This window comes from Panthera onca, chromosome X (genome assembly GCF_046562875.1).
Source record: "Panthera onca isolate mPanOnc1 chromosome X, mPanOnc1 haplotype 2, whole genome shotgun sequence".
Classification (NCBI taxonomy): Eukaryota; Metazoa; Chordata; class Mammalia; order Carnivora; family Felidae; genus Panthera; species Panthera onca.
The window spans coordinates 87,536,346-87,605,413 of record NC_138357.1 but is presented as its reverse complement, the minus strand read 5'-3'; the positions used below and the strand labels follow the sequence as shown (position 1 = coordinate 87,605,413).

General features: G+C 46.5%; 4 protein-coding genes across 13 annotated transcripts; all 4 read left to right on the top strand.

Annotated features, from left to right (window-relative positions):
- The first annotated feature begins 13,971 nt into the window (after positions 1 to 13,971).
- On the top strand, positions 13,972 to 25,800 carry PORCN (porcupine O-acyltransferase). 4 transcript variants are annotated; one of them, XM_081793094.1, is made up of 15 exons: positions 13,972 to 14,136; positions 14,804 to 14,976; positions 17,165 to 17,357; positions 17,671 to 17,714; positions 18,113 to 18,294; positions 18,375 to 18,505; positions 18,621 to 18,638; positions 19,922 to 19,936; positions 20,035 to 20,160; positions 20,321 to 20,421; positions 21,599 to 21,675; positions 21,768 to 21,831; positions 21,938 to 22,023; positions 23,015 to 23,125; positions 25,375 to 25,800. In XM_081793094.1, the coding sequence occupies exons 2-15, from the start codon at positions 14,841 to 14,843 to the stop codon at positions 25,474 to 25,476; spliced, it is 1,386 nt and encodes a 461-aa protein (XP_081649220.1). In that variant the 5' UTR covers positions 13,972 to 14,136; positions 14,804 to 14,840; the 3' UTR covers positions 25,477 to 25,800. The 4 variants fall into 4 exon arrangements, with proteins under 4 accessions (XP_081649220.1, XP_081649221.1, XP_081649222.1 ...); XM_081793095.1 differs by lacking the exon at positions 19,922 to 19,936; XM_081793097.1 differs by lacking the exon at positions 14,804 to 14,976 and having other exon boundaries at positions 13,995 to 14,136.
- A 1,042-nt stretch (positions 25,801 to 26,842) lies between these two features.
- EBP (EBP cholestenol delta-isomerase) lies at positions 26,843 to 31,414 on the top strand. 2 transcript variants are annotated; one of them, XM_081793098.1, is made up of 5 exons: positions 26,843 to 26,956; positions 27,841 to 28,159; positions 30,010 to 30,046; positions 30,175 to 30,305; positions 30,923 to 31,414. In XM_081793098.1, the coding sequence occupies exons 2-5, from the start codon at positions 27,859 to 27,861 to the stop codon at positions 31,144 to 31,146; spliced, it is 693 nt and encodes a 230-aa protein (XP_081649224.1). In that variant the 5' UTR covers positions 26,843 to 26,956; positions 27,841 to 27,858; the 3' UTR covers positions 31,147 to 31,414. The 2 variants fall into 2 exon arrangements, with proteins under 2 accessions (XP_081649224.1, XP_081649225.1); XM_081793099.1 differs by lacking the exon at positions 26,843 to 26,956 and adding an exon at positions 27,136 to 27,255.
- Positions 31,415 to 34,188: 2,774 nt separating this feature from the next.
- Positions 34,189 to 48,466, top strand: TBC1D25 (TBC1 domain family member 25). 3 transcript variants are annotated; one of them, XM_081793091.1, is made up of 6 exons: positions 34,189 to 34,429; positions 36,208 to 36,317; positions 37,271 to 37,425; positions 46,167 to 46,294; positions 46,405 to 46,593; positions 46,869 to 48,466. In XM_081793091.1, the coding sequence occupies exons 1-6, from the start codon at positions 34,310 to 34,312 to the stop codon at positions 48,228 to 48,230; spliced, it is 2,064 nt and encodes a 687-aa protein (XP_081649217.1). In that variant the 5' UTR covers positions 34,189 to 34,309; the 3' UTR covers positions 48,231 to 48,466. The 3 variants fall into 3 exon arrangements, with proteins under 3 accessions (XP_081649217.1, XP_081649218.1, XP_081649219.1); XM_081793092.1 differs by lacking the exon at positions 34,189 to 34,429 and adding an exon at positions 34,730 to 34,851; XM_081793093.1 differs by lacking the exons at positions 34,189 to 34,429; positions 36,208 to 36,317 and adding an exon at positions 44,107 to 44,216 and having other exon boundaries at positions 37,311 to 37,425.
- Positions 48,467 to 53,944: 5,478 nt separating this feature from the next.
- On the top strand, positions 53,945 to 57,524 carry RBM3 (RNA binding motif protein 3). Of its 4 annotated transcripts, none has more exons than XM_081794016.1 (7): positions 53,945 to 54,076; positions 54,667 to 54,786; positions 55,041 to 55,147; positions 55,792 to 55,897; positions 55,994 to 56,099; positions 56,526 to 56,604; positions 56,940 to 57,524. In XM_081794016.1, exons 2-6 carry the CDS (start codon positions 54,684 to 54,686, stop codon positions 56,581 to 56,583), a joined length of 480 nt encoding a protein of 159 aa, XP_081650142.1. In that variant the 5' UTR covers positions 53,945 to 54,076; positions 54,667 to 54,683; the 3' UTR covers positions 56,584 to 56,604; positions 56,940 to 57,524. The 4 variants fall into 4 exon arrangements, with proteins under 4 accessions (XP_081650142.1, XP_081650140.1, XP_081650141.1 ...); XM_081794014.1 differs by having other exon boundaries at positions 56,523 to 56,604; XM_081794015.1 differs by having other exon boundaries at positions 53,946 to 54,076; positions 56,526 to 56,608.
- Positions 57,525 to 69,068: the final 11,544 nt, after the last annotated feature.

Genomic DNA, 69,068 nt, shown 5'->3' with positions numbered 1-69,068 from the left:
TCTTAGGGCCTTGGTTTCTCCATCTATACAATGGGTATGTGGAGCTGGAAATTGCTGAGGACCTTTGCAGCCACCGTTCAGGGAGAAACAGATGGTCTCCAAGAGCACAACAGCTAGAAGCTGAGGCTCTCCCAGGCCAGGCCTTGCTTTCGGTGAAAAAGCACAGCAGACAACAAAGGGAGAGGCACTCCCACACCCCCCACAAGAAGTTGCCCAGCAGGCTGAGTTGGCTCAAGAGTTGACTGAGAGCCCAGGTGCCCACGTTTCTTGGCTAGTAAGGAGGAAATTTTGGTTCACGTCACTCCTGAGGCCCGCCTGGGGAACTTACAGAGGCCCGGGGATGGACTTAGTAGCCTGAGCTGGTCCAAGGTGAATGCATTCTTCAGGGACCTCTGTGTTGTGTCACAAACACAAGTCAAATCATGGGGCGCCTGGGTGTCTCAGTCACTTAAGCATCCGACTCTTGATCTTGGCTCAGGTCATAATCTCATAGTTCATGAGTTTGAGCCCTGAATTAGGCTCCATCCACCCTATGCTTCAACCACACTCATCTCTCTTACAACTCCCAGAATTCCCCCATGCTGTTCCCACCTCTGGGAATGCCCTTCCTCCTCCTCTCTCTTGGCAAACACCAACAGATCTGTCAACATTCGGCTAAAGTGTCATTGTCACAGTGAAATGCTCCTTGGGGTTTCCACGGCATTGATCACAGAATCATGCAGTGGGATATGCCTGAGGATGTCTCTCCAGCTACACTGGGAGGCTTAAAAGGCAGGGAGTCGACACAATTCATCTTTAAAAAAAAAAAAAAAACCCAAATCAGCTGAAGGAAGGCAAAGGAACTTACTCAAGTAACCAAAGAGACCTGGGCAGAGTGGGCATGGGACACATACCCCATCTCTCACTGGGAGTGGGCTCTGTTTTTATTTTGATAGCTTCATCCTCAGTGGGCTCTCCTCATGTATGGCCACCTTGCCTCCACCTGAACAGCTAGGAGCCCTGAGAACCAGAGAGACCTTGTTCCTTGAAGTCCCAGCTTTAGGTCATGTAGCCCAGCTTGGGTTGCCTGCCCCCTTCCTGAGCCTGCACTCAGAATGACAGATTGCTTTGATGGACCAGGCTAGTCATGAGTCTACTCCTGGAGCTTTGCGCAGGGCAGTGCCAGGGGGAATTAGTCCCATTAAAGACCACATGCACTAGAGGGGCACCTGGGTTGGCTCAGTTAAGCGTCCAACTCTTGATTTTGACTCAGGTCATGATCTCACAGTTCTTGAGATCGAGTCTCATGTCAGGCTCCATGCTGATAGCATAGAACCTGCTTGGGATTTTCTCTCTGTCTCTCTCTCCTCTCCCCCTACCCTGCTCATTCATTCCCTCTCTCTTTCTCCCAAAAATAAGTAAATAAACTTAAAAAAAAAAACACATGCACTAGGGTGGGGTGAGGTGTGTTGTTGAAAGAAAGTGGAGGGTTTAATGGAAGAGCAAAGGGGTGCTGAGTTAACAAGAAGAATATCTACCTACTGCAGTAGGCCACCACCGAAACCTTCAATGCAATCACTGGCAGCCTTAGTCCCTCTCTGCCTGCCATTAGGAGATCTTCAGTTTTATGCAGTAAAGTCACCTCATTTCTCTCAGCCACTAGAAATTCTGCCTCCCGTGACAGATTAAAGGGTAGTTTATACTAAAATGTCAACGTCTTCCAGAGGAGGTTAAACATGTTTGTGGTAGAGGCTGTCTAAACCACAGGAAAGGGTTCAGTCTAGTGGTGGGATTTAGGGCAGTGTGGCAAAAGGGCAGGGGAGATCTCCAGGAGGACTTCCAAGAACTCAGTGGACCAAGCAGCATGAGGTGGCCCAGGAGGAAAGAGAAACCTCCTTCCCATCTTAGGTCTCCATGCAAGACAGATGGCTCTCCCAGGCATGTCAGACTTCTAGGCTCTTATGTTCCCTTCCTCTGAGGGATCTGTCGGTCAGCCTGTCATTTCAGCTCTGTTCCAAAGCTGTTAGATAGGTGTGTATTCATCAAGCATCAATTTCTAACACTGAGGAAGGATCTTTCTAAGGAGGGAGAAGGTTCATTCTGGATGATTATAGGTATGTTCTGGATGGCAGGGTCAGAGGAGAGGTTCCAGGAAGCAGATGAGACAGGTAAGAACATTCAAATAATCATTGTCTACTCTTCCATCCATCCACCCACTCACCCTTCACCCAACCACTCACCTAGCCTTGCACCCATTCATCCACCCATCAGTGACCCACCTACCCATTCATCTACCCACCCACCCACACACCTACCTAACCAACCACCCACATAATAACTACTGACTGCTGTGGATCCATCCTACACTGTGCATCAGGAGCACAAAGATGAGTTGTGTCGACCCCCTGCCTTTTAAGCCTCCCAATGTAGCTGGAGAGACATCTTCAGGCATATCCCACTGCATGATTCTGTGATCAATGCCGTGGAAACCCCAAGGAGCATTTCACTGTGACAATGACACTTTAGCCGAACGTTGACAGATCTGTTGGTGTTTGCCAAGAGAGAGGAGGAGGAAGGGCATTCCCAGAGGTGGGAACAGCATGGGGGAATTCTGGGAGTTGTAAGAGAGATGAGTGTGGTTGAAGCATAGGGTGGATGGAGGGCTGAGGCAGAAGTTGACATTGGAAAGCTGAGCAGGGACTTTTAATTCCTGGCCCTGGGAATCCAGGGGTGGCTTTTGAGCAAAAGAGCCAGCACACAGAGTTTGGCCAAACACCTGGAAGTGGCCAGCCCGCTCTTGCTCCAGGCCTCAAGGAGACATGCCTGCTGGCCCACAATTCAAAGAAACAAAAGAGTACAAACCTCAGGAAGGATGCCTTTATGGGAACAGTCTCTGAGATGGATGGACAGCTGGACACATAGATGCACAGATGGCTGGTTGGTATGCAGATGCAGTCAAGGACTCTGGGCCATGTCTCAAACTCTGGGTTCATGTGCCAGGGACTTGGGCATTAGGCATGTGCATCCCAATGTACCTGGCTCTGCAAGGCTGGGGGAGGAGGGGCTTGCAGGATGCATGGCCACATTGCCGAGGGAAGAGAAGAGAAGAGAGTCTGAAGGTCGTGGCCGGGGCAGCCATGCTGCTGATCATCTCTAACCAGAAGGTTCTTCTAGCTGGGGCTCTAGGAATTTCCTTGAGGGAAGCAGCTTCTTTTTTTCCCTGTAGGTGAATTTTTATCTAAAAACAAAAAACAAAAACAAAAAACCATCCTAGGGGCTCCTGGGTGGCTCAGTCGGTTGAGCATCTGACTTCGGCTCAGGTCATGATCTCACAGTCCGTGGGTTCGAGCCCCGTGTCGGGCTCCATGCTGACAGCTCGGAGCCTGGAACCTGCTTCTGATTCTGTGTCTTCTCCTCTCTCTGCTCCTCCCCTGCTCCCACTCTGTCTCTGTGTCTCTCAAAAATAAATAAACATTAAAAAAATTTTTTTAAATAACCATCCTAGAGGTACCTGGGTGGCTCAGTCGGTCATCGTGTGGCCATGATCTCACAGTTCATAAGTTTGAGCCCCACATCAGGCTCACTGCTGACAGTGTAGTGTCTGCTTCAGGTCCTCTGTCTCCCTTTCTCTCAGCCCCTCTCCTACGCTCTCTCTCTTTCAAAGGTAAATAAACACAATTTTAAAAAATTAAAAATAAAATTTAAAAAACCCATCCTAGGCCTCTTGTCAGGAGCACTGGGTGCCATTGGCTCTGTTTGATGATGTTGTCTTTCACAGGAAGTAAGAGCCAAGAGGACCGTTGAGCATGTGCCCTAGGGATGACATACCTGGCAGGGAACAGGGCTCAGTGGCTGAACAAAACCCCATGCTGCAGCCCACCAGGTGTCAGGCCCGGTCAGAAGAGGCCTACAGCTGTAAAAGCTTGACGTGAGATTGGGGAAGTCAGATCTTGGGTCACCAGAGGGACCTGGGGCGGGGGACAGTGTCCCAGGAGCCCCTTGGTTGCTGGGAGCTGTGGAGAGGCCTCAGCTGGCTCTGGAAGGGAGGGGGCAGCAGCTTGCAGGTCGGGTGAGGCAGGGAGCTGATGGCAATAAGGCTGCAGGGTAAGGAAGAGCCCCAGTGCTCCCCACCCCAAAACCAGAGATGGATTTGGCGGCCCCATCCAAAGTGCTCCCCAGGCAGGCAGAGGCCAGCAGCACCCACCCCTCCCTCACTTATGCTATTTGGCTACTTGATAGAGTCCCGTAGTCAACACTTGCTGGACACTGCCTGGAAGCCCAGCCTGGCCCAGTGCAGGCACTGGGGTCCCAGACAGGACAGAGGTGCAGGCCCTGCCTAGTACCTGTCTGCTGTGCAATGAGGCTTATGAAGACGGGATCTGTCAAGGTGTGGGAGTCACCGAGGCAGGGGGTAGGAAGGCCTTTCCCCCACCTCAGAGGCAATAGCAAGGTGGATCTTCAAGGGAAACTGCCAGAGCTCAAGGATGAGAAGCAGAGGCATCCCTGGCGGAGAGCACGGCATGGGCAAAGGTGTGGAGGTGTGCAAAGGGAAACAGAGATGGGAATGAGGTGTGCTCCCCATGACAGGTTCTGTGAGGAACCAGACTCTGGGATATGGAACAGCTGCACTGGGGAAGATGGAGCCTCTTCAGGCTGAGACCTCACTGCCTAAACCTCCTTGAGGGTAACCCAGGTGTGGGACTTCCCTTAACCCTCACCTCAACCTGGAATCTTATGACTCCCTTCTATAGAGAGAAAGCAAGGCAAAGAGGAAAAGAAGCCGTCCTTCAGAGAAGAGCATGTGTGTGTCCTGAAGAAAGTTCTGTGACCGATGCAGGGAGGACCACATGTTGGAACTTGGCTGGGCCAGAACGGGCTTGGGGATAGGTCCTGTGTCTGCTGGTCATACCTCTGCTTGGGGTCAGCCACCATGGTTTCCAGTTTTCACCCAGCTACCAGCTCATGGTGGGACTTTGAGGAAGTCACTATCTGTCTAGACCTCAGTTTCTCCATCTGTTTAATGGCATTACTGATGCTCTACGCTCAAGGCCACTTAATTAGGAGTCTGTGGACTAGAGGTTCCAAAGAGACCTCGAACTTGCAGCAAACTCCATTAAGTGCTGTCGAAGCCCTCCAGCTAAAGACCCCCCAGGAATACACCTGTGGTTCAACAAGTTGGGTCCATTGCTTGTTGCAACAAGAGAGAGAGAACACTGTGGGAAACCGTGGCATGTCTCAGCCTCAGCTGTTAGAGAGGACTTTTTCTAGGATTTGGGCCGGTTTTAGGTAATTTGGTGGCAGGTTTAAGGAAGCAGGGCTGTGCTCTGGCTTGGAAGAAGGCTGATTCTAAGACTAGGTATCTTAATACATTTTATCTAGAAAGAAGGAAGACTAGGGTGAGGTTAAAGTTGAAACTGGTAAAGAAGCAGCATATTAGCCAGGTTAGGGGACTATTTGGTCATTTTTGTGGCTTGGACAATGTCCATGTTCTGTCGGTGTTCGCACGTGATTATGGAGTGGTCCTGTTTTTGTCTTGATCGATTGCAGTTGTAAAGTGGCCTTGTCTGAGGTGGATGCTCTATGAAACTGATCATGTTCAACAGTAGGACCCCAGGGTCTGGCTGCGAGTGTGAGGCCAGCTCATGGATGTGGGGTTGCTTTTCTCTTTCTCAGGGTGTTCCTAAGGAGAGAGCTTTGATCAGGTTTTGATCAGATTTTCTGGGATCTCACAAAGAAACAAATGCTTAATCTCTAAAATCACCATAGCCCAGATAGGCTTTGAATAACAGATACCTATCCATAGATGGTCCTTCATGTGGGTCATCACACGTGGCCTCAGTGGCTGCCTCCATGAAATGGGCGGCTCCTATGACAGCCCCAGGTTGTGTGGGGAAGAGCTTGACAGCCCACAGAGGCTTCAACAGTGCTGGTGAAATTAAATCATTCTGGAAAAGTGACTTTGTGAAATTAAATCCTTCAATCTTAAAAACAACATGGACCATTGAACGGCAGCAAAAAAGACTGTTGGGCTTTTCTTCTCTGTGCTTTTTATTGTTTTTCTTAAATTAAAACAATTTTTTTAAATGTTTATTTTTGAGAGACAGACAGAGCACGAGTGGGGGAGGGGCACAGAGAGAGCGGAAGACACAGAATCCGAACCAGGCTCTGAGCTGTCAGCACAGAGTCCGACGCGGGGCTCGAATCCACCAATCGTGAGATCATGATCTGAGCCAAAGTCGGACGCTCAACCGACTGAGCCACCCAGACGTCCCTAAATTTTGTTAAATGTTTATTTATTTTTGAGAGAGACAGAGTGCAAGCAGAGGAGGGGCAGAAGGGGAGGGAGACATAGAATCCGAAGCAGGCTCCAAGCTCCACGCTGTCAGCACAGAGCCCAATGTGGGACTCGAAATCATGAACCGTGAGATCATGACCTGAGCGGAAGTCGGGTGCTTAACTGATTGAGCCACCCAGGTGACCTCTTCTCTGTGCTTTTTAAAATGTCCTTTCACAACCCCAACAGTGGGGAATTTGGCATCTAACAAAAATGCATACGTGTTTCTCTTTTGCCCTGGCAATCCCTCTTCCAGCAGCTTGCCTTGAAGATACACCTCCCACAGTGTGAAAATACATAGGTACAAAGTCGTTTGCTGAAGGATGGTTGATAATTGCAAAATATTGGCAACAATATCAGTTCCTGCACATAGGCAGTGGCTGAATAAACTGTGGTACGTTCACTCAATGGAGTCTTACACAGCTGTAGAAAGATCAATGCTATGAACTGATGACAAGTGATTCCAAGGACATATGTTAAGTGAAAAAAGGAAAGCGCACAAAAGTATCTGGACCTAGAGGGTATTATGCTAAGTGAAATAAGTCCCACAGAAAAAGACAAATACCATAGGATTTCACCTATATGCGGAATCTAAAAAACAAAATAAACAGACATACACAGATTATATGGATATATAGGATTATGTCACTCACACTCTGTCACTCAAAAATAAATTAAAAATGTCCAAAAAAAAAAAAAAAGGGGGGGTTGGGTGCTCAACTGAATGACCCACCCGGGCACCCCATAAATAAAAAAAAAATTTTTTTGAGAGAAAAGTATCTACATTATGCAACACTTCATGTAAGAAATAAGAGGATTTAAGTAAAACATGTATATTTGCATATCTTTACAAAGAGAAGCATATTAGGGACAAACCAGCAGCCATTTTTTTAAATTTTTTTTACTGTTTATTTATTTTTGAGAGAGAGAGAGAGAGAAGGCAGAGCGTGAGTGGGGGAGGGGAAGAGAGAGAGAGAGAGAGAGAGAGAGAGAGAGAGAGAGAGACACAGAATGTGAAGCAGGCTCCAGGCTCTGAGCTGTCAGCACAGAGCCCGACGCTGGGCTTGAACTCACAAACCATGAGATCATGACCTGAGCTGAAGTCAGACCCTTGACCAACTGAGCCACCCAGGCTCCTGGAAATCAGCAACTATTAAAGTTGGTTGCTTGGAGGGGCTGGGTGGGAGCAGGCTAGAAAGAATAGAATGGAGAAGTGATACTTCTCTGAGCATACTTGTTGGTATAGTTCTGACTTTTGAAACCATGTTAATGTTTTACATACTTAAAAAATAAAATTAACAAGGATCGGGAAAATCCTAATATGGAATACAAACAGAAACAAATTAACCTTAACTGTATTTCAAACACAGCCACACTGAAGGAGAGCAGGAAAAAGAACTAACCCAAGTAACTTTTGAATATGGTATCCATCAGACTGAAGACAAAAGGACTGTGACAAATATTGACCTCTAGTTGGTAGATGTGCCTTCCACAGTAGTATCAGTTAGTGCATCTGAAACTACTGAATGTGTATCTTAGGATTGAGATAAGTAAATTCTCGTGGATAAAGAGAATCCGGTTTCTCAGTACTGGATAAGGGAGTTACAAATACAGAAAGCGAAAGGCTAGGATGAACACTCTGGTGTTGGATTGGTATTGTAGATGTCAGTAGGAACTCATAGAATTTAATATATAAGTAGAAATATGGATGTGTGGGTGGACTTACATACATATGTATATATGGATTCACTACATGCATGCATCTATATTTATGTCCTAACTCTGTCCTCTGAGAAGGCCTTGAATCAGCAACACTATAGAAGCAATGAGCACTTCTAGTGCCCATTTCTTGGTTTCCTAAATGCCATTTTCCACTAAAAGGAAACAAGTCTTCTTGGAGGAAATGGCTGACCCCAGAGTCATGACAGGGAATGTAAGAACTGGACCTGAAATATCCTGATGTGATATAAAGGAAAGATGTGCTCAGAAAATGATGGAGACATGTCATAAGGACACAGGAACCAGTTGGAGAAGACTCCCACTGGCCAAATCTAGAATTAGAACATTAAAATAAACAATGAGAATTCTTTTCAACAAATGGTGCTAGGCAAACAGGGTATCTGCATGCAAAAGAATGAAGTTGGAATCTTACCTCACACCATATACAAAAATTAACTCAAAATAGATCAAACATCTAAATGTAAGGCCTAAAACTATAAAACTCTTAGAAGAAAACATAGGGGAAAGCTTCATCACATTTTGGGTTTGGTAATGGTTTCTTGGATAAGATACCAAAAGCACAGGCAACAAAAGTAAAAATAAGTTGGCTTTGCCAAAATTAAAAACTTCTGCTCATCAAAGGACACTATCAAATGAGTGAAAAGGCAACCCACAGAATAGGGTAAGAATACTTACAAATTATATATCTGACAAGAGGCTAATGTCCAGAATATATAAAGAACTTCTACAACTCAACAACAACAAAAAACAAAAAACCCAATCTTAAAATGAGCAATGGAAGGTGCGTGGGTGGCTTAGTTAAGCATCTGACTCTTGATTTCAGCTCAGGTCACGATCTCACGGTTCATGGGTCCCAGCCCCGCATAGGGCTCTGTGTTGACAGTGTGGAACCTGCTTAAGATTCTTCTCTCTCCCTCCTTCTCTCTCTCTCTCTCTCTCTACCCCTCCCCCCAATTAAATAAATAAACTTAAAAAAAAAACAGGGGCACCTGGGTGGCCCAGTCAGTTAAGTGTCCAATTTCAGCTCAGATCGTGATCTTGCAGTCTGTGGGTTTGGGCCTTGCATCAGGCTCTGTGCTGACAGCTCAGAGCCTGGAGTCTGCTTCAGATTCTGTGTCTCCCTCTCTCTCTGCCCCTCCTCTGCTCATTCTCACTCTCTCTCTCAAAAATAAATAAACATTTAAAAAATAATAATAATAAACAAAATAAAATAAGCAAAGGACTTGAATAGACATCTCTCCAAAGAATATATATATAAATAGGGACAATAACCACATGAAAAGATGCTAAACATCACTAACCATTAGGGAAATATCATTCAAAACCACAGTGAGATACCACCTCACACCCATTAGAATGGCTACTATAAAAAAAATTTAATAACAAAAGAAGAAGTGTTGGCAAAGATACCCCTGTTGGAACCCCTATGAATCGAATGTAGGAGTGTAAAATGATACAGCCCCTGTGGAAAACAGTATGGTGGTTCCTCAGAAAGCAAAAAATAGAATTACCATAGGATCCAGGAATTCCATTTCTGGATATGTACCCAAAAGAATTGAAAGTAGGGACTCAAAGAGATATTTATAGACCCATGTTCATAGCAGCATTATTCCCAACAGCCAAAAAGTGGAAGCAACTCAAGTGTTTGTTGATGGATGAATGGGCAAACAAAATGTGACATATACATACAAAGGAATATTATTCAGTCTTAAAAAAGAAGGAAATTCTGATACATGCTCTAACCATGCGTGAACCTTGAGAACATTATGCTAAGTGAAATAAGCCAGTCACAGAAAGGCAAATCTGTATGATTTCATTTATATGAAGTACTTAGAGTAGTCAAATGTATAGGAACAGAAAGTAGAATGGTGGTTGCCAGGGGCTGGAGGAGGGGGAAATGGGGAGCTGGTGTTTAATAGAATACAGAGTTACAAATACAGGGTACAGAGTTTAAGTTTGAGAAGATAAAAATGTTCTGGAGATGGATGGTGGTGTTGATTACACAACACTGTGAATATATTTAATGTTACTAAACTGTACACTTAAAAATGGTTAAGATGGCTGGGGCACCTGGGTGGTTCAGTGAGTTGAGCATCTGACTTCAGCTCTGGTCGTGATCTCATGGCTCGCGAGTTCGAGCCTCGCGTCGGGTTCTGTGCTGACAGCTCAGAGCCTGAAGCCTCCTTCTGATTCTGTGTCTCCCTCTCTCTCTCTGCCCTTCCCCTCTAGTGTTCTGTCTCTCTCTCTCTCTCTCAAAAATAAATAAACGTTAAAAATTTTTTTAAATGGTTAAGATGGTAAACTTTATTGGGGCACCTGGCTGGCTCAGTGAGACTGTTGATCTTGGGGTTGTGAGTTCAAGCCCCACTCTGGGTGTAGAGATTACTTAAAACTTAAAACAAAATTTTTTTAAAGATGGTAAACTTTGTTACATGTTTTTTATCACAATTTTAAAACTTATGCTCAGTGAAAGAAACAAGACACAAAAGATGACATATTGTATGATTTCATTTATACAAAATGTCCAGAATAAGCTAATCTACAGAGACATGAATCCCTCTCTCTCTCTGCCCTTCCCCTCTAGTGTTCTGTCTCTCTCTCTCTCTCAAAAATAAATAAACGTTAAAAATTTTTTTAAATGGTTAAGATGGTAAACTTTATTGGGGCACCTGGCTGGCTCAGTGAGACTGTTGATCTTGGGGTTGTGAGTTCAAGCCCCACTCTGGGTGTAGAGATTACTTAAAACTTAAAACAAAATTTTTTTAAAGATGGTAAACTTTGTTACATGTTTTTTATCACAATTTTAAAACTTATGCTCAGTGAAAGAAACAAGACACAAAAGATGACATATTGTATGATTTCATTTATACAAAATGTCCAGAATAAGCTAATCTACAGAGACATGAAGAGATCAATGACATTGTCTAGGACTGTCAGGGGCAGATGGGGAGTGACTGCTAACAAGCACAAGGCTTCTTTTGGGGGTGATTGAAATGTCCTAAAAATAGACTGTGGTGATTTTTACACAAGTCTATAAAATATACTAACTACCCTTGCATTATACAACTAAGACAGGTGAGTTTTATGGTATGTAAATTATATCTCAATTAAGCTACTTTCATAAATAAAGATGGGGGGCACATGGGTGGCTCAGTCAGATAAGCGTCTGACTTTGGCTCAGGTCATGATCTCACCGCTTTTAAGTTCGAGCCCCACATCAGGCTTTGTGCTGACAGCTCAGATTCGGATTCTGTGTCCCCTCTCTGTCCCTCCTCCATTCATTCTCTCTCTCTCTCTCTCTCTCAAAAATAAACATTAAGAACATTTTTTTAAAAAGTCAAATAACAATGAGTGCTGGTGAAGATGTGGATAAATTGGAACATTCATACTCTGCTGGTAGGAATGGAAGAAAATGTCCTCGTTCTTAGAAAATTCATATTGAAGTATTGAGTTGAAAAGGTATCACATCTTCAACTACTATCAAATAGTTTAAAAGAACTATAGATAGATACAGATGATAGAGATTAGAGACAGAGACAGAAAGAAACGGGGAAAATATGTTGTTATTATGAGACTTGGCATTGACATTAGATTGACTTGCCAAGCTAATAATGAAAAATGGGATCTCATTGTCTTAATTTGCATCTCTTTAATTATGGAGAGACTATTTAAAATGCCTCAGAAATCATAATCTATAATGACCACAAAGGCTAACTAAAAGATTTGACAAATACACCCACCCTCTACTAAGCTCCAGTGATAAAAACATAAAATACCACATCTAGTAGATGTGAAATGGTATCTAATTATTGTTTTAATTTTGCATTTCAATGACAACTAAAGAGATTGGGTTATCTTTTCGTATATTATATATATTGGTCATTTCAGGGGTCTTCTGCTGTAAATTACCTGCATATCCACTGTCCATTTTTCTAGTGTATTGTCTTTTTCTTACTGAGTTGTAGACATCTTTTATATGTCCTAGAGTCTAGATACTAGTTCTTTGTCATACACATCAAAAGACTACATGGAAACAATCAAGTCTGTGAAGCTCAGGGTCACCCATAGTGAGGATCTTCCAGTTTAAATGCCAGGTCTTGCAACTAAGGGAAATATTTCTGGCATATGCTGTGGGTCATTGTTGACTCTACTTGAGTATGTTTGAAAACTGAGGGAAAAATTAAAATGGTAATTCATAGAATGTAGTCTGTATTCTGCTGTTAAGGAAAGAAAATAATGTTTGTGCATCTGGACTATTATATAATAATAATAATAATAATAATTATTATTATTATTATTATTATATATTTAATGAATAATTAACTGTTAAATATTTCCACTTGTAATACGTGAGTATCAATCTTATGAGTTAAAACTCTAACTTTATGCTAACATTTTTTAATGTTTATTTTTTGAGGGAGAGAGAGAGAGAGAGCAGGGAACAGGCAGAGAGAGAAAGGACACACAGAATCTGACGCAGGCTCCAGGCTCTGAACTGTCAGCACAGAGCCCACTGGGAGGATCGAACTCACAGACCCTGAGATCATGACCTGAGCTGAAGTTGGACGCTTAACCTAACCAGCTGAGCCACCCTGGCACCCATATGCTAACACTTTTTAAAGAGACGAGACATACATTTCTCTTCAACTGCCATTGGTATTTCCAAGCAAAGAAGTGGTAATCCCACTCTTTTGTTCAACAGAAAGGGACATTGAAGCCCAGTGAGTGGGCATGACTTGCCCAGCTCATATTGGCAGGTATTAATCTGATTAGATCCTGTATTCCTTAGCTCCTCAGGTCATGGTGGGGTGCAGCTTGACCTGGGCTTTCTTCTTCCTTCCAACTCATGCTAAATATGCAGTATGTACCCAATAAATGCCCCTTTGTAAAGCCCTTCATCAGCCTAAGGATAAGGACAGAGGGGAGTGTCTCGACGCTGTAGGGAAAGGGCTGTAGACAGCAGGTGCTGCATAAATCCTCAGTGTTGGTACAGATAGAACCCAATGCCAATCATTGTTGGGGGCACTGTAAGTGCTTTTTTTTTTTTTTAACGTTTATTTATTTTTGAGACAGAGAGAGATAGAGCATGAACGGGGGAGGGTCAGAGAGAGAGGGAGACACAGAATCTGAAACAGGATCCAGGCTCTGAGCTGTCAGCACAGAGCCCCGACGCGGGGCTTGAACTCAAGACCGCAAGATCACGACCTGAGCTGAAGTCGGACGCTTAACCGACTGAGCCACCCAGGCCCCCGTGTAAGTGCTTAAACATGCTCCCAATGGATGCTCTGTTCTAGCCTCCCAGTTCACAGGGAACACTAGTTGCTGGGTTCTCCCTCAAGGCAGGTGTGAGCCCAGCAGGGAATTAAGCAGGCAAATCAGTTCTCAAAGACAAGCTAAGTGCTGACAAGGAATCCCCAGGGGAAGTACAGGCACCTAATTCGTGCCCCTAGGTGACACAGTAATTATAAACGCTTCTGGCCCGTCTCTGGAGGTGAGTAGGGTTGAAGATTCCTTTAGTTCCCTCACCGGAGGGGGAAGGAGAGATCTCGATTTATTTTCCCATCTGTGAAATGGGGGCACAAAAGTAGCCAGACTTGCGCTGGTGGGCAGTTTGGCCGGCTCGCAGGAGCAGGCTTTCCTTCTCCCTCCCCCATCTTTCCCATCTCAGCTTCTAAGGGTTAGGAATTTGACGATTTGAAAGTTGGTTCTCGGATCGTCAGAAGACCTCCCGAAGCGAACCTTCAAGGGGCTGCATCAGCACCAAGAGGCCGGAAAGGTGCTGGCGCCAACGTTCCGCGCGCCGACGTCCTCCCGCTCCCGGCTCCTCTCAACCTCCTGCTCCTCCTTCCTTCCATCCTCCGGCTCCCCTCCTCCTCCGTCCCCGCCCCTCTTCTGCCCTCTCATTGGCGGAGCTGGCCGGCCAGGCCTCCCCGGGATTTAAAGGGCCCGCTCTCCGCGCCGCCCTGGGAACCGCAGCTGGTCCCGGCCTTGCGGCCTGCGGGGGAGGCTGCCCGGAGGAGGCGGCGACGGTGGCGGTGGCGGTGCGTCCCTGGCCCCCAAGACCGCGGCTTCCTTCCTGCCAGGTAAGTCGCCAGCACGGCGCGTGCGGCTGCCTGGCTCCCATCCTGAGCCGGCCTCCCCGCGCGGGTCTGCAGCGCACGTCCTGGGGCCCCTCTCCATCACCTTTCCCACTTCTCCAATTGCTACATCCCCTACTACCAACCCCACCTCCCTGCAGTCCCCCGGGCCTGGGCAGAGCTTTGTTGGTGGCTGCAAGAGGCCAGGTGGGGCTGAGATGGGGCATGCAGGGGATACAGGACACCCCCCACATCCGTACAAGAAGAGATGCACACGGCTCCCAAGTGTCACAGGATCTCCCTCTCTGCCCTCCACACAGAATGACTCTACCTTAGAAACCAGGGAGCCCCCTGCCCCCATTTGCTATGTGGGCCTAGAATGTACACCATTTAATTACCATCGGACCTGGACTTTTCACAACAATGGAGAAACACATTCACCACAGGTCATGGGTTGTGTGTGTACACCCAGGACACACACACACACACACACACACACACACACACACACACACACAGTTGGTGGCACAGTCTGATGTACCCGACATTCACACCCTCCCCCAGTCCCCGGGTACCATGTCTCTACGTGAAGGGCCCCAGACTGAAATCTGAATGTTCAAGTCCATCTTGAACATGATACATCCTGGCTCCTTCTATGTCCCCACTCTGACAGGTCTATCCGTCTGTCCATCCATCCGTGGGGGTCAGCAATGGCCACCTTCAGCCGCCAGGAATTTTTCCAGCAGCTGCTGCAGGGCTGTCTCCTGCCCACTGCCCAGCAGGGCCTTGACCAGATCTGGCTGCTCCTTGCCATCTGCCTCGCCTGCCGCCTCCTCTGGAGGCTTGGTAAGTGCTTGCCACACCATGTGCCACCATGCCAGGCCATATCACACATATCCCATTCATCCATACCAAGCCACATCTTACCCTGCTACATCTTTGCCACACCAAGCCATACTCCAACATGTCTAGCCCCTTGCATCCCACCAGCCCAAGTACCATTCCGCCACACCATGTCCTTAATGCTCAGCCACCCCATGCCACACCATGCCAAGCCACATCCTGCCATGGCAAGCCAGGTTTTTCAGTACGCCTGGGTTCTGGGATTCTGGAAAGCTAAGGTTCTTGAGTCTTGGGATCCTGAAATGTCTACATCCCAAGGTTATTAGATTCTGGAATGCTGATGTCACAGAGTTATTGAGTCCCAAAGTATCATGTTGCAGGGCTTGGGCATTCTGACAAACTGAAATTCTCACATTTCAAGGCATCCAAAATGCTGGCATTCTGGATTTCTAAAATCAGGGCATGATGAGATTTCTGGATTGTAGGATTCTGGAATTGTTTCCACAATGATGGCAAGCCTATATCCAAATGATGAGGTTCCAAGTTCCCAAGGTCCCTCTTGGATGCTGAGAATTTTAGAAATCTGAGATTCAGAGATTCTATAATTTCTTTTCTTTATTTTAAGTTTATTTATTTATTTTTTTAGTAATCTCTACACCCAACATAGGGCTCAAACTCATGACCCCGAGATCAAGAGTTGCATGCTTTATTGGCCAAGCCAGCCAGGCACTCCTACTCTGCTTTCTTTCTTGTATTAAAAATTTTTTTAATGTTTATTTATCTTTGAGAGACAGAGTGCAAGTGGATGAGGGGCAGAGAGAGAGGGAGACACAGAACTTGAAGCAGGCTCCAGGCTCTGAGCCATCAGCACAGAGCCCGATGTGGGCTCAAACTCACAAGCCGTGAGATTGTGACCTGAGCTGAAGCTGGATGCTTAACCGACTGAGCCACCCAGGCACTCCTTCTTTTTTCTTTTATTTTAAATGGATGTTTTGTTTTTTCCCAGGTTCATCATTTTGAAATATTTCAAAGTTACCGAAAAGTTAAGGTGAAAGAATGTCATGGGCAACCATATATGCATTTCCAGATTCTCCAAACGTCAACATCTTGACACATTAGCTCTATCTGCCTATCTATCTATCTACCTATGATCTTCCTGAATCATATGAAGAACGTGCTGACACTACACCCAAATCCTTCAATGTGTGTCCCCCAAGAACTTCTTCCCCCAACAAATGCACCCTCACCCATCATCTCTCAAGAAATTTAATCTGGATGCAGTAATAGTATCCGACATAAATTGATATTCAAATTTTTCAGAGTTCCCAAAATGTCCTTTATAGATGTTTCTTTTCTTTAGTTTTTTAAACATTAAAAAAATTAATGTTTATTTTATTTTTGAGAGCAGGGGAGGGGCAGAGAGAGGGGGGGGGGAGACACAGAATCGTAAACAGGCTCCAGGCTCTGAGCTGTCAGCACAGAGCCTGACACAGGGCTCAAACTCATGAACTGCAAGATCATGACCTGAGCCGAAGTCAGCACTTAACCGACTGAGCCACACTAAACTTTTTTAACAGAGAGAGAGAGCATGCGCATGAGCTGGGGAAGGGCAGAGGGAGAGGGAGAGAGAGAATCTTAAGCAGGCTCCACACCTAGTGTGGAGCCTGATGTGGGGCTTTATCTCACGAGTTCCAAGATCATGACCTGAACTGAAATCAAGAATCAGACGCTTAACCAATTGAGCCACCCAGGCACCCCTGTTTCTTTTCTTGAAACCCAGGCCCTACCACCTATCCAGCTCCCCAACACCCAACACCCGCTCTGGGCCTCCTGCATCTCACCCCATTCCAACCTCTAGGCCTTTGCCCATGCTGTGCCCTCTGCCTGGGTTGCCCTCCCTTCCCTACCAGGCCATTTAACTTCCCTTTTTTTTTTTAACTTTATTTATATTTTAAGAGAGACAGACAGACAGTGTGAGCAGGGCAGGGGCAGGGGCAGACAGAGAGCGAGAGAGAGAATCCCAAGCCAGCTCCGCACTGTCAGTGCAGAGCCCAATGTGGGGCTCAAACTGATGAAGCGTAAGATCATGACCTGAGCCGAAACCAAGAGTCGGACACTTAACCAACTGAGCCACCCAGGCAGCCCCCAACTTCCCTTTCTTGTTCTCTTTCTCTCTCTCTGACACCTGAAGGGTTGCCATCCTACCTGAAGCATGCAAGCACCGTGGCAGGTGGCTTCTTCAGCCTCTACCACTTCTTCCAGCTGCACATGGTTTGGGTCGTGTTGCTCAGCCTCCTGTGCTACCTCGTGCTGTTCCTCTGCCGACATTCCTCCCATCGTGGCGTCTTCCTCTCCGTCACCATCCTCATCTACCTACTCATGGGGTACGGGTGCGAGTCCTCATCCCCACACCATTGGCAAAAGGGCCAGTGGGGCCCCCCAGGTCACTCCTCGTGAGGTTGATCAGGACGGGGAGGGCATGGGGGTATTCCCGGATGGGGGAGAGGGAATCTGGGAGACGTGTTCTTTCTAAAGGCTGTGCGGGACAGGCTGGGCTTGGGCTCTCCCCACTGGAGGAGGGAGTCCTGGAGAATTATTCCTCCAGGACATTATGCGGGCTCGGGGAAGATAAAACCCTCTCCTTTGTGGTCTCCAAGACCATGGGAGTCATGGGCCAAGACCACCTTCTTTCCTCAGTGAGATGCACATGGTGGACACCGTGACATGGCACAAGATGCGAGGTAGGCAGCCCTGGCCCTCTCACCTGCCCCAGCCCTCCTGCTCCACTCCACATCTCCTAATTCCCCAACCCTGTCTTTCCTTCCCCACTTTTCTCCCTCATCCGCCCACCCCAGTGGACACGCAGGCCTCTGATGCCCCTCACATCTATGTCTCTCTCTCTCCACCATGACTTCCCCCTCCCGTCTGTCTGTCCTATCTCATGTCCATGCCTGACACGTGAGGAAGGGTGTCTGCTGGTCCTGGGCCCACCTGCTCACCTGCCTCTTTGACACTGTGCCCACCTGTCCACACTTGTCCTCCTCTTTTCCTACCACCTCTCACCTGGTGCCCCCCCCCCCCATCTCCCTACGCGGACCTGCTCTCTGCCTGCCCACTTGACCACGGGCGCCACACATAGGGGCCCAGATGATCGTGGCCATGAAGGCGGTGTCTCTGGGCTTCGACCTGGACCGGGGCGAGGTGGGTGCAGTGCCCTCGCCCGTGGAGTTCATGGGCTACCTCTACTTCGTGGGCACCATCGTCTTTGGGCCCTGGATATCCTTCCACAGCTACCTACAGGCTGTCCAAGGCCGCCCACTGGTGAGGTCCTGGGTAGACAGGTGGGCAGGGACTGTGGGAGCCACCACGGGGCAGTGTTCATGGAGCCTTGATCCCTACAGAGCCGCCGATGGCTGCAGAAGGTGGCCCGGAGCCTGGCGCTGGCCCTGCTGTGCCTTGTGCTGTCCACCTGTGTGGGCCCCTACCTCTTCCCATACTTCATCCCCCTTGATGGTGACCGCCTCCTTCGCAAGTGAGCACAGCCTTTGAGGCCTCTGCCCCACAGTGAGGGGGTTGGGTAGGGGCCTGGGGTCTCCCCAGCTCTGAGCCTGTCTCTTAATGCTTCTATCTGTCTTCTGTTACTACAGCAAGAAACGCAAAGCCAGGTAAATGAGGGCAGGTGCTGAGGGCGAGCGGGGCTGACCAGGGGGTGGGGGCACAGTCTGTGACCGCTTTGTTCTTTAATCTGAGGCTATCTGACCATCTATCCCGTGACTAGACATAGACTGAATGCCTGTAGCTCTTGTGTGACCAAGATTGGCTCTGTGAATTTGTATGACTGACATCGTACCACATAACTGGGTCTGGCCATCCATCTGTTCCACTGTTAGGAACAAGTTATGCAACCACAATGGGGAGTGACAAGTATGTGTTGGTGGGTGATGCTGACCTGTCTGTGACTCTAGCTAGGGGCGTATATGGGTTGTTTGCCTACCAGCCGCTCACTCACTGTGTGAGACTGGTGTTCTGGCTGTCTAGCTGTGCCATTGTCAATGATGAGCTGTGTGCCTGTCTTTGGAGAAGATAAAGCTGGGTTGACTGGAACTCTGGCTGGGGATGGGTCTGGCTGTAGCATGCTGTTTGCCTGTCTGTGATGGATTCCACTGGTGAGTCAGCCTTCTCTGGCTGCCTGGTGTCGTCTAGCTGAGGGATTGTGACTGACCGTGCGCCTGTGCCTGGCTGCAGGACCGTCCATCCACCTGTGGTGTGACTGTAGGATTTAATCCAACTGTTTGATTGTATGACCCTGTCTCCCACTCACTCACTGCTGATGGTGTCTGATGCTGGATGAGGCTCCCAAAGGTGGAGTGCCTCGCCCAGTGTCACCTAGCTAAGCCGCCAGGCATCATTCGCAGGAATGATTCCAGACCCTACGCTTTTTCCAGGATGCTGTCTGTTTCTCACCGTGTCTGACTGTACAACGGATGGGATGACTGTCTTGAGTGTAGTATCATGTACATGTGCATAGCAGGGTGCTTGGTGGTGTCTGTGCCTAAATAAAGGACTTCGGTGTATCTTATGGTGACTGAGTCAGACTAGGGAGCTATGAGGCTGGGAGTCTGATGGTATTTGTGTCTGGCCACATGGCTGTGTCAGTGTGTAGCATGGTGAGGTCAAGTCTCCGACAGTGGCTGGGTCTAGATGTCTGGCCTTGTGAGACTGTAGGGCTGTGTCCTATTATAGGGCAGCTCACACATCTGTTTGAGGCACGTGAAATGAACTGACGGTGTGTAGATGCGTGTGACTGTCACAGTGCCCCTCTTCTGCCACCATGTTTCTGTCTTGTCTTGTCTTGTCTTGTCTGCAAACAACTCAGGCCAGCCTCCAGGGCCTCTCTGACTCTCTTTCCTTTCTTCTCTGCTGCCTTCCTGACCCCTGGGGGCCCTAGGGGCACCATGGTAAGGTGAGTCTACAGAGTGGGGCTGGGGATGCTGACACATGGCGGGGTATCATGCCGGTGCCTAGGAATGATCCCTCTCTCCCCTGCCCCTTTCTCCCCAGGTGGCTGCGAGCCTACGAGAGTGCTGTCTCCTTCCACTTCAGCAACTATTTTGTGGGCTTTCTGTCCGAGGCCACGGCCACGTTGGCAGGGGCTGGCTTCACCGAGGAGAAGGATCACCTGGAATGGTGGGGAGGGCTGGGGGGGCCCCCTCTCCCACAGGGTGCTGCCTAGAGGAGCCGCAGGGAGGGGGAGGGTGCTCCCAGGGGAGGGAACAGCCAAGACAGAGGTGTGGAGGTCAGCTGGCGTGAGACACCACATGAATTTGCATGTCTCTTTTGCCCACAGGGACCTGACGGTGTCCAAGCCACTGAACGTGGAGCTGCCGCGGTCCATGGTGGAAGTTGTTACAAGCTGGAACTTGCCCATGTCTTATTGGCTAAATAACTGTGAGTCACCAAGTCACCACTCCAAGAGTTGAGAGTCCCCAACCCAGGCCCTTCCCCACATTCATATAACAAACATTTACTGAGAACCTATTGTGTGCTAGGCACTGAAGATACTGCAGGGACCAGGGGGGAGAAAAACCAAAATCTCTGCCCCTGTGGTGGTGGCAGTTTTGTGGGGAGAGCAGACAGCAAGAGAAAAAAATACATATCTCAAGTGGTGACAAGTACTATGGTAAAAAAAAAAAAAAATGAAGCAAGTAAAGATAATCTGGGAGTGTTGGCACGAGTGTGTGTGTGTGTGTGTGTGTGTGTGTGTGTGTGTGTGTGTGTTGGAGGGGGTTTTGCAATTTTAAATAAATTAGCCAGAGCAAGCCCCCATGAGGAGGTGACATTTGAGCAAACACCTGAGCAAGGTGAGAGAACAAGCGATGCAAATGTGTGAGGGAGGAGTGTAACAGATGGAGGGAGGAGTGTAACAGATGGAAAGCACAGCCAGTGCAAAGGCCCTGAGGTAGGAGCATACTTGGCACTTGGAGGAACAGGGAGGAAACCAGTACAGCAGGAGCAGAGTGAGTGAGGGAACCAGTAGAAGGAGGTGAGTTTAGAGAGGTGATAGGGGCCTGGTCCCCTAGGGCTTCAATGACCACAGGAAGGATTTTGGCTTTTTCTCTGGGAAGTGGAGCCAAAGCAGGGGTCTGAGCAGAGGATGGCTGAGGGCTGACTTGGGTCATAACAGGACCCTCTGGCTGCTATGAGAGCAGGTGGGAAGGGGGCAAGGGTGGAAGCAGTAAAGAGGCCATGGCAGCAGCACAAGTGAGCAATGGTGGTAGTGGCAGTGGCCATGGAGAGGAGAGGTCAGATTCTGGAAAAATTCTGAGGGTAAGTCTGACAGGATTTGCTGAGAGTTTAGTTGTGGGAATAGGGGGAGAGCAGAGCAAGGGTGATCTTAGGCTTTTACCCTGAGGAACTAAAAGAGTAGAGTTGACATCAGCTGAACTTGGGGATACCGTGGGAGGAGCAGGTTGGGAGGGAAGATCAGGCGCTAAGTTTGAGGCCATTATAAAGATTTTATCCTGGGAGCTCCAGCAGGTCGTGGGTTCCTCACCTTGCCCTACAGCCCCCCAGGAAGGGCAGAGGGGATCCCAGGAGCCTCTTGACCCGCATCTCCCCCTTCCAGATGTTTTCAAGAATGCTCTTCGTCTGGGGACCTTTTCTGCCGTGCTGGTCACCTATGCAGCCAGTGCCCTCCTGCACGTGAGCAGGGCAGAGCGGGATACTGAGTGGGGGGAGCTGGGCAGGGGTGGCAGCACCTCCTCACTCACTTCATCGCCCCCGGGGCCCCCTAGGGTTTCAGCTTCCATTTGGCTGCGGTGCTGCTATCCCTGGCATTTATCACTTACGTGGAACATGGTAAGCACAGAGCCCAGCCCAGCAGATGGGATGGAAGGTGGGACAGGGCTGGACCACTGTCCCCTGAGGCTAACCTGACCCCCTTATCTCCTGACATCCACCCCAGTCCTCCGGAAGCGCCTGGCTCGGATCCTCAGTGCCTGCGTCTTGTCGAAACGGTGTCCACCAAACTGTTCGCACCAGCATCGCTTGGTGAGGGTTCAGCCCAACACTCCCCCTCAAAATCGTTACATCTGTCTCCATCTTCTTTCTGTCTCAGGATGCCCAGCTTCCTCTTCTGGCACCTGAGCCATCCCCAGAACCTTGCTTTTATTCACTAGCATCCATTTATATAACAAACATTTATCAAGCACCTGCTCTATACACACCTGGCATTTGTCCCCTCACTGAACATTTATTGAGTACCTACTGGTATCAGGCACTATTCTAGGCACTGGAGACACAATGGTGAACAAAACAGACTGAAGTCCCAGCCCTATGGGACAAATATTTTAACAGATGAGACAGTAAATTTTTTAAAAGTCAGTAGAGAATAATAGTTTCTTAGATTGTGATTCATGCCAAGGAGAAAATACATAAGAGAAACGGGAGGGGAAGTATCGAGGAGCATGAGTGGTTTTAATTTTAGATAGGGAGGTGACTTTCGAGCTCTTTAACTGAAGGAGATGAGGAAGAGAAGCATTCCAGGCAAAGAGAACAACCCGTGTAAAGGTTCTGAGATGGGAGAGAGCCTGGAATATTTGAGGAACAACAAGGAGGCTAGTGTGGCTTGAGCAGAGCGAGTGAGGTGGGGAGAGTGGTGGATCTTGTAGGTCATGGTGAGGATTTGTTTTTGTTTTTCATTTGCTTGCAATGAGAAATATGGACAACCTCAGATTTGTGTCCCACCCAGCAACTGACGTTTATCACCCTAAGCCCCCTAACTCAAGTCTCTCCATTCTTCCTCTTCTGCCTGAATATCTCCCCCTGGATGCCCTCAGGCTAAAGTACCCTCATCCTTGGATGAGCTCCCATGGGAAGATCTGAACCATCTTTTTCCTACCCCAGGGCATGCCCTGTGCACTAGACATCCTCATTCCCGGGACCTACTGTGCCTTGCATCTCCCCGGGTTCCCCTGCCCAGGTGGGGCTGGGAGACAGCGAGTAGATCCAGCTGCCAAACATATCCATCTGTCCCCCACAGGGCCTGGGGGTGCGAGCCTTAAACCTGCTCTTTGGGGCCCTGGCCATCTTCCATCTGGCCTACCTGGGCTCCCTGTTTGATGTCGATGTGGATGACACCACAGAGGAGCAGGTGAGGCGGGGCCCTGGGCTGGAGGTTACTTAGGGTTGTGCTACCTGCTCATGGGAACCACGAGGACAAAGGGGAAGAGGCCGAGGCATGAGGACCTTGTGTCGTGCATCTCTAGCCTGTGAAGCTTGTGCTCCTCAGTTGCTCTTTCCCATTGTCCTTCTGGTTGATTCGTATTGTTGGGGCTCTCATTAGGGCGAAGTGTGCAAACTATTTTACTTATAGAATTGATTTCACAGAGATAGAGTGCAAAATCCAAGTTTAACTTGTCAAAGAATTAATTATTTCATCATATTTTTGTTTAGGTAGAATTCGCATGGTTTCCTTCTTATTTAATTAAAAAAGTATTTTTACTCAGGTTGAGTGTGCAAAGTCTGGATTCTGCTTTAAGAATGTACATTAAAATGTATATACTATTTTTATTCATGTGGAGTATGCACATTCCAGATTTTACTCCTTTTTAAATGAAAAGCAATTTTAAAAAGACTGTTTCTTCCTATGGCTCTTGCAGGATTCAGGTGTTGCTTCTCTTTTAAATTTTTTATTTTTAATTGAAAATAAAACTTTATTTTATACTTTATTTTATTACTTTATTTTATGCTTTCTGTCATTAAAAGCAATTTTTTTTAATTTTTTTAATATTTATTTATTTTGGGGGCGCCTGGGTGGCTCAGTCGGTTGAGCGTCCGACTTCAGCTCAGCTCATGATCTCATGGCTTGTGAGTTCGAGCTCCGCGTCGGGCTCTGTGCTGACAGCTCAGAGCCTGGAGCCTGCTTCTGATTCTGTGTCTCCCTCTCTCTCTGCCCCAACCCACTCGCATTCTGCCTCTGTCTCTCAAAAATAAATAAACATTAAAAAAAAACTTTTTTTTAATGTTTATTTATTTATTTTTGAGAGAGCACAAGCAGGAGAGGCACAGAGAGAGGGGGACAGAGGATCCAAAGTGGGCTCTGTGCTGACAGGCTGACAGGCTGACAGCAGCAAACCTGATATGGGGCTCAAACTCATGAACCTCAAGATCATGACCTGAGCCGAAGTCAGATGCTCAACCAACTGAGCCACCCAGTCGCCCCTAAAAACAATTTTTAATTTTTATTAAGGTTGGGTGCAAAATCTAGGTTTTGTTCTATTTTTATTTTTTCTTGTTTTATTTTTTAAAGTTTTTAAATTATTTAAGTAATCTCTACACCCAATGTGGGCCTCCAACTCCCAACCCCAATATCAAGAATCGCGTGCTCTTCCAACTGGGCCAGCTAGGCGCCCCTCTTGTTTTATTTTTATTAAAACACTTAAAAACAGTTCATACATATATCACAAGGTTCAAAAACCAAACAGTATTCAAGATAGTCAAGGAAAAGTCTTGCTCCTACTGTCTACCCCCTGCCCTCTTACAAGTAACTACTTTTAGTGGTTTTATTAAAATATCCTTCTAAAATGTAAGCACAAATATAAAAATATATTTTAATTCCCTTTCCCACCCCAAGTTTTGCCCTAAAGTAACTCGTGAATGATACCGTTCTGTGTGTTGCTGTTTTCACGTAATTCTTGAACATCTTCCACAAAAGTACATGGAATGTCCTCATTCATTTGTTTTCCACTGTGAGGATAGGACCCAGTGTAATTTGCCCTTATCAGTGAACACCCAGGTGATTTCCAGCCCTTTTCCTATTGCAAATGGTGCTGCAGTAAGTAATACCCTCGTACCCATGTGGATTCACAGGTATAGACAGAACTATAGGATCTAGCCTTCATAGTTACAATGGAAAAGTTACCTTTTTGCCCTCCCACCAGCATTGTGTGACCATATCTGTCGCCCTGTCAACAGGGTGCCTCTCACACTTCCTGGATATGTTTGCCAGTTTTAGAGGAGGAAGATTATGAGTGAAGCGGAGTATCTTTTCATTTGTTTAAGAGCCATTGGTTTTTTTCCTTAGTGAGAATGACATACTCCTTTGCCAGTTTTTTTTTTTTTTTTTCTTTTTGAAAGATTGATTTCTAGGAGCTCCTTGTATAGTAAGGAGAGTACAGGTCAGAGAGTGGGACTGCCTTGTCTTGTTCTTAAAATAATTTTTAAAGAAGAAGAAAACATGAAAGAAAAAAAACCCCTCTTTCATATGTACCCAGTCTCTTCTCTGGGGCCTCACCTAGGGTTACCATGGAGTCACAGAAATGTCCTTGAGCAAAGGATGAGTTTTTTGGAGATCTTTTTTATTCTTGCCGAGTGGGATTGTCACCTCTTTCTCTCCCACAGGGCTACGGCATGGCATACACTGTCCACAAGTGGTCAGAGCTCAGCTGGGCCAGTCACTGGGTCACTTTTGGATGTTGGATCTTCTACCGTCTCATAGGCTGAGGCACATCTATGGATCCTCAAAGCTCCCTCAAGACCCCTCCTCAGGATGGGGGATGAGGGAAGGCCCTATCTCTAATTCTTGATCCCTCTCCATCCTTAACCCCCCCAACACTCCTACACACACACGCAGACACACACACACACACACACACATGCTCATGTGTGCACTCACATACACACACACACACACACACAATTTCCATGCCTGTCTATCCCCACCCCACCACAAGGCGGGAAGGGGGTGGTCCCTGCTGGGGCCTAGGGGTGGAGGATGCTTGGGGAATCAGAGAGGGGGAGATCCAGGGCCTCCCCGCCTTCCTTCTCCCTTTTTATATACAGTTTGTTATTGTCAAATAAAAGTAGGAAAGATACAAAAGGCTCTTTCTTCACTGACCAGTGGGGAATAGAGGTGAGTGAGGAATGGGCACAGCATGGATAAAGGTTTGGAAGCTGGAAATCATGAAGAGGGAGTACATTGTGACTGGTTCGTGGTTAATTTATTATTGTTCACGATTGGATGATGAGCCTGAGGACCGCATAGCTTGATTTGAGTGGGGCCAGGACAGATTAGATAGTTGGATGTGGGCGAGTCCTGATACTTAACTGGCTGGAAAACTGAGGGATCCCTATTCTGATTGGTTGCTCTGACAAGGACAGAGAGGGGGAAAGCAAGAAAGATGAAGAGTTCCTGCTTATTGGTCCTTAGGACCGAAGCTTGTGGGTTCCAATTGGAAAGGAAGGTCTGGGTTCTGACTGATTGCGCGGTCTGGGGTGCCTGCTGGCTTAGAGTTAGGAAATTCGGATTGGCTCTTCAGAGTTGGCACAGGGAGATTGAGGGTCTCCATTGCAATTGGTCAGCAAGGCTGAGGAGCTTGGGCTTTCACTGCTTCTTCTGACTTGAAGTCGGGAGAGGTAAGAATGACCGCTGAGGAGTTCTGAGCGCTGAGGTAGAGGGCAGAGGCTCAGTGTACAAATGTGATCTGCCTGTCGTATTAAGCGTCCTTGCCGGTTCGGGCGTGAGGATTGACGATTGCTCCGGGAACCGGTTGCTCTGCCTAAAAAACGAGGGCAAAGGTAAGAGAACACAAAGCAATGCTGACTCAACAGCAGATGAGGAAGATAAACACCAGGTTTCTGATATGATTGATAATGGGATAGGGAAATGGGAGCCAAGACTCACTGCAGACAGGCTTCAGCCGGAAAACGCCCACCAACCTTGGCAACTCCCACCTTTTCACCCAACTCCTGACACGGTCTCAACCAACAGCGAAAATGGCACCACGCATGGAGGCAGGGCCGGCGGCACACAGAGAGCTCCTATTGGTTAGGAGCGGCCCTGGTCGCCTTCCCAGCCCCTCCATTGGTTAGCTCCGTAAGGCGAGGACCTGTGAGAGGATGAGTCTGAACCAGGGACTTTACTCCGCCAGCGAGCCAGCCTGGAGCGTGAAGAAGACCGCTGCGACTGCGACCGCGCCGCTGGGTGAGTGTCCTCCCCCCCCAGTCGGCCACTCCATCCCCTAGCTCCCAACTGCTAAACAGCTGGCCCTCAGCGCCTGCGAGAGACCTTCCCCTTTACACACACTCCCACCGCCCACCAAACGCGCCTGCGCGCGACCCTCTGCTACAGCGCGGTTGTTGGGACAACAGAAGATCTGCTTTCTCATTGGGCAGCTGGCCTACAGGCTTCAAGTTCTAATTGGTGGTCTCTGTATTTGATCTTTTTTTGATGTTTAGCACCGCGCCCAAGACCCCCGCCTTCCGCTTTCCTCTTTCTTGCAGGTTGGTACCCTTATGCGCGATTTCAGGAAGGGTCTGCCTTTCCATACACTGAACCTGAGGATTGTAGTGCTGATTAGTTTTCTCTCTTCTGTCCTGCAGTTTCCAGGACTACGGGGAGGGAATAGTTTTCTGTTGAAAGATGCTAGACCCTGACCCCTGCAATGGGACTCAACCTGATCGCTGGGTCTCCCCAGCCCACTGTGACTCCTGAGGGCGAGGACCACGCCTGGCCCCTGTATCTCCCTTATCAGAGCATAACCAATGAGAGCTGGGACCTAATATGGTTCTTGTGTCTGCCCACCAGACTGTGACCAATGAGGGCAGGGGCTAGGCCTGGTTTCTATATCTTCTCTAGCTGACTGTGACCCCCGAGGTCCAGGATCTGACCTGGTTACTGTACCTCCCACATTTTATGGCTCCAGGAGGGCATATAGATTATTTTTAATCCAGTCTTACAGTATATTAACTGATAATTTTAATCCATTTACATTTCTGGTGATAATAAACTATTTGAATTTGATTTTATGGTCTCATGCTGTGCTTTCTATTCAAGTTTTTGTCCTTTTTTCTCCTTTCTGCTTACAGACATCAACCTACAAAGACATGACCACCAATGCCAGCCCTTTGCACCCATACTGGCCTCGGCACCTGAGGCTGGACAACTTTGTGCCCAATGACTGCCCCACTTGGCATCTCCTGGCTGGCCTCTTCTCTGTCTCTGGAGTCTTGGTTGTGACCACGTGGCTGTTGTCAGGTCGTGCTGCAGTTGTCCCCCTGGGGACTTGGCGGCGACTGTCCCTGTGCTGGTTTGCAGTATGTGGGTTCATTCACCTGGTGATTGAGGGCTGGTTCAGCCTCTACCACGAAGATCTTCTTGAAGACCAAGCTTTCTTGTCCCAACTCTGTGAGTCCTGAGTTCTTTGATGTGCTGTGGGAGGGAATTTTCTGCGCAGGGATTGGCTTAGATATTTATCCAACCACCAAGTCTAACATTATTTTATTTTTTTTTTTTATTAAATTTTTTTTTTTAACGTTTATTTATTTTTGAGACAGAGAGAGACAGAGCATGAACAGGGGAGGAGCAGAGAGAGAGGGAGACACAGAATCTGAAACAGGCTCCAGGCTCTGAGCTGTCAGCACAGAGCCCGATGCGGGGCTCGAACTCACGGACTGTGAGATCATGACCTGAGCCGAAGTCAGACGCTTAACCGACCGAGCCACCCAGGCGCCCCAAGTCTAACATTATTTTAAAAATTTGTTTACCTTTTTTGTTGGGGATATACTCATATGGGTCAAAAAAACATTTAAAGAGGTATGCAATGAAAATCTACCTTCTGTCCACCAAGTGTCCCCAATTATTAACTAATATTTATAATTGCATATGTTTTTTCCAGGGTTTATTTACACAAAAATTACACACATAAGCCTCAGTTTACCATTTGCAAAAGAGGGATAACAGTAATATCCAAATATATGTAAGTTGCTTAGAACAGTGTTGGCAGACAGTAGATGCCATAACTATCATCATCATCATCGTTTTTTTTTCCTTTTGTGTAAACAAATGGTAATATACTATAGACACCTCTGACCTTTGCTTTTTTTAACATTTTTAAAAATATTTATTTTTGAGAGAGAGAGAGAGAGAGAGAGAGAAGGGGGAGGTGCAGAGAGAGAGGGAGACACAGAAACCAAAGCAGGCTCCAGGCTCTGAGCTGTCAGCACAGAGCCCAAAACAGGGCTTGAACTCACAGACCATGAGATCATGACCTGAGCCAAGGTTAGATGCTTACCCGACTGAGCCACCCAGGCGCCCCTGAACTTTGCTTTTTTTTAATGGGGTTACTCCTCATTGGTTCATGAAGACCTTTCAAAGCATAGATGTTACAGAATTATTTGACTTGTCCAAGTCTTTTGCTGTTATAGATAATACTCCTTTTTGGCCTCATGAATGAAACTACTATTCTTCCATAACACTTTGATCTAGCATACACAAGACTGTGGAGATCTGTTTTCATTTCTCTTGTAAATATGGTGGAGAAGAATGGTAGATGTCTGTTTAACTTTATGAAAAACTGCCAAACTGTTTTTAAAAATGGCTGCACCATTTTATTTTCCCACCAGCAGTATATGGGAGTTCTAGTTCCTCCACATCCTCGCCAACACTTGGTATGGTCAGGCGTTTCTTCAATTTTAGTCCTAGTGGATGCGAGTGATATCTCATTACTTTTCCTTAATGACTAATCAAAGTTTGGGCACCTTTCATATATTTATTGACCATTTGGGAATCCGCTTTTGTGAAGAAACTATTATTGTCTCTTGCCTATTTTTATACTGGGTGGTCTGTCTTTTTCTTACTAATTCTCCTCCCACTCTTTTATTCACTAATCTGTTCACCTCTGTGCTTGCATGCTCGCTTGCTTGTGTGCTCTCTCTCTCACTCACTCACTCACTCACTCACTCTTACTCACTCATTGGCTACTTTACTCACTCCATCACCTACACTTAACTCCTTTCATTCCACATTTATTGAATACTAGACAATCACAGCATTACTTACTGTTCTGTGTCAGGTGTGCATAAATTATCATTATATGTATGTTAACTCTAGAATCCAGACAGCTACCCCATTTCACAAATGAGGAAACTGAGGCATAGACAGATTATAAAGCCCAGCTTACATGGGCACTCATCTCTCACAAGTCTGAGTTCCTTTTCTTGCCTTTATTCTTCATGTATGCCTCTTATTTTCTTCAGGGAAAGAGTATGCCAAGGGAGACAGCCGATATATCCTGTAAGTGTTTGCCTCCATCAAGGGAAACCTGCATTGGTTTGGGGTGGTGATGAGTCAAGGAGCACTAATGGGGTGCCCTGTGGGTAGAGCACAGTGATGCCAGCGTTCTCCAATCCTTTCTCCCACAGGAGTGACAACTTCACGATATGCATGGAAACCATCACAGCTTGCCTATGGGGACCACTCAGCCTATGGGTTGTGATCGCCTTTCTCCGCCAGCAGCCCCTCCGCTTTGTCTTACAGCTCGTGGTCTCTGTAGGTGAGGAGAGGGCCCACACTGAGTGCTGGAGGGGTTGATGAGGGATCTCCAGACACAGAGGCATTCCTGCAGAGAGCGTCTCTCAACTGTGCCCATCCAGGGCTGAGTCAGACTGACTGACATATTCCTGAGGTTCTCGAACATCCATGACGCCCTCAGTCTGTATTCTCAAGTAGGGAGGGTTCATTTCTCCTCCTCCTTCATCACAAAGTCTCTTGTGAAGGATACATGAGGTGGCCCACCATGGTGGGAAGCCCCTGGATCCTCCAGGATCAGGATTCTGAGCTCCCTTCATCTGACATTCAGTCCTCGTGGGTTCTTACATGGCTAGATTTCTTTAGTTCTGGAATCCTGATCTGTCTTGAATGAAAGCACTTTGAGCTTCCTTAAATTCTGGTGATAATGTACTCTCCTGAGTTCAGAAATGCTCAGCTTCTGATTTCTAGAATTCTCACTTTTGTAATTCCTCAAATTTTTCAGCCATATGATTTCAGAATTCTTAGCTCTCTAGATTTGGGAATCCTGAGCTCTGAGACCTTGAATGATGACTTATAAAATGCCTCAGAATAGCTTTTCCTCTTCACTTTGGTTTCCCTTTCCTCTTCTGCCCCCCACAGGTCAGATCTACGGGGATGTGCTCTATTTCCTGACAGAGCACCGGGACGGATTCCAGCATGGGGAGCTGGGCCATCCACTCTACTTCTGGTTTTACTTTGTCTTCATGAACGCTCTGTGGCTGGTGCTACCTGGAATCCTCGTGCTTGATTCTGTAAAGCAGCTCGCTCATGCCCAGAGCATGCTGGATGCCAAAGCCACAAAAGGCAAGAGCAAGCAGAACTAATATAAGCCAAGCTCAAACACTGGCTGATGAGGAACCCTCCACCAGTCAAAAGAGTCCAGTCCTTACTCCCACAGGTTGGAGGCACAAAATGAATTGATCTGGCAAATGCCTGCTGATGGGTAAGCACCAGAAGGGCCAGAGGCAGAGGCAAGAAAGGACGTGTGTGGAGCTACTGCCAGGAAGCACTGGGACAAAGGTACAGAGGAACCTAGGCAGTCCATGATGATGGCAGTTTTTAGAATCAGGAAATAAAAGATATGGACCCTAACACTGAGAGATCTTTAATTATTAACCCCAGAGATGCCCTGTGACTGGCCCCACAAACCCTTCCATCACTCATTCATTTCACAGATAACCGTTCTCTCAGCCATAGACCCCCATCATCATCACAGAGACCTCTAATTTATAACCTCACAAACCCCCTATCACTGACCCCACAGCGTCCCTTGATGGCTAATTAGATCCCCGAGACACCCATTATCTCTTTGAAGAAGTAATCATCCACTCACACCCTTGGTATTCTCTCCAGAACACACTTTCTCATCCTTTGCAATATGGACAGGCTGAGAACTTTCCAAATCTCTAAGTTCTTCAATTTATTCAACCTCTTGTCTCCTGATCAGGTACCCTACAGACACCCCGTCAATAACTCCACAGATCTTTCCTCACTCACCTCAATCCCCATTACTCACTCCAAAGACCCCACCATTATTCACCCCACAGACTCACCTATTTCTACCCTAAAGATCTCCATCACTCACCACACAGACCCCACAAAACTCACACAAGACCCATCACTCACTTAACATAACTTGCCCCAACAGACCTCCAGTCGTGCAACCTACAACCCCATGACTGACCCCACAGACCCTCTCACTCTTCCCACAAATTCCCTGTCATTTACCCTATAGGGTGTCATTACTTACCCTACAAAGCCCTGTAACTCACCTTGCAGAATTTATCACCTCATACCCCACAGATCCCCCAATTACCCCACAGATCTTCCATCACTCACCCCACATCCTGTCATCCTACAAACCACCTATGACGTACCCACAGATTCCCATCATTCAACCCACAGATACCCCTCTCCCTACAGACCTGCCCCCATCACTTCTCCCACAATTTCTCTCATTAACCTCATAGACCTTGAGTCATAAAACAAACAGGTACTTGAGGAATGTGGAGATGACAAAGGATGAAAAAACTACAGATATCCGTAGACTGGCTCCTGGTGACCTGTGCAGAGCAGGACTTCAGATCAGTTCCTGGTTCTACTCAAGCCTACGGTGTAGCTTTTGACAAATGCCTCAACTCTAAAGCCAGACACAGCCCACCTTTTGTCCATTGCACTTACCCTCTGTGCTACTTACTATCCCTTTGACCTTGAGCATGATTCTCCCTGACCTTCAGTGCTCTCATCTGTAAAATTCTAATAATAGTACCTCCCTCATAAGGTTTTTATGCAGATTAAATCAATTACTACATGTAGACTATCTGGAATACACTTTGTATTTGTTAAATGGAAGGATAAATAAACAGATGAAACAAAGTTCTCCCCAGGACTATGACAAGGAATTATTTTTTTTAATTTTTTTTAACGTTTATTTATTTTTGAGACAGAGAGAGACAGAGCATGAACGGGGGAGGGTCAGAGAGAGGGAGACACAGAATCTGAAACAGGCTCCAGGCTCTGAGCTCTCAGCACAGAGCCCGACGCGGGGCTCGAACTCACGGACCGTGGGATCATGACCTGAGCCGAAGTCGGCCGCTTAACGGACTGAGCCACCCAGGCGCCCCTGACAAGGAATTTTTTTATCTCCTTGTTTCCAGCAGTATCTTTCCATCCAAGGCCCCCTCCACAACCAAGACAGACCTCTGACCACATTATACCCCATTTAAAATCTGTGCATCAGTGCCCTCAGGATTAAACTCCAAAATCCAGGCTAATATTTTGTTCATCCCACCCTATGATAATTTTAATGAGAAGCAGACTGAAAGTTTTAAATTTTTTTTTATTATTTTTGAGAGACAGAGAAAGAGAACGAGCAGGGGAGGGGCAGAGAGAGGGAGACAGAATCTGAAGCAGGCTCCAGGCTCTGAGCTGGCTCTCAAAAATTCCCCATTATTTTATACCTTCTAGGAAACTGATTATCTAATATTAATACCAAGGAAACAAAAAGATACCAAAATAAAATTGCAGACTTACCTAAAAAATTAATGTTAAAGAGTAGCATTCATATAACACTGCAACCATAACTGAGGTCCAGGCATCTTGCAGGACTCCTTTGTTAGAAATTACATTTGTAAATGTATTTTGTCTGTATTTTGTCAAACCATATGGATGTGCAATGAAGTGAGAAGCATGCCTTCATATTGTGATTCGAAGAATCTAAAATATGCTCATTCAGCTGATATTTAGTGGACATACAATGTTATTTAATAACAGGACTGACCTCAACGTGTTGTGAGGATTAAGTAAAACGAAGGCAAACAAAAAACCAGGACCTCCAGAGAGCATAAAAATCGCTTTTTTTTTTTTTTGGTAAGTTATTTATTGAAATACATTATGCAGGCAGAAACTGTAAAAGTCACGCTTCACGAATTTTCACAAAGTAAACTATTCTTAAAAGATTCTGGAAAAAGGATTATTTTTCCGTTCAGCATACTCTTTTGAAGCGAGGGACACAGGCATTTGAAATAGATGACATCATCTGCTATTCAGAAGGGGGAGGCGACTAGGAGCGGGACGCGGGGGTCTTGACGCCAAGCGCAGCAGCTTCCTTTCCCCGCCCATGCCTCTCGCCTGAATGGGTGGTTACTGTAACACAAGTAGGTGAATCCGGAAGTAAAGTGCCCAAACAACCAAACCGCAGACGAGGGGAGGTGGGACCTCAGTAAGCGCCTGCGCACTGGCTAAAGTGAGGCAATACACTCGGCTTTAGGGGCGGGATACCTGGCAACAGCATCCTATGCGCATGCGTAGAGGCCGTCTCCACCCTGTGCCAGGTGGGAGGGGCAGTAGGGGGGGCGGGCAGGGTCGCACGGCGCCCTCTGCGCCTGCGCTCAGGCGCAAGGTGGGGCCGCGGGCGCCTGCACTCTAGAGTGTTCACGAGAGTAGGGGGCAACGGTCAACCGTCGCCCTGAGACGGGTGGCGGCGGGATGGCGTCGGCCTTAGGATCCTCGGACTTGGCCGGCTCTGGAGCGCCCCCACCTGGTGGGGGAGCCCAGGCGGCGGCGGCTGAAGAGGAGGAGCGAGAGGTGGTACGGGTCCGAGTCAAGGTGAGGCTGACAGCTGGTCGGCCAGCCCGACTGGGGTGTCCACAGGAGGGGAAGGCGTTGACTGCCCTAGGTTGGAGGGCGGGACCCGAGATCTGGGGTGTTACCTGAGGGGCGAGGCTTGAGGGCGGAATGACAGTGGTGGGGACGGGGGTGGGGCGGGGGGAGGCAGGACCTGGGAGTGCTGGGCAGGGCTTGAGAAAATGGAGGGGTAGGGGCCTCAGAAATGGATGGGTGGAGATTATGGGTAGAGGGGAGGGGCTCTAGGGCTGGGGGAGGGGCCCTAATAGTTAAGAAGTGAGGCCCTGAGGAATGAGGGGGAGCTGCTGGTGTCTGAAAAGGAGGTGCTGAGGTCAGTTAACATGTGTGTTAAGACTACACTTTTCTTGTGTGTCCCCACCCTGGATGAGCTGACACGCTTGTCGGTAAGACGAACAGCTAAATAAATGAGATGCTTTGGACACTGGTGAATGCCATGAGGAAATAACGAAAAAGCCTCTGAACTAGGGTGTTACTTTAGCCAAGGTTGTACCGGGAAGTCCCTACAGAGATATTGAAGGAGCAGAGACCCAAATAAAAAAGGAGTCAGCTATGTGCATACCGGAGGAAGAATGGAAGCAGAGAGAACAGCAAGGGCAAAGGCTGGGAGGTGGGGATGAGCTTGGCATGTTCCCTTAGGTTCCCATATTTCTGGAGCGAGAGGGCAAGGTCAAGAGTGGGTAGGGGGGTAAAGCAAAGAATTAAAAGAGGGGCATATTGTGAAGGGCCTGTGGCATGTATTCTAAGAAAGCTGTTGTGATAGTTCCAGCAAGTGGTGATAGTGGCTGGGACTAGGGTGGTGGCATTGGTGTTGATGAGAAGAAGGTAGATTCTGGAAAGAAGTAAACAGATCACCTCAGGGTAATACAGGAAGCTCTAAGGTAGAGGTTTGGGAATTCAGAAGAATTGATGCCTGAGCTGTGAGTGAGCCAGTTGAAGAAAGCAGGAAGGACTTTCCAGAGAGGGGGATCAGCACAAGCAAAGTCCTGGAGCCAGGATGTATTCAAAGTAACTTCCAGCCATTTGGTAGTACCAGAGCATAAAGTTCAAAAAAGCTGACTGAAGAGAGGCTGGCTAGGGTCCTATAGACCCGCCTTCTGGGGACCCTCAGATTGCCTTTGAAGAGATTTAAGCAGGGGAGTATTGTCGATAGATGTGCCAAATTGGTGCAACATGGAGTATTGATTTAATGGAGGCCAGACCGGACATGGTGATCCTGACAACCAATCGGGGGGACACAGAAGAAGGATTGGGTGGGGGCGTCTGGGTGGCTCAGTCGGTTAAGCATCCAATTTCGGCTCAGGTCATGATCTCGTGGTTCTTGAGTTCGAGCCCCTCATTGGGCTGTCTGCCGTCAGCACAGAGCCCGCTTCGGATCCTCTGTACCCGTCTCTTTCTGCCCACCCCTCTCTCTCAAAAATAAATAAACATTTTTTTTAAAAAGAAGGATTGGGTGTCTGGACTATTGCAGTAGCCTCCTCCTCACTAGACTGCTGCTTTCTCCCTTGCCCCCAACAGTCTATTCCTCCAAGAGCATCCAGAGGATCCTGTTAAATCCTAAGTCAGATCACATCCTTCCTCTGCACAGGACCCTCCAAGTCAAAAACCAAAGCCCTCACCATGGCCCAGAACATCTGCCTCCATCTGCCCCTCCCCCAACTTGTATGACCTTGCCTCCTATCCCTCCACTTCATTGTGGTGATGTAGACCCTGGTGGCCTACCCTGTGTCTTCTCTCCCCAGAAGTGTGAGAACTTCTTGCCACCCGAGTTCCGCTCTTTCGCTGTTGACCCCCAGATCACCTCGCTCGATGTATTACAGCACATCCTCATCCGAGCCTTTGACTTAAACGGGTGAGTTATGGGATGCTGGGGGACCAACCATTAGGCCACCCACCTCAACAGTGGTTGTTTGGCTTTTAAGTTGTTGTTTGGTAGGGATTTTGTTTGTTTGTTTTATTATTACAAACACTCCCCCAGTGAACTGCCACTTTTGCCTATCTGGGAATATTTGGGGAAATGTACTCAGGATAAATTCCTAGCAGTAGTATTTCTGGGTTAAAGGGTGTATGCTTTTTAAAAATTCAATGGATGTTTCCAAAATGCTCTCCAGACAGGTTTTTTTTTAACTGATTTACAGTCTCACCAGCAGCATATAAAATGCCTGTTTTCCTCAAAAACATTGGTTACTAGAAAACATTGGAAAATTTGCCAACCTGATACATGAAAAGTGGTGTCTCTTGGGGACAGGTGTAATGTGATGGTTATTTTGTTGTGGTTGTTATTTTGGAGGAATACATGCACATGGTAGCAAATTCAAAGAGTACGAAAGTATTGAATACTTAGGCTGTGTCCATGGTTACCTTAGTTATCACACAACATACTTCATTGCATGGTTGCACAAGTGTAAGTGAAGAACAAATTCTTAGTTGTTGTTTGACTTTTTTGCATAAACATTTTTTGTTGTGAAAAATAAACATACAGATTGCTTTATTTCTTATGCAGTAGAAAGGCTGCTTTCTTCCCACCTCTTTCCCTGAACTACCCTGTTACCCTCCCTAGAGGGGACCAATATTCTTTTTCAGTGTGCCCTCTAGATTCAAGCAGGTGTGTATCTGCTTCTGGGTTTGTGTAACAAAGTAGAGATAATCAATCTGATCTCAAGCTGCCCACAGTCTTTGGCACAGTACCCAACACTTGATAGTTGTTCAGCATTGTCTCGGTCTTCCCTGGCATCTTGTGGAAAATGTCCCTGAGGCCTCTGGGGCACTGGGGCACTTGAGAGCTGCCATACTTCCTCTATCCAGGAAGAAGAACTTTGGCATCAGCTACCTAGGCCGGGATCGGCTCGGGCAAGAAACTTACCTCTCACTCCTGTCTGACTGGGACCTCAGCACAGCCTTCGCCACAGCCTCCAAACCTTACCTGCAGCTGCGTGTAGACATTCGGCCCACTGAGGACAGTGAGTATCTGGCACCCTGGGGGCACTGCTCTGGGACCCACCCTTTCCCTAAAGGATGACTCCACCCCTTACAGTACAGTCCCTCACAGTGGGCTTGGAAAGAAGGTATATTAGGTCCAAATGCTGATTTGGCCACTAGGCCTCAATTTCTTTATCTGTAAAGTAGAAAAAATGGTATCTTAGGGCCATCGTGAGGATTAAACAGGGAAAATCATGGAACACTGCATGGTTGCATAGTGAAAGCTCAAAAAATATTACCTCTAACAACCGTAATTATATTATATTTACTGTTATAACATATAACCTAGTGATATAGGTTATAATTATATAATGCAGTATAACAATAGAGGTATAGTATTGTATGTTTCCGTTATAATAACACATAAATATAACAATACTGATTATAATAATGATGGTTGTATTTATTCATTCATCCTGACTCATACTCATTTGTTTGCACACTTGCTCACTCATTCATCATTGCCTTGATCTCTCAGCCACTTCATCTCTTCTTATATTTGTTCCCTGACTCTTGCCTGTGTTGGTTCCTGGGAGCACACAGATAAATTAAGACAGGGACCCAAAAACTTAATTACAAACCATATATTGGATGCTAATATTGTATCAATATTAAATGTCCTGGGTATGGTAATGGTATCGTGGCTGCCAAAGGAAAATGTCCTTGGTAAAAACACCATTAACTATTAAGAGATAAAGTGTCATGATGTCTGTCAATAATTCAGCCAAAAAAAAACAGGTATCTATATGGAGAGAGCGAGATGAAGCAAATGTGGCAAAAATGTGAACAGGGGAGCTAGATGAAGGGCATATAGGTGTTCAATGTATTCATGTTTCTAACTTTATTGTAGATTGAAATTTTTTTAATAAAAAGTTGTGGAGTGGAAGCCTCAGAAAATTCACATGCCCATTTGGGATGACCAAGGTATTACTAACGTCATACTAACACAAATAGCTAACATGTGTCGAACACTTAGGACCATTCTACACCCATAATATTCATTAGATTGTCAAAACAATCCTACAGGGTAGGCATGATGGTTATCCCTATGTTATAGATGAGGCTCAGAGAAGGGATAGGACTTGTACATGTCACACAGACAGTAAGTGGAGGAGCAGGATTTGAACCCAGGTGGTGGCTAAACTAGCTCCAGAGTCCTTGTTCTTAACCATTTGATTCTGTGAAATTATGGGCTTGTTAAGATTGGCAGCCTTGAAAAGAAGAGAGGCAGAGAGAGAGAGAAAAAAAAACTGGAGTCAGAGAGAAAGATAATGACAGAGATGGGCAGAGAGACAAATGGAAAAAGGTAGCCAGAGACAAGAACTTCTTTTATTTTTATTTATTTTTATTTTTAATTTAAGTACAAGTTAGTTAACATACAGTGTAATAATGATTTCAGGAATAGAATTTGGTGATTCATCACTTACATATAACACCCAGTGACCATCCCAACAAGCGCCTTCCTGAATACCCATCATCCATTTTAGTCCATCCCCCCATTCACCTCCCCTCCAGCAACCCTCAGTTTATTCTCTGTATTTAAGAGTCTCTTAAGGTTTGTGTCCCTCTCTGTTTCTATCTTATTTTTGCTTCCCTTATGTTCATCTGTTTTATTTCTTAAATTCCACATATGAGTGAATTCATATGATATCTTTCTCTGACTGATTTTGCTTAGCATAATACACTCTAGTTCCATCCACATTGTTGCAAATGGCAAGATTTCATTCGTTTTGATCACTGAGTAATATTCCATGGTGTGTTGTGTGTGTGTGTGTGTATACATATAGTGGACATTTGGGCTCTTTCCATACTTTGGCTTTGTCAATAGTGCTGCTATAAACATTGGGGTGCATGTGCCCCTTCAAATCAGCACTCCTATATCCTTTGGATAAATACCTAGTAGGGCCATTGCTGGGTCATAGGGTAGTTCTATTTTTAATTTTTTGAGGAACCTCCATACTGTTTTCCAGAGTGGTTGCACCAGTTTGCATCCCCACCAGCAGTGCAAAAGGGTTAGCCTTTCTCCACATCCTTGCCAACATCTGTTGTTGACTGAGTTGTTAATATTAGCCATTCTGACAGGTGTGAGGTGGTATCTTGTTGTGGTTTTGATTTGTATTTCCCTGATGATGAGTGATGTTGAGCATTGTTTCATGTGTCTGTTAGCCATCTGGATATCCTTTTTTTTTTTTTTTTTTTTTTAACGTTTTTTTTGTCTTTGAGAGACTGAGAGAGACATAGCACCAGCAGGGGAGGGGCAGAGAGAGAGGGAGACACAGAATCCAAAGCAGGCTCCAGGCTCTGAGCTGTCAGCACAGAGCCTGACAGGGGCTTCAATCCGTGAACCATGAGATCATGACCTAAGCCAAAGTCTGACGCTTAACCAGCTGAGCCACCCAAGCGCCCCCATCTGGATGTCTTCTTTGGAAAAGTGTCTATTCATGTCTTTTGCCCATTTCTTCACTGGATTATTTGTTTTTTGGGTGTTGAGTTTGATAAATTCTTTATAGATTTTGGATACTAACCCTTTATCTGATGTCGTTTGCAAATATCTTCTCCCATTCCATCGGTTGCCTTTTAGTTTTGCTGATTGTTTCCTTTGCTGTGCAGAAGCTTTTTATCTTGATGAGATCCCAATAGTTCATTTTTGCTTCTGTTTCCCTTGACTCTGGACACATGTCAAGTAAGAAGTTGCTGCGGCCAAGGTCAAAGAGATTGTTGTCTGTTTTCTATAGGATTTTGATGGCTTCCTGTCTTACATTTAGGTCTTTCATCCATTTTGAGTTTATTTTTGTGTATGGTGTAAGAAAGTGGTCCAGGTTCATTCTTCTGCATGTTGCTCCTGTCCAGTTTTCCTAACACCATTTGCTGAAGAGACTGTCTTTTTCTCTTTTCTTTTTTTTTATGTTTTATTTATTTTTGAGAGGGAGCAGAGAGAAAGGGAGACACAGAATCCGAAGCAGGTTCCAGGCTCTGAGCTGTCAGCACAGAACCTGATGCGGGGCTCCAACTCACCAACTGTGAGATCGTGACCTGAGCCGAACTGGGATGCTTAACCAACTGAGCCAGCAGGTGCCCCCAAGAGACTATCTTTTTTCCTGGATATTCTTTCCTGCTTTGTCAAAGATTAGTTGGCCATACGTTTGTGGGTCCATTTCTAGGTTCCAGTGATCTATGTGTCTGTTTTTGTGCCAGTACCATACTGTCTTGATGATTACAGCTTGGTAATAAATTTGGAGTCTTGAATTGTGATGCCTCCAGCTTTGGTTTTCTTTTTCAGGATTGCTTTGGCTTTTTGGGGGTCTTTTCTGATTCCTTAGAAATTTTAGGATTGTTTATTCTAGCTCTGTGAAGAATGCTGGTGTTATTTTGATAGGGTTTGCATTGAGTATGTATATTGCTTTGAGTAGTATTGACATTTTAACAATATTTGTTTTTCCAATCCATGAGCATGGAATGTTTTTCTATTTTCTTTCATAAGCTTTCTATAGTTCTCAGTGTATAAATTTTTCACCTCTTTGTTTAAGTTTCTTCTTAGGTATTTCATGGTTTTTGGTGCAGTTGTAAATGGGACTAATTCCTTGATTTCTCTTTCTGCTGCTTCGTTATTGGTGTATAGAAATGCAACCAATTTCTGTACATTGATTTTATGTCCTGCGACTTTGCTGAATTCATGAATCAGCTCTAGCAGTTTTTTGGTGGAGTCATTTGGGTTTTCCACATAGAGTATCACGTTGTCTGCGAAGAGTGAAAGTTTGACTTCCTCCTTGCTGATTTGGATGCCTTTTATTTCTTTGTGTTTTCTGATTGCTGAGGCTAGGATTTCCAACACTATGTTGAATAACAGTGGAGATATATATATGCACACACACACACCTGTATGATTTCTGAGTATCTCCTCTTACTTTGGAACATCTTCCCCATCCACAAGCTTATACAAATATTCTCCTACATTTTATTCTTATATGCTTATTATTTTCTTTAAACATTTTTTTTTAATGTTTATTCATTTTTGAGAGAGAGAGAGAGACACAGCACGAGCAGGGGAGGGGCAGAGAGAGAGGGAGACACAGAATCTGAAGCAGGCTCCAGGCTCTGAGCTGTCAGCACAGAGCCCAACGCAGGGCTTGAACCTATGAACCGTGAGATCATGATCTGAGCTGAAGTCATGCAACCAACTGAGCCACCCAGGTGCCCCTGCTCATTATTTTCATTTTTTGCATGTAAATCTCTACTCTGTGAACACTGTGGTAAGTACACTTAGCTCTCAAAAAATGCCAGATAAACAGTTAATTATGCCAGTATCATTTATTAAAGATACACCTTTTTTACACTGATTTGAAATGACACTTTTATCATACACTGAATTCTCATGTGTACTTGGATTTATTTCTGGGCTTTCTATCACATTCTACTAATTGGCTCCATTTTTATATTGCTGTGCTAACACCATATTTTTATCACATTGGTTTTGTAGTTAATTTTGATAAGGCAAGCATTGCCATCCTCCCACTGTGCTTTTTCTTGGCTCTTCTTTTTCTTAACTATTCTTAAAAAATGTGAATTCTTTCATATGATCCTTAAAATAATTTTATCCAATTCCAGGAAAAACCCTGTTAGGCTTCTGATTGGCATTGCACAGAATTTATATATTAATTCAGGGTTTGGGAAGTTTGACAAGTTTATAAGAAAATGTAGTACGCATACCATATATTATGTAATACCACAAGCAGGGCCTGGAACAGCACCCCATAACAGCACCTGGATGCTTCTTCAGGGAAATGTGTGTGCATTCCCACTTAGTAGATTACATAAAGACTATATATAGTCTCATGGCAGTTCAGATCAGGCTTTACCACGGGATAAGTTTGTGCTCATAGAAATCCTTTGCTCATTCTATTAATGGGTTCTTTCTTTCTTTTTTTGGTCAATATAGGATATCTCTCTCTTTTCCTGTAATATGTTTGGTCTTGAACGGTGCTTTTTCTGACATTCACATGGCTGCACTTCCTTTCTGTTTGTTAGTGTTTACCACATATACCTTTAGATTTCTTCAACTTTCAGCCTTCCTCTATCATTTAGTTTTAGGTATGTCTCTCACAGAAACCCCATAGCAGGATTTATGCTTTTTTTGCACAACTGACAGTGAAATCTTTTCCCCTCCAGTCTCTCCCACCCTCACAGGCCCTTGAAATGGAAGCTTTGGGACACTTTTAATTCTTATTTTTCCTCTTTTCCCTAACTTTTAACCTCTGAGTTTTGGTTAGTTAGTAATTTCTTTTTATAAATTTTTTTTATGTTTTATTTTATATTTGAGAAAGAGACAGAGTGCGAGCAGGGGAGGGGCAGAGAGATGGAGACAAAATTTGAAGCAGGCTCCAGGCTCTGAGTGTCAGCACAGAGCCCGACACGGACTCGAACCCATGAACCATGAATGAGATCATGACCTGAGCTGAAGTCAGACACTCAACCAACTGAGCCACCTAGGCGCCCCAGTAATTTCTTTTTAAATTCTAGGCTATCATTATATTTTCTTTATAGTAGGTCACTTGTGTCCCAGGAATCCTAATGTAACACTTAATATTGCAAACTCCCAATCATTGCGATGGGATTCTTGAGCAAACGGCTAAAAATTCGTGAGATGTCTTTAGTGCAAAAAGGGGACTTTGCTAAAGCACAGGGACAGGACCCATGGGCAGAAAGGGCTGCACTGGGGTTGTGAGAAGTGACTGACTATACACTTTTAAGTTAATGGGAGTTAGGGATAGTGTAAGTCTCTAAGGAATTTGAAAGTAAAGCTTCTAGGACCTTGAGGGGCTGCTGTTAACAAAAGGTTACTTTTAGTCTTTAATTAGACAAAAACATGAAGGAAGTAAGGCATCCATGAGTTCCTTGGACAGGGTCACCCTGCATGTTTCAAATATCTATCAGTGGGCTGCAAGCTGTAAGGAGATTTAATTGAAGCTACATTTTCTATTGCCTTTGTTTCCCTCATCAGTGGTATCTTTGTCATTTCACGTTTCACTATACATATTAAAAACTTGTGGCCTGTCACTATTTACTCTCCCTTTTGCCTTCCCCCACTTTGATCCCCTGAAGTTATTCAGTAGTCATTTGCTTAGAGAACTTCTTATTCTCCAATAAGGTGCACAGGTTACATGTACTCCTCTGACCAAAAATGTCTTTCTTTGGCCATGATTGATATGTGCTGTCTTGCCTGGGTGGGGGGCCCATGCATCTCAAGCGTTTCTTCTCAGCGCTCCATGGGTGCTACAGGCCACTGTCTTCTTGCTTCCAGAGTTGAGGAACAGAACTATTTGCATCTTAGTCCTCCAGGTATCTCTACTTTTTTTACTCAAATCGTCAAGCTTGAGCTCTGCACCTTGAAGGGGTTCTTCTGTTTTGTCTTACATTAAAAAAAATGTTTATTTATTTTGAGAGAGAGAGTGAACGAACAGGGAAGGGGTAGTGAGGGGGGCAGAGAGAGAATCCCAAGCAGGCTCTGTGCTGCCAGTGCATAGCCCAATGCTGGGGCTCGAACCCACGAACCATGAGATCATGACCTAAGCTGAAACCAAGAGTCGGATGCTTAACTGACTGAGCCACCCAGGTGCCCCTTGTTTTTCTTTTTCTTTCTTTTTTTTTAATATTTGGTCTTTCAGATCATTGGTTTGACCTTCATCATTTTACCTGTTAAGTGTTTTCATGCCTTGGAAAGACCACTCTGGCAGCTGTTGGGAGAGAGTGGAGAGGAACAAAGAGGGAGTTTCAGGTGAGAGATGTGGTGGTTCAGGCTACAAAGCCAAGATGAGAGAAGAGGTGGAATTTAAGTATGTTCTGTGGGCAGAAGCCACAGGACTTAGTGACAGTTTGGCCCTGGGAGTTGAGAGTGGGAGGCTGCAGGGATGTCTCTCAGGTTTCTGGCTCAAGCAGATGAACAGATAGAGACACTGTCTATTCACATGAGGAGCAGAGGAGGAGGTCGTGTCGCAAGTGGATCTTGGGTTCTCTTTTTGGATCCCTTAGGTTTTCAGTGCTCTATGAGACATCCAGGGAGAGGCAGTGACATCCAAATAGGGCCTCGAGTTTCCTCCTCCCTCAGCTGTGTGGCAGAAGGCACAGTGGACTCCATGGACATGCTGCTTAGGGACAGCATTTGCCTGCAAATTACAATGGCTTAAACAAATCAAAGTTGATTTGCTTCATATTGTAGAGTTTGATATTGTATCAAGTATTGTAAGATTTTATATTGTAGAGTTTATAGAGTTTGACATAGCTGTTGTCAGTTTAGCAGCTCTGTGGTTCCAGGGCTGACATCTCTTAAGTTTCTCAAACTTCCTTTCATGTGGCCACTGCCACTTCAGCCACCACATCACATTTGTGGTAGGAAGACAGGATGTGAGGGGAAGTAAAGAAGAGAGGAAAGAGACAAATTTCTATTGATATTCCAAGGGTCAAAACTGGAGAGAGCCAGTATAGCGCTATTTCCTCTAAGACACAAATACTTTCTCTAAAATCTGTCTGGGCTCTGGAGTCCGGTAAACAAGATTCAGATCCAGCCGTACCATTTCCTGGCTGTCAAGTCTTGGCCAATTACCATTCCAACCTTTTTTGTCATCATCTACAAAATGAGAATGATCATGGTAATCTCTACCGATTGTGGGGTGAAGGCTAGTGTGAATAGTAGATTAAGAGTTTGGGGGCACCCGGGTGGCTCAGTTGGTTAAACGTCCGCCTTGGGCCCAGGTCATGATCTCGCAGTTTGTGAGTTTGAGCCCCGCATCCGGCTCTGTGCTGACAGCTCAGAGCCTGGAGCCTGCTTCAGATTCTGTGTCTTCCTATCTCTCTCTCTCTCCCCCTCCCATGCTCACTCACTCACTCTCTCTCTCAAAAATAACTAAACATTTTTTAAAAAGAGGTTGGGCTCTTGGGGTACCTGAGTGGCTCAGTTAGTTAGGGGTCTGACTCTTGATTTTGGCTCAGGTCATGATCTCATGTTTGTGGGTTCGAGCCCCGTGACAGGCTCTCCACTGGCAGAGCAGAGCCTGCTTGGGATTCTCTGTCTCTCTCTCTGTCTCTCTCTCTCTCTCTCTCTCCCTCTCCCTCTCTCCCCCCCCCCCCCCCCCCGCCTTGCTCACATGCTCTCTCTCAAAATAAATAAATAAGCATTTAAAAAAAAAAGAGTTTGGGCTCTTGAGCTTTGGGCCTGGGCTTCAAATTTCAGTTCTTTCACTCACTAGCTGTGAGGCCTTGGGTAACTATCTTCTATTGATTGTGCCTGTTCCCTCATAGAAAGAATCATGATAATAATGGTGCCTAACTTAGAGAATATGGATGTGAATGTTAAATGAGTCAATATTTGCAAAGGGCTCAGAATACTTCCTGGCACTTAGCACCATGGAACTGGTAATGTTATCTAGTGTTCTTATTATTTCTATTAAACTTAAGCCCTTGTCACAGTGCCTGGCACATAGTAAGTGCTCAATAACTGTGACTTCATACATTAAAATATTGCTTAGAGTCTACCCAGCCATTTTGTGAGACCGTTACCACAAAAGAATTATTCATGGTTTAATTTTCGCCTGATTTGGATGACATGGGAAGAGAAGGTGGGAGTCATTCATTGCCCCGTGGGTAGCCTGGCTGTAGTAGGATAGGAACCCAGCCCTGCGGTCTGGGACTCTGACCCCCATTCTCATATTGTCTCATTCTGTGTGCCTAGGCCCGCTGCTGGAAGACTGGGACATAATCAGCCCCAAGGATGTCATTGGTTCTGATGTGCTGCTGGCTGAGAAACGGTCATCGTTGACGACAGCTGCCCTGCCCTTCACGCAGTCTATCCTCTCTCAGGTGGTTTCAGGGACCCCTGTGGCCAGCTGTAGCTGGCGCCCCAGACTCTGAGCATGCTGTTTGGCACCTGCCCAGCTGACAGGTGGCCTTTCCCCCTCCTTCCTTCACAGGTGGGCCGCACCTTGTCTAAGGTCCAACAGGTGCTGAGCTGGTCATATGGGGAAGATGTCAAGCCCTTCAAGCCACCCCTGAGCGATGCTGAGTTTCACACATACCTGAACCACGAGGGCCAGCTCTCCCGCCCCGAGGAGTTACGCCTGCGGATCTATCACGGTGGTGTTGAACCCTCCCTGCGAAAGGTGAGCCGCCTCGGTCACTCATCAGATCCATCACTCATGCAGTCGTGAACAGCACATGAGACACATGCAGCGGACCACGCCATCATGGGATGGCATGGACATGTTCCAGAGCAGCAAGCTCTCCTTCAGGAGGGCTAGAGGCAGAGGTGGGAAGGCAGACTTTTCTGAAGGAAGACAAAGGCCCCAAGGCCACAGGGTGGATGGTATCGGATATACACTGGGATGTGGTGGCTCATTTGTAGAACCTCAGCCTTATCCCTTTTGTCCCTGGCCAGGTGGTGTGGCGGTACCTGTTGAATGTGTACCCAGATGGGCTGACAGGCCGCGAGCGGATGGACTACATGAAACGCAAGAGTCGCGAGTATGAACAGCTCAAGAGCGAGTGGGCACAGCGAGCAAGCCCTGAGGACTTGGAATTCATCCGCAGCACAGTCCTCAAGGATGTGCTGCGTACGGACCGGGCCCACCCCTACTATGCAGGGCCTGAGGATGGCCCGCACCTGCGGGCACTGCACGACTTGCTCACCACCTATGCCGTTACCCACCCACAGGTGTCCTACTGCCAGGGCATGAGCGACCTTGCCTCGCCCATCCTCGCCGTCATGGACCATGAAGGCCATGCCTTCGTCTGCTTTTGTGGCATCATGAAGCGCCTGGCCGCGAACTTCCATCCTGACGGCCGAGCCATGGCCACCAAGTTCGCCCACCTTAAGCTGCTGCTGCGACACGCTGACCCTGACTTTTATCAGTACCTACAAGAAGCTGGTGCTGATGACCTGTTCTTCTGTTACCGCTGGTTGTTGCTTGAACTGAAGCGTGAGTTCGCCTTTGATGATGCCCTCCGCATGCTTGAGGTCACCTGGAGTTCACTGCCACCCGATCCTCCTGAACATGAAGTAGAGCTCGTTGGACCCCCCAGTCAAGTGGCAGACACTGGCTTCAGTGGCCACAGGGGAAGGCCCATGCGACAGAGGCACATGCTGAGGCCTGCTGGTGGAGGAAGCAGTGCTTTTGAAGATGCTGTTGACCACTTGGTCACGACCAGCCAGGGGCCTGGTGGTGGGGGGCGTCTCCTGAGACAAGCCAGTCTGGATGACCTTCAGCAACTCAGGGATCACACGGGCTCCAGGAGGGACCCTCGGGTCCAGCTGCCCCACCCAGCTGCCCTTATCAGCTCCAAGTCCCTCTCTGAGCCCTTATTGAACTCCTCAGACCCACTGCTCTCCTCCTCTTCCCACCCTGATTCCCCATCCTCCTCATCTCCACCATCCACCCAAGAGGCCTCTCCTGCTGGTGATGTGGCTGCAGGATCCCCCTTGATGCCAGAGTTGGGCTCCCCACAAGAACCTGGGAAGTCCCTGCCACCCCCACCCCCACTGGGCCTGCCCCCACCCCAGGAGTTTGGTCGGGGGAACCCATTCATGCTCTTCCTCTGCCTCGCCATCCTGCTGGAGCACCGCGACCACATCATGCGCAACGGGCTAGATTACAATGAGCTGGCCATGCACTTTGACCGCCTCGTGCGAAAACACCACCTGGGGCGTGTCCTTCGCCGGGCCAAGTCTCTCTTCGCTGATTACCTGCAGTCGGAGGTGTGGGACTCAGAGGAGGGGGCCGAGGCCACAGCCCCATCTTGATCAGGTTGCTTGCAGCCTACCGTCAGCCCCACCTGGTCTCTGTTCTTTGCCATGAGGGCCTACACATAAGACGCCACCTCCCTGCCTGTCAGCCCTTGACCTGTTGGAGTACAGGGTCCTCTCTCCCCAGGTCTGAGAGTATGGGACTATGCTTTGGCACTGCCCTGTGGAGGCCACGGCCTCTTTTCTCAGTTTATGTTGTTTCATTTTTAACAACTATACTTTGCACACATGAACGTTGCTGTGGTCTTGTGTATTTCTCCGCCCTCTCCCTGGTTTTTGTTATAGATGGAGTCCCCAGGGGCTCTTAACCTGATGGAGCTGAAATAACTTCACTTGGTGGAGGGTGGTTCCTACTCCCCCAGTGGCAGGAGAGTGGGTGCTGAGGCTTGGTTCTCAAAGGAGAGCCCAGGTCAAGGACTGCCTGGAGATAGCCTGAGGCTGTTTTGTGGTACATCTGTCTGCCTGGGAGTGACTGGATTATGGCTGTGAATGTATGTTTTCAGGACAGGCCCCAAATGAGGGATGAGAGAGAGAGTTCCTGACTCCAAAAGGGCAAGACTCATCACACAGACTGGACGGTATAGGCTACTTAGAAATGTTGGGCCAGCCACTTCTGCCATTCCACATGTCACCATCTCTAGGATCCAGACACTCCCCTGTGAGTCTTACTGCTGGCAGTCCTGGGCAGGGGGCTGAGGCTATTCTTGTCACTTGCTTTGGGACCAGCCTGAGGGACTGTGGCCTTGCCATGCCTCGGGCTCTAAGCCCTAAATTGGGTTTCCAGCTCACGAGGGCCTGTCTTAACAAGTTAGCAATAGAAACCACTCCTCAGCTTTCTCTCTCTCACTTTTGTTGGCACACAAATCAAGCACTGATAAAACTCAGGCCCTAAAAGAAGTCACCCACTTATTTGAGAAGATAATGATCAAAAGAAGGCCCTTTTCCCCCACTTACTTTCTCAGAAGGTGGATTCTTCTGTAGGCCAGTTGCTGTCCTCCCCAAAGGACATGGCAAATGATGGGTTAGGCAACTGGGTTCCTTCAGGTTCTGGCCTGGCTGCACCAGGTCCTGGCCAGAAGTTGCTGCACTAGGCTGAGATGAGAGGCATTGGGGCAGCCATCCTCCCATCTGTCTCCCTCAAGAATGCCATATAAAGCTGGAGATCACCCTTAACAGATTCCCATCATGACCCGGTATTTGGAGGGGAAGCTGACCATTACTCTGATGAGGGCTCAGGCACCGGAAAAACAGGACAAGACCATTCTGTGTCTAGGGTACTCCCAAGTGCAGATAAGGTGCTCAGACATATGCCATCCAAGGGCTATCCAAGATTGAGCATCTGGCCCTCTGAGGACCTGAAATGTCCCCTTTGTCAGTCACCAGCTGATACCCTTTGGGTGCATTCTGTGAGTAATGAGCTCAGATATTTGAGGGGTCAGACAAGTCAATTTTGTGTATAGCAGGTTGGGACCTCTGAGGGTCAGAGGGGTCCTTTCTGTGAATAGGAAGCTCGGATACCCTGAAGGGCAGAAACCTCTATTAGTCCCTGAGGACACTTGGGGTTTCTCGTCCCTGCCAAGGTGGCAAACAGCACAAGCCACTGACTCCCTTGCCTGAAAGCAACCCTGGAGTAACTAGAGGGAAACATGAGTTCCAGAAACCACAGCACAGCTATGAAGACCTATGGGAAAATGGAAGGCTGTCTCTAAATGGACTATGTTTTGAGTGGCGATGGCTGCAGGCAGCAAATATGGGATAGGTTTAAATTCTGGCTCTTCCCTCTCCCCCATGTTGTGTTGGGAAGGCTCTTATATGCCCCTCATTGCGGACATCATCCAAACCACTTACAGTTGACTGGGGAGCTACCATCAGGGCAGCAAGAACCCTGTTGAGGGGAAGAAATGAGCAGCCAGAGGCAATCACCCCTCCACCCGCCCCCCTTCAGACACCAGGGCTGGTGGTGACACCTAGGGAGATGGGCTCCTCTTGGGGTTTAAAGATGAAACCTCTCAGAGGAATTGTCAAGTGGTGTGCTAGCAGATGGGACACCACTTGACTCACTCCAGGTGACTGAGCAGGGTTGAATCTGGCCTTCAGCCTTCCCTCAATATGCTGTATATGCCAGAACAGCCACTTACATAAGGAGAACGTGAGCTCACCACCAAAGCAACTAGACACCAGGGTAGCATAACTGCCTCCAGAGAAAAATAAACTGGATGTATTTGTTAGCCATTGACATATAACAAATTACCCCCAAAACTTCACAGCTTAAAACAAACATTTATTTTCTCATTTTCTGAGTGTCAGGAATCTGGGAGCCAGTCAGCTGGGTGGTTTTGACTCAGGGTCTCATCTGAGGCTTCAGTCAAATTGTCAGCCCAAACTGCAGTCAGCCGAATGCGTGACGTGGCTGAATGACCCACTTCCAATGTAGCCCACTCACGAGGCTGTTGGCAGGGGGCTTCGGTCTTTCACCACCTGAGCTTCTCCATGCAGCTCCTCACAACACGTGGGCCCAACAAGCAGGCAAGAGACCACGACCAAGACAGAACTGTAGTGGCTATTATAACCTAACCTCAGAAATGACATACCATCACTTCTGCTGTATTTTCTTGGTCACTCAGACCAACCCTGGTACAACATCGGAGGGAACTACACAGGATGTGAATACCATCAGGCAGGGATCACTGGGGGCTATATTAGAGGCTGGCTACCACACTGGATGACATATAATATCTGAAGCAGAAGTACTGGGACAGACATGAAGAATTTTAAGTACAATAAATAAGAGATAATATTAGAATATAAAACCAGAACAAGTGGGGCACCTGGGGGGCTCAGTTGGTTAAGCATCCGACCTTAGGCTCAGGTCATGATCTCTGGGTTCATGGGTTCAAGCCCCATGTCCAGCTCTGTGCTGACAGCTCAGAGCCTGGAACCTGCTTTGGATTCTGTGTTTCCATCTCTCTCTGCCCCTCCTCTGCTCACGCTCTGTCTCTCTGTCTCCCTCTCTCTCTCTCAAAAATAAATTAAAAAAAAACATTTAAAAATTTTTTTAAATTTTTTAAAAGAAAAAATAAAACCAGAACAAGTGATATAAAAAGGACCCAAAGGAAATATTAGGTATGAGTATAATAGGAAAAAGGAACAGAAAAATACTGTAAATGGAGAATATGAAATGGGATGTCAGAAGTTTTAATATAATAGCAATAACACAAATATTTAGAACACAGACACTCATTGGATTAAAAAAAAAAAAAGGTCCAACAACATACACAAAGATTAAGAAATGTTGAAAATGAAAGGATGAAGAAAGGATACGGCAGACTAATAACCCAAAGAAAGCTGGGATAACCATCCCAATAGCTAACAATACAATTTAAGATCACAAAAGAGAAGGACATAGACTGATTGACAAGATACGTCTACCATAAACACATATACTCCTAAGGAGTGCTGAACAATATATTTTTAAGCTCGATATATAATCATTACATATATATAAAACACATTCCTTTTCTTTCTTTTTTTAAAATATTCATTTATTTTTGGGAGAGCCCAAGCAGGGAAGGGGCAGAGAGAAGGGGACAGAGGATCTGAAGCAGGCTGTGAGCCCGATATGGGGCTTGAGATCATGACCTGAGCTGAAGTCGGATACTCAACCGACTGAGCCACCCAGGTGCCCCTATAAAAACACATTGCTGTATAACCCACCACTTAACAAACAGAGAAGACTCCTTTTATGCTTATACTTAACAATTACAAAAATAGACCACGATAGGGCACAAAGAAAAGTTCAATGAGTTCAAAAGTATCAATATTAAGCATTATCTCTGACCATAATACAATAAAATTAGAAACATCAAAAAGCTAAAAGAAAAAAAAAGCCCCCAGTTTTGGAAACAAACATTATTAAATAACCCTTGGATGAAAGAAGAAATCATAAAGAAACCTTAGAAATGTTTACAGGGGCTCCGGAGTGGCTTAGTCGGTTAAGCATCTGAGTCTGGATTTCAGCTCATCATGTCATGATCTCATAGTTGTGAGATGGAGCCCTTGCCGGGCTCTGCACTGGGCATGGAGCTTGCTTAAGATTCTCTCTCTCCCTCTGCCCCTCCCCACCCCCCGCGTGCCCACACTCTTTCTCTCAAAAAAAAAAAAATTACAACTAGGGGCACCTGGCTGGCTCAGTCAATAGAGCATGAAACTCTTGATCTTGGCATTGAGAGTTCAAGCCCCACGTTGGGCATAGAGCTTACTTAAAAATATAAATAAATAAAATGTTAAAAAAGAAATATTTACAGCTAAATAATATAACACTACTGAAAAAAATTGTAGCACACAGCAAAATCAGTTAATAAGAGAAACCTATACCTTTCAATACTTTTATCAGGAAAGAGAAGTTGAAAAATATACACTTTAAGTCCAATAAAATGATTACTTGTGGGAGGAAGAGAACAACAGTTGGGTGCAGGATTAAAAGAATGAATAAAATGAGGGGCTTTGCATGGAACAACAAGGAGGATGTGTCATGAACTGTAAGAATATGATCAGAGATCAGACACTTTGAAAGGCAAACAAGTACTTCTTTTTTCATGGGGGCTCAGATTCTCTGAGGGCTATCTAAGGCCATTATATATGTGGACAATGTGAAATCTATTCATATCCATCCTGGACATAGGAGGTCTGGATATGGCAAAAGCCAGACAAGTCCATTTTGTGGATGCGTACCATACCGTAATGTGAAAGTTAACAAATCTAGTCTGTGTTGGGAGGGCTGACCCTCAGAAGGAGTTCATTCTATGGATAAGAAATTTAGTTTCTGAGAGCAGACTAACCCGGTCCTCCTTGATGCAGAGCTCAGACACCCTGAAGGCTGGAAAAGACCAAATCATGAGCAGTGAGCTCAGCCTCTGCTTTAGATAATTCCACTGTGTACTGTGAAAGTCCTTTCTGTGGATCAAGGGCTCGGGAACCCTGAGTGATAGCAAAAATGGTTCTGTGGATTGGGATTTATTCCCTCTGAAGACTGGAGCATCCTGTTTTGTAGAAGGTATCGCAGGCAGTCTACTGGCAGGGAAATCAAGAGACTGGCTTCAGGAAGCTGTCAGATAAGGAGGAGGGCTCAAGTCAGAAATGAGAAGTAATGACGCCAGGAAAAAGGATCCCATGACAAGCAGCTAGCTGTTGGGTACAAAGAAGTAAAAATAGGGATCAGGATTAGACACTGAGAAATCGCAGGGTCTGACGTTAAGGACTGTGAAGGGTTAGGACGGCAGGGGCAGTGAGGGATAAAACATCGGGCCCTTCAGGTATATGAGAGGACTGAGAGGTGAAGGAAGTTATCTGAAGATGGTAATTATGTCGTCAGGACCCTTCAGGAAGACGATTGAGATGGCGAGGGACACGTCGGAACCAAGGGGGAAAATCAGGTCAAGGATAGCGAGGGTGATGTCACGGACGGAAAGGGGTATACGCGAAAGGTCCGAGCGCAAAAGGGATGGAGACCGCTGGGCCAGTGAAGGGATGTGGACCGCAGGGCGCATCAATTACAGGAAGGTTGCCTCCAAGCCCGGAAGCGTGCTGAGGCTGAGGATATTGGTCCGTTTGCTCTGCCGTACCTTCCTCCCACCCCTTTCCACGCCCCCTTACCCTTCGCACCCCCCCTTTACCCCGCCCTTGCTGGCTTCAGCCAATGAACATGCACGCTCGTGCGCGCGAGGGACGTTCCGTGACGTACTCGCTACGTAGGCTTTATCAAGCGTCTTCCCGCGCGGTAGTCTTCCCAGTCTCTCTTCTCCGCGGCGGTAGCTGTCCTTCTGGTCCTTGTGCTTAACTTGCAGGTGAGCAGTGCATGTCTTGCGGGCTAGCTGCTCCTCGCCTCACTGATGTGCGCCGTGCCGGCCAGGAGCGAGGTGCACGAGTGGGGAGAGCAGCGGCTTCTGACACGTAGGCTTGGGCTTCTCCCGAGTGGGCGGGTCCCGTGCTCAGGAGTGAAACTTTGCTGTTGGTGGGAGGCTGGTGTGCTATATCCGAGTGCGAGGAATGCTGGGAGGGGTTGGCGACATCTGTGGCGGCAGTGGCCGCGCGACAGTCAAGTTTGTGGGCTCCTCTTCCCCCACGTGACCGGCGCCATCTTGTTCTGCGGGCACTGAGGGAACGCGGGGATGTTGTGGGCCTGCGCAACGGGACAAAATGACGGGCGTGGTGGTGGAGGGTGGTCTGGGCATGCGCGAAGGCGGCCCGCAAATGGCCGCTTGCCTGGTCCAATACCGCAGATTCCCGCCTTTTCTGCTCGTGTTCTCTCTTTAGTTGCCTCTTGTTTACTGTCTACTTTTTATTGCCCCTTTTTTTTTCCCCGTTCTTTCTTATTTTCAATTTTTTTCTTACCATGTTCACGGTGTCTCCCACCTTTTTTTCATATTCCCCGTAGTACCCGAATTGACTGCTATGTCTTCTGAAGAAGGGAAGCTTTTCGTGGGAGGGCTCAATTTCAACACCGATGAGCAGGCTCTGGAAGACCACTTCAGCAGCTTCGGTCCTATTTCTGAAGGTGAGACATGAGCCAGATGCGTGATGAGTGGGTATTTGTGAAAGTATTGGGAGCCTTGCATTTCAAGAAATATAAGAAAAATCAGGACCCTAGGCTTTTACATTTTGCTTTTCCTGTTGCTAGGCCTAAGGTGTAGTTTTACAGGAATTCCATAGTTTTCAATTGAGGATTGGTGGGAGATGTTCATTGTCTACCCGATGGTCTTTTGTCGCTTTTCATTTCTTTTTACTCACATTCTCTCTCCTTTCCCCCAGTGGTCGTTGTCAAAGACCGGGAGACTCAGCGATCCCGGGGTTTTGGTTTCATCACCTTCACCAACCCAGAGCATGCCTCAGATGCCATGAGAGCCATGAATGGAGAGGTGAGGCCTCCTGCCTGCATAGGGGCCCTGCCCCCATCTGCCACTTCCAGCATTCTTTCTGTTTTTCCTTCTGTGTCTGCTAGGGGCAGCGCGGCCACCAAACCCCGCAGTGCCCACTCACAGGAGCGTGACTGCCTTCTGTTCTAGGGGGTGGAGGGCAGCGGCAGACAGAGCCGGGCTGCCTGGGAGGCGACGACTGGTCCTGCATGAGGCCGAGAAGCCACCTGTGGATGGTTGACCTGCCCTGGGCTTAGGTAGTAGAGTCTGCAGACCTGCGGGCCTGGCCCGGAGAGGACCTCGTTGAGTCTTCTGGGATGGACTCTGAAGTCTCAAACCAAGAGAGGTGTCTGTCTAGCCCTAATAGTGGGGCAGCTTATAGGAGTGGGGAGGAGAACTCGGCCTGAGTTCAGTCAAGATGTAAGTAGTAGCAGGGGGAACACGGTGGATTCAGGTCATTTTGTGGGGTTCTATAGCTCCTGATAAAGCCATTGTGGTCAAAGGAGCTTGTTCTGGAACATGGCACCCAGAACCTGGTGCCCAGCAGGAGTTTCTGGGCTCTTTTGCCCACCTGCCCTACCCATTCTTCCCTTACCACTGTCCTGTCTGACCACCAATCCATCCTCCTTGTGTCTCCCCACACCTAGTCTCTGGATGGTCGCCAGATCCGTGTGGATCACGCGGGCAAGTCGGCCAGGGGAGCTAGAGGGGGTGCCTTTGGGGCCCATGGGCGTGGTCGCGGCTACTCTAGAGGTAGGTGCAGTGGTAAGTTTGGGTATGGGAGGGAGCCACTTGTTAGTGACCTCTGTCTGGACAACTGCCTTTTAATTTTTTCTTGATCTGCTGTAGGTGGTGGGGACCAGGGCTATGGGAGTGGCAGATACGACAGTCGACCTGGAGGATATGGGTATGGATATGGATATGGATATGGAAGGTCCAGAGACTATGGTGGCAGGTGGGTAGCCAAGGGATTGGGGTACTCTGGTGGCGCTGCTTCCTTCTTAAGAGCTCAGCTTCCTGAGAGTTCATACGTGCCCATTTTAGTGTTACTAGCATTTGTTTCTACAAAATGCAATGAAAGTATAAATATGAAATTTAACACGTTTTGGGTTCTGTATAGTGCATTAATTGTAAGATGGCGTAGACATAATGTACATAACATGTATCATTTGTTGTATATATTGCATTTATGCTGTAAGTATCCTACACGTAATTATGTGATTTCTGTACAGTATTCATGTGCTTGAATATATCCCATTTTACACACTGAAGCGCATGTTATATGTCAAAAATGACAGGATATGTAAATAAGTATGATTGTTAATATCAAGGTGTATATAACACATCCTTGTTAATGCTGACGTGTGTTTTTTCCCAGAAGCCAGGGCGGTTATGACCGCTACTCAGGAGGAAATTACAGAGACAATTATGACAACTGAGATGAGGCATGTGCACCTAATGTAGGTGAGGCTTATATGTTGCCACTGAGCAGACCTCTGTCCACCAGCCCTGTCCTGTTCGTTCACTCCCCTTCTGCCTGCACATTCTTCACCTGTCCCACCTGACACCATTCCTAGGCCTCTTTGTTCTCAGGTGCCTTGTCAAGGCTAGTCTGCTGGGGGTGGGGCGTGTCTAAAAACCTGTCTCCCCTATAATCTACACTTGCTGGGCATGGAGGAGATGAAGCGGTATTGCTGTTGTCCAGCCTTCAGCACTCCTTGTCAACCCTGGGAGGTGAGCATGTTTGCCTGTGCCTTCCCAACATTACAATTCTCCCCCTTCTTACTGTTCTCAGATACACAAGGAATAAAACTTCTGATCCAGGATCATCCTTCCAAATGGCTGTATTTATAAAGATTTTTGGAGCTGCACTGAAAAATCTGTTTAGTACATCAACTTCTATTTTTGAATTGAGCTCCCAAGGTAGCTTGTTACAAAGACCTTTTAGAAAGTTCCATGTGTCTTTTAAAGTTTTTCCTCCCATTTAAAGACAAATCCTGGGACATTTGTAGAGTCTGGGTATTTTTCTTTTTACCAGTTTTTTAGTTTGGGCTCTCAGGATTACGGGCTATGGCAAAAAATGTTTGGTCACTTTTTTTTTCAAATGATGTGCATTTAGGGACATTTTAAAAACCTGTATACAATGTTTATCGTGATTAGGAAGCAATTTCTAAATGCAGCTGCAAGAACATGATTAGAGGTGATTTGGGGTTTTTGTTTTGTTTTTATTCAAGGTCACCACCCTGATACACAGAAGTTTCTTAGAACTTGTGAATGTCCTTTTCTTTAATACTGGAAGAAAAAATACTCTGTTGTGTTTCACTTAGCATTTAGGATGTCTTTCACGGAGCTGATTAAAAAGTTGAAATGTGAAAACAAACTGATACTGATAGTGCTTTTTCTTTGTTCAACCTCGTTTTCAAACTTAAAATAGGAGATCAAGAGGGGAGGCTTTCAAGAAGAAATTTAGTTGGGGGGTAAGCAGTGGTTGCCAAAAGAGTCTCCGAGTTTGGTTGGGGTATATATACATGAAGTGTGGGGGTGGGTCCCTGAGATGACCTCTTCCCATTGTTTTGAATACTGTCAGCTTGGGAATCAGACTGCTTGGGTTTGCATCTCCCTAGTTTCTCTGAGCATCAGGTGGGTGCCATCACAGGATTGTTCTGAGAATTAAAGCATCAGATGGGATTTAAACATTGGCATAAACAGCATTTCCAGTTTCTTTGAAATGTTGAAAGTTTATTTTGAGAGCACGGGTGGGCAAAGAGGGAGAGAATCCCAAGCAGGCTCTGCTGTCAGTGAAGAGGCGGACACAGGGCTCAAACTCATGAATCTGGAGTTCATAACCTGAGCCAGAATCAAGAGTTGATGCCTAACCCACTGAGCTACCCAGGTGCCCCAGTCTGGTCTGGTTTTGTACCTTAGCTCGTCTTCATTCCTCAGTCCTGATTCCAATGAGTTGTGGCTTCCACCTGGCTGATAGCCAAGTACCACCAGATTGTAGGTTCCAGAACATCATAAATGGCCTTATTCCCTCATTTATGCAGAGTGTGTTAGTGAATTGTGTGTTCCCTCAAAAGTCCTATGTTAAAATTCTCCCCTCCCCAATATGATGGTATTCAGAGGTGAGGCCCTTGGGTGGTTAAGATTAGGTGCAGTCATAAAGGGTGGTGCCTTCCCTCTTCTGTTCTCAGCCATGTGAGGATACAAGAAGAGGGCTTTCACCATAGCTAAACCTAGCTGGTACCCTGAACTCAGACTTCAGCCTCCAGAACGGAGTTTATAAACCACCCAGTCTGGTATTGTTACAGCACCCTGACTGTGACTATGGGTCCCTGTATTGTGAGAGTCCCAGTAGTGGAAGCCTCCTGGTCCCAGCTAGTTTGGACAGGCCTCAAGGACCATTTCACCCAAGCACTTGTGAATCTTCTTTAGCAGGTGGAGAACTTCTCAGAGCTGTCTGGCCCACTGAGCCAGGACCAGGTAAAGGCATGACTACCACCACCACTTGGATATTGGGTATTTGAGGAGACATTCTGTGCTGGGTCTTTGGAGGGCTAAGGCAGTGGAGGCTGGCAGGAAGAATACCACTACTGCCTTGTAGATAGGCTACAGCAGGGGGGTACCTCTGCTCCCTGCCTGTCAGGAAGTAAAACGTCCTCACCCTTGACATGTTCCAAGACAGGATCCCATAACCTACCACAAAGTTCCTGCAACAAAGTGATCTAAGTGAAGCCCATGAAGACCATAGCTTCCTAGACCTAAAAAACTTGGTTGACCTGCCCTGTTGTGATGTTAGAAGGTACCTTAACAGGGGTGTCTTGGCTGGCTCCAGTCTGTACAGCATGTGACTCAACCTTGGGGTTGTGAGTTAAAGCCCCACATTGGGCGTAGAGTTGACTTAAAACAGAAGGTCCTTGTAATCAAGCCCAGGGAGGCCCAGTCTCTTGCTGTTTATTTGCTCTAAAGAAAAAGGCTTAAGAGGACTCCTGTTTTCTTTGTAATTGCCAATCCAAGTTCCCAGGTAATGGGATGCAGACCTGTCAGTCCTCTGCTTTCAGTTTGACCAGAAGTTACCTAGTGTTCTCTAGTGTGCAAGTTCCTCAAGAACCATGGAGACCAGAAACTCCCATGCAGAGGTGCCTTGGAAACCTCTGTCCTAAGGCCCGTGAAGGCCAAGTAAGTCCCTGGCTTGCAAATATTTCAAGCCTTGGATCTTGCCTATACCCCAAATTTTGATTCAAACCTCTACTTTAGACACCCTGCCTCCTTACCCCTTCCAAGAATAAATCCAAGGCCCTGCTCTTCCCACTCCATGTGGGCTAAAAACTGTTTTCAGATCTTGCTTCACAGTTTAAATTTCTCTGCCTCAGGCTCAACAGGTGTAAAATGGGAAATGATAATGCCCACTTCATGGACTTTTAGAACATGGCAAATTACTGATAGTAAACCCACACCCATGCCCCATGCACTCTGGGTTTGGGGGTGTAGGAAATTTTTTGTTTGTTTATTTTGAGAGCAGGGGAGGGACAGAGAGGGAGAGAGAATCCCAAGCAGGCTCCAAGCTGTCAGCCCAATGCAGGGCTCAAATCACAAACCATGAGATCATGACCTGAGCCAAAACCAAGAGTTGGACGCTTAACTAACTGAGCTACCCAGGCATCCCAGGTGTAGGAAACTTTCAAAAGGTTCTTCTTTTCAATTAAAAAAATATTTTTTAATGTTTGTTTTTTTGAGGGAAAGCAAGTAAGGGAGGGGCAGAGAGAGGAGACAGAATCCAAAGCAGGCTCCAGGCTCTGAGCTGTCGGCACAGAACCTGATGCAGGGCTGGTACTCCCAAACCACATCATGACCTGAGCTGAGGTCAGACTCTTAAGCGACTGAGCCGCCCAGGCACCCCCAAAAGGTTTTTCAAAGTAAGTTGCTGTGAATACTTCAGGGACGTAAAAAGACATATTAGATAATGATCACTAGCCAGTGTTCTACCACTCTGCTTCTCAGGACAAAACCTACAGTCCCTGCCAGGATCCATCTTCACCCCATCATCCCTCCCCAGGCTAACCTAAAGGCTGTGATCCTTTATCATTCAGAGTGCACAAAGATCTGAGAAACTAGAAGCAGCAGGTGTTTTTTGGTTTTGGGGTTTTTTTCAAATTTGGTACAAGACCTGACTTGCAGCTTTTCTTAATCTTTTTTTTTTTTTTAAACAAGTTTATTTATTTTGAGAGAGAACTCGCAGGGGAAGGGCAGAGAGGGGGGAAAGAGGATCTGAAGTGGGTTCTGTGCTGACAGAAGAGAGCCCGATGTGGGGCTCGAACTTAGGAACCATGAGATCATGACTTGAGCCGAATCAGATGCCCCACTGACCGAGCCACCCAGGCACCCCGTAATCTTTTTCTTTTTTAAGTTTATTTTTTAAGTAATCTCTACACCCAATGTGGGGCTCAAATTCACAACTCCAAGGTCACGAGTCGCATGCTCTTCTGACTGAGCCAGCCAGGTGCCCCAGAGCTTTTGATAACCTTTATTTTTTCCAGTTAGCGTGAATATGCATACAATACACTGCAGAAAAGTTTGATTATGGACAGCTACCCTAGATTCTATTGCATGGTCTTCACATACAATGAATGCACAAAGAAAGTTAAGGCTTCTAAATTGTTAAAAACAGTCCATGGTGTTCTGTGTAAACATTCTTGGTACAGTGTTGAGTTAAATTTTTTAACCTTTAAATTTTGTATTTTTTATTTTTTTAAATGTTTTTATTTTATCTTTGGGAGCAAGAGAGAGAGCATGAGCAGGGGAGGGGCAGAGAGAAAGGGAGACTCCAGGCTCTGAGCTGTTGACACAGAGCCCGACATGGGGCTCAAACCCACGAACTAGGAGAGCATGACCTGAGCTGAAGTTGGACGCTGAACCAACTGAGCCACCCAGGCACCCTTAAGCTTTCTTTAAGTAAAAGTCTTTGGAAATTTCCTTTACTTTTTTAAGTTCTTAATAGTCATCTGAACCCACAATTTGCAGTCTCTATTTTAACCTTTATGATTGTAATCCATAATAAGAGGTATATTTTTCTTCATTGGAGTCCAGTCTTCCCATTGGTCCATGTAGTGGAAGAAGGGTTGAGTGAATGAAATGTGCAGAGTTCCTGGTGTTTCCTACTGTATGGTATCTTTTTTTTTAAGTTTATTTATTTACTTTCAGAGGGAGAGAGTGCACAAGTCGGTTTGTGAGATTGAGCCCTGCGTTTACACTGTCAGTGCAGAGCCTGCTTGGGATATATTCTCTGTGTCTCTCTCTCTCTTTCTATCCCCCTTCTTCTCTCCCCCCTCCCTTTCTCCCTACTAGCTTCCTTTTCTTTGCATCTGACATTGTTATTTTCCAGATACTGGCCCTAGAACCCCATCCTGTTCCCCGCCCTCAATCACAGATCTCAGGACCTCTGTGGCTTTTCCAGTCAGAAGCACTACCTTTTTGCCCAGCTCTAGAGGTCCTGCCTTCCAACCTCCATACCCACGAACTCTTTTTTTTTAACGTTTATTTTTCATTATTGAGAGACAGACACAGAGCGTGAGCAGGGGAGGGGCAGAGAGAGAGGGAGACATGGAATCTGAAGAAGGATCCAAGCTCTGAGCTGTCAGCACAGAGCCCGATGTGAGGCTCGAACCCACCAACCGTGAGATCATGCCCTGAGCCGAAGTCAGTTGCTTAACCAACTGAGCCCCCCAGGCGCCCCATACCGATGAACTCTTAAAACCTCTCTCCTTGCCTCGTGGCGCCTGGGGGGCTCAGTCGGTTAAGCGTCCGACTTCGGCTCAGGGCATGATCTCGCAGTTTGTGAGTTCGAGTCCCACATCGGGCTCTGTGCCAGCAGCTCAGAGCCTGGAGCCTGCTTTGGATTCTTTGTCTCTGTCTGCCCATCCCCTGCTTGTGATTGCTTTCTCTCTCTCAGAAATAATAAATGAATCAACTTAAAAAAAACTCTCTCCTGGCCTATAAAATGGAGATAATAAAGGTAGCCCATTAAATGAGTTAAGATACAGGAAGCACCTAGAACAGTGGTAGTTAGATGTGGTCAATAAATGTTAGCATTTGTTAAGTGTGACAGGTAATAGAAGGGACGTAGCAATTTTACAGTTTGAGCAGTTTTCGAAGGATGTGTAAGAAAGACAGTGGCTGGAACCTAACCTGACAGAGGAAGAACAACAAGAGGCAAAGTTGCAGAGGAAGCCTGAGAGCAGCTAGGAGCTATTGTGGGTTTCAGTGTGGACCTACCAGCGCAGGAGGTCAAAGAGACAGGAGTAGAAATGGACTTGAGACTTGCTGTTGAGGATGTACAGAGAAAGGAGAAGAATGGAGCACTCCGTCAACACTGCCGGCTGGTTACCAGGGGTTGGTGGTCTCCAGTATCCAGGATAAGAAAATTAGTCCAGTTCGACTTCTTGCCTGAGTCCAAATGCTAGTTCTCATGTCTTCAACTTCTGTGACCACAGGTGGTAAACCCCTCCAGGGTGCACTTCCCTCATCTTCAAAGTGGCGCTAAATGTCACACCTTTCTCATTGGGGTGGTTGTGACAGTTACAGAAGATGGATGTGGTCAGAGCCTGGTAAGTTCAGGCTGTCCCCAAAACCTGGCTGGGGTGCCTTGACATTTTGAAAAGCAATGAGATGTAGTTCAGTGTATTAACAGAACAAACAAGAAGAAGCAAGGCCTGGGACTATTTACCTATATTGCCGAGGACTGAGGTACCCTAAACCCAGGGTCCAGTCTCTCCCAAGCCCATGATCTGGCCCCAAATCCTTCACCAAGTAAATGGAATTGAGATCTTAAGAGCATAGGGACCCCATTTCTAGTCCTGTGGAGTGATTTCTGCCTCCTCTCTGAGTCAGTCATTCACCAGCTTCACCGGCCTTATCTGCACATTCAGCCTCCAGAGCTGTGTGTATCTGGCTCCTTTTCATTCAGGTTCTAGCTTAAACTTATTTCTCATCCCTCCTCCTTTCCCCCAACAGCTCAGCAACACTAACCAAACTCTGACTTTTAAAAAAAAAAAAATTTAACATTCATTTTTTTGAGAGAGACAGTACAAGCAGGGGAAGGACAGAAAGGGAAACACAAGATCCGAAACAGGCTCCAGGCTCTGAGCTGTCAGCACAGAGCCCAACGCAGGGCTCGAACTCACAAATGGTGGACTCATGACCTGAGCCAAAGTTGGACGCTTAACTGACTGAGCCACCCAGGCACCCCTAACCAAGCTCTTATTTTAATGGTAGTAAGTACCAATGTAACCCTTTCCCTACTCGTTTCTCCCCCCTGGAATAGGGTCCCTAACTGCCATTAGAGAACAGGGATGATGAGTGCTCTGGCTTTTTCAAGCTGACAAGGGACAGTGTGGAGGTACAGCAGTCAGAGTCTACTCAAGGGGATGTCGGGTGGCCCACGGTGTGGATCTACAGGAAGGCTGGCAGGCAGGAGGCAGCACAAACAATGGCAGACGCAAAGAGGAAAACACAAACTAAAGATTACACTGACCACCAAGATGACATCTCTAAGATGTCCCCAGTTCCCAAACCGGTCAAACAATCCAGGAGAGACCCTAACTTTGCCTAATTGTGTCCAAATGTCATCTATCAGCTGTGAGATTACGGGAATTATTGGTCATATTGAAACAACACATGTCAGGGAATCTCTCACCACCCAGGCGATGGAGGAGCAGTAAGTAATCCGTGGTGGCTCGATTTTCCAAGAGTCTGGCCCTAACTTCATTTCATTCTTGATTTAAAGCATCTAATGCTTGTGAGGTGTCATTTGGTGTTCTGCTGAGCAAGCAGACAGTTTGCTCTATTTTGCAGTGTAAAACTTTTCCAAAAGCCGGGAGTCCTACCGGAGAAAGAGCCAAGACAGCCATTTACCATTATTACTTTGCAAATTTGTAGGTAAACTGAACCCGGCCTAAAAATTTGTTTTATAAAGCACAGCTTTTATTACGTCTTGCACCTTTTCTGTCTTGCAGGGGAAGGTCTCTACTCAATTAGTAAAAGTATCAACCCGTACCAACAGATGTTGGGACCTTTTTGACCTTGGCATGTGAGTGAAATCTAATTGTCAGTCTTCCCTGGATAGCCTCCAGGTCCTTGATTGCCTGGGAGAGCAAGTCTGTGGTTGAGAAGATTGCTTCTAGGACAGACTTCACAGGCCGCTACTACTTGCCGAACTGTCCTTGACAAATTTTTCCCAGTAAACATCCTTTGGGCCATTTGATAAGTTTTATCCCTCCCTAAATGAAAGGCCTGATGCAGTGCTTTAATGCTCTTCCAGCTCTGGGAGCTCGGTATTAGTAATTGCCTGGCTCTGTTTGTAACCATCCCGAGGGCTGGAGACAGTATCTGGGAGTCAGCCCCAGTTCATTTCCTTGGGAGAGTAGGTGGGATTGAGTCTCCTTTAATAATTGATAGAGCAGGTGAGCTATTTTCCTGAACCCTGGTATCCACAGCCTACAATATCCAGTAATTCCCCCAAACTCACACGATTTTCTGTCCTGGAGTTAGTAGCACTATAGTCGCTAATTCAGTTATAATGTCCCTTCCTAGCAAGGGAGTAAGGCTCTCTGGCATTATCAAGAAAGAATGAGAGAAAGTTAGTTTTCGCCGTATGCAGCCCAGGGGCTGAGAGAAAAATTTAGACATAAGTGTTCTGGAAATGACTCTAATCAGTATACTGTGTCTGTATAGTTGGCCTGGAGTGGAAAGGAAGACAGAAAAGGTGGCTCCGGTATCAAGAAGGAAACGAACCAGCTTTTTAGTTACCTGAGTTTTCCAGAGTTACCCAAGGGTCTGGGCTTCCAATAGACAGTTGGCTCCCGAAGCCACCTTGAACAGTCCCAGAACCCATCAGTCCCTTTCAGGGACACTGGTTATCTGAGCCCTTGCAGATAGAGGTCCCCGAGGGCATTCAGACCTCCAGTGATTATCTCCACACAAGGGGCATGGCTTACAGGGCTTTGACTTCTGTTGTCCCTTCTGAGGGCAGTCTCGTTTCCAGTGTCCCAACTGGCCACATAAGTAGCATTTGGTGCCAGGACCTCAGGAAGTTTGGTCTGACATAGAGCGTAAGGCCTCAGATTTTTCTTTCTTTTTTTTTTTAATGTTTATTTACTTTTGAGAGAGAGGGAGACAGAATGCAAGTTGGGGGGGGGGTGCGGGCAAAGAGAGAGGGAGACACAGAATCCAAAGCAGGCTCCAGGCTGTCAGCACAGAGCCCGATGTGGGGCTCAAACCCACAAACCATGAGATCATGATCTGAGCCAAAGTCGGACACTTAACCCACTGAGCCACCCAGGTGCCCCAGGCCTCAGATTTTTCTTTTTCTTTTTTTAATGTTTGTTTATTTTTGAGAGACAGAGAGAGATAGCATGAGCAGGAGAGGGGCAGAGAGAGAGAGGGAGACCCAGAATATGAAACAGGCACCAGGCTCTGAGCTGTCAGCACAGAGCCCAATGTGGGGCTCAAACTCATGAGCCGTGAGATCATGACCTTAGCCAAAGTTGGTCTCTCAACCGGCTGGGCCACCCAGGTGCCCCCAGATTTTTCTTAAGCCTCCTTTTCCGTTTTGTTTTTTTTTAAATTTTGATCTTGGGTGTAACCTACCCGATTGGCAGCTTGTAAGAGCTCCTCCAAGGTCCCTTCCAGGCCAACAGCCAATTTTTGCATGTCCTCTGAATATCTAGGGCTGATTGAGTGACAAATTTGTCCTTCAAAATCATCTCAGCCTTAGGGGTGTCAGGGCAGATAGCCATATATTTAATGAGAGCCTCCCTCTACCTCTCCAGGAAGGCCATCAGGCTCTCATTTTGTGTTTGTAAAATAGTGACTAATTTAGCATAATTTTAGGGCTTAATGTTAGACCTCCTTAATTTCTCTAAAGCACAAGCTTAGAAGTGGTGGCACTACCATTTCTTTTTTTTTTTTAATCTTATTTTGTTTTCTTAATTTACATCCAAATTAGTTAACATCTAGTGCAACAATGACTTCAGGAGTAGATTCCTTAATGCCCCTACGTATTTAGCCCATCCCCCCTCCCACAACCCCTCCAGTAACCCTGTTTGTTCTCAATATTTATGAGTCTCATATGGTTTGTCCCCCTCCCTCTTTTGTTAATTTTGCTTCCCTTCCCTTATGTTCATCTGTTTTGCATCTTAAAGTCTTCATATGAGTGAAGTCATATGATATTTGTCTTTCTCTGACTAATTTCACTTAGCATAATACCCTCTAGTTCCATCCAGGTTGTTGCAAATGGCAAGATTTCATTCTTTTTGATTGCCGAGTAATGCTCCATTGTATATATACACCATGTCTTCTTTATCCATTCATCCATCAATGGACATTTGGGCTCTTTCCATACTTTGGCTATTGTTGATAGTGCTGCTATAAACATTGGGGTGCATGTGCCCCTTTGAAACAGCATCCCTGTATCCTGCGGATAAATGCCTAGTAGTGCCGTTGCTGGGTCTTAGGGTAGTTCTATTTTTAGTTTTTTGAGGAACCTCCATACTGTTTTCCAGAGTGACTACACCAGTTTGCATTCCCACCAGCAGTGCAAAAGAGATCCTCTTTCTCCGTATCCTCACCAACATCTGTTGTGGCCTGAGTTGTTAGTTAGCCATTCTGACAGATGTGAGGTCGTAACTCATTGTGGTTTTGATTTGTGTTTCCCTGATGATGAGTGATGTTGAGCATTTTTTTCATGTGTCAGTTGGCCATCTGGATGTCTTCTTTGGAAAAGTGTCTATTCATGTCTTTTGCCCATTTCTTCACTGGAGTATTTGTTTTTTGGGTGTTGAGTTTGATATGTTCTTTATAGATTTTGGATATTAACCCTTTATCTGATATGTCATTTGCAAATATCTTCTCCTATTCCGTCAGTTGCCTTTTAGTTTGGCTGATTGTTTCCTTCACTGTGCAGAAGCTTTTTATTTTGATGAGGCCCCGGTAGTTCATTTTTGCTTTTGTTTCCCTTGCCTCCAGAGACATGTTGAGTAAGAAGTTGCTGCAGCCACGGTCAAAGAGGTTTTTGCCTGCTTTCTCCTCAAGGATTTTGATGGCTTCCTGTCTTACATTTACGTCTTTCATCCATTTTGAGTTTATTTTTGTGCATGGTGTAAGAAAGTGGTCCAGGTTCATTTTTACACATGTCACCGTCCACTTTTCCCAGCACCACTTGCTGAAGAGGCTATCTTTATTCCATTGGATATTCTTTCCTGCTTTGTCAAAGATTAGTTGCCCATATGCTTGTGTGTCCATTTCTGAGTTCTCTATTCTGTTCCATTGATCTGAGTGTCTGTTTTTGTGCCATGGCACTACCATTTCTTTAAAAAAATTTTTTTTTAACGTGTATTTATTTTTGAGAGAGAGTGAGAGTGGGGAAGGGGCAGAGAGAGAGGGAGACACAGAACCTGAAACAGGCTCCAGGCTCTGAGCTGTCAGCACAGAGCCTGATGCAGGGCTTGAACTCATAATGGTGAGATCATGACCAAGGCTGAAGTGAGATGTTTAACCAACTGAGCCACCCAGGCGCCCCGGCACTACCATTTCTTAATGGGATGGTCATAGTCCCAATTAGGATCTTGGGATGAAACTCCCTGGGCCCCGGTGGGAAACTGGAAGTTCCCTATAGGGCATCCAGCCCCAAGATAATTAATGAGTTGTTTGTGGTTTTTTTCAGAGCTTATGGATCAAAATTATCCCAGCTTTTTAGAATGCATCCCAAAGGAGTGTTGGCCTGGTTGGGGAATTACCCATCTAAGGAAAAAGGGGGAAGAAGTGTCCCTTATCTTAATTTTCCATAGCTGGCCAGTAGAAACCTCATTTCCTGGCCCTGCGTTTTGGCTGGTTATTCAACTGGCAGCCAAAAGCTTTGTCAGTCTCACGAGGTGCTGGAAGCAGTCGTTCTTATCCAGGCTTGACCCTACCTCTGAGAGCTGACCTTGTCTTCCCTGATTTCTCCTATCCCTCCATTTTTTCATCTGCAGGACGTTAAGGGTATCGACTATGCCCAAGCAAGACTTCCCTAGTTGTAGAAGGATGCACTAATTTCATTTTGGCCCAACAGTAATCCTCTTTACAACTATGTTTTAAAAGGCTGGTGAAAACCATTTTTTGAAAGGATAAAATTGGCCATCAAGGGGGGCTAAAACTGCCAAAGTTGAGGTCTATTCCCTTGCCTTTTTCAGCAATGCCCACATAAATGTTTCAGCCATGTGGATATCTGTTTTTTAGTATCTAGGTTGTTACAAATTGGCATACACTGGGCTAAGTGTAGCAAAATGGCTCCTATGTATTCCAGTGAAAGTCTTTTATGTATCATAGTCATGTATGCCTTATATGGCACATGCATCCATTCCTTTGCTAAACAGAAACAACACAAATGTGGAGCATTTGGAGGCTGGCAGCAAGGACATCGTCAAGGGCTCCCCAGCCTTTGGATCACAGGACAATTTCAAGGGCAATTCAAGGACAATTTCAAGGGCAATTTCAACCAAGGCTTGCGTAAAACACTCAAGGGCATGCTGCCCTGCACTTTTGGTTAAAATCATATTTTTTCCATCTTTTTGGGCAGAAAAAGCCTTTTTTTTTTACCTTTTTCTTTTATCAAAAATATACCAACAACCCACAAAAACTTTGCCTTTTTACCAGAAAGTAAAGCAGAATTTTAATCTTATACTAGTGCTCTTGTAAAATCCATTTATTTTAACCTTAGTCCATCCTGACCACATATAAAATTCCTTTGCTTTCAGATTTTGACCTAAGCCCTTTTTCTCCAAACAACCAGACTCATTTAGGACAAAATTACTTTCTTTTACTTTGAACAAAAAGGTATTCCCATTCCATATATCTTTCTTACATATCTCCTACTTTTCTACCTACAGAA

Bases quoted from the DNA above. Each gene is read 5' to 3' on its own strand.
- PORCN (XM_081793094.1), top strand. From the start codon at position 14,841: ATGGCCACCTTCAGCCGCCAGGAATTTTTCCAGCAGCTGCTGCAGGGC. The intron at 18,295-18,374 runs GTGAGGTCCTGG...TGATCCCTACAG, and splicing joins CTGTCCAAGGCCGCCCACTG to AGCCGCCGATGGCTGCAGAA. The intron at 20,422-21,598 runs GTGAGTCACCAA...TCCCCCTTCCAG, and splicing joins GTCTTATTGGCTAAATAACT to ATGTTTTCAAGAATGCTCTT.
- EBP (XM_081793098.1), top strand. From the start codon at position 27,859: ATGACCACCAATGCCAGCCCTTTGCACCCATACTGGCCTCGGCACCTG. The intron at 30,047-30,174 runs GTAAGTGTTTGC...TTTCTCCCACAG, and splicing joins GGAGACAGCCGATATATCCT to GAGTGACAACTTCACGATAT. The intron at 30,306-30,922 runs GTGAGGAGAGGG...TGCCCCCCACAG, and splicing joins ACAGCTCGTGGTCTCTGTAG to GTCAGATCTACGGGGATGTG.
- TBC1D25 (XM_081793091.1), top strand. From the start codon at position 34,310: ATGGCGTCGGCCTTAGGATCCTCGGACTTGGCCGGCTCTGGAGCGCCC. The intron at 36,318-37,270 runs GTGAGTTATGGG...TCCTCTATCCAG, and splicing joins CGAGCCTTTGACTTAAACGG to GAAGAAGAACTTTGGCATCA. The intron at 46,594-46,868 runs GTGAGCCGCCTC...GTCCCTGGCCAG, and splicing joins TTGAACCCTCCCTGCGAAAG to GTGGTGTGGCGGTACCTGTT.
- RBM3 (XM_081794014.1), top strand. From the start codon at position 54,684: ATGTCTTCTGAAGAAGGGAAGCTTTTCGTGGGAGGGCTCAATTTCAAC. The intron at 54,787-55,040 runs GTGAGACATGAG...CCTTTCCCCCAG, and splicing joins CTTCGGTCCTATTTCTGAAG to TGGTCGTTGTCAAAGACCGG. The intron at 55,898-55,993 runs GTAGGTGCAGTG...GATCTGCTGTAG, and splicing joins TGGTCGCGGCTACTCTAGAG to GTGGTGGGGACCAGGGCTAT.